The sequence below is a fragment of the Lacerta agilis genome, chromosome 6 (genome assembly GCF_009819535.1).
Source record: "Lacerta agilis isolate rLacAgi1 chromosome 6, rLacAgi1.pri, whole genome shotgun sequence".
Taxonomy (NCBI): Eukaryota; Metazoa; Chordata; class Lepidosauria; order Squamata; family Lacertidae; genus Lacerta; species Lacerta agilis.
The window spans coordinates 27,951,040-28,023,128 of NC_046317.1; the positions used below are offsets into that span (position 1 = coordinate 27,951,040).

At 41.7% G+C, this 72,089-nt stretch overlaps 1 long non-coding RNA gene across 3 annotated transcripts; it reads right to left on the reverse strand.

The window, feature by feature from the left end:
• Nucleotides 1–38,054: 38,054 nt before the first annotated feature.
• On the reverse strand, nucleotides 38,055–50,392 carry LOC117047770. 3 transcript variants are annotated; one of them, XR_004426765.1, is made up of 5 exons: nucleotides 49,999–50,392; nucleotides 42,930–43,135; nucleotides 39,166–39,301; nucleotides 38,536–38,813; nucleotides 38,055–38,128 (listed from the first exon to the last, which is right to left on the reverse strand). It is a non-coding gene; the product is annotated as an uncharacterized LOC117047770 (long non-coding RNA). The 3 variants fall into 3 exon arrangements; XR_004426764.1 differs by lacking the exon at nucleotides 38,055–38,128 and having other exon boundaries at nucleotides 38,482–38,813; XR_004426766.1 differs by lacking the exon at nucleotides 38,055–38,128 and having other exon boundaries at nucleotides 38,482–38,813; nucleotides 39,166–39,360.
• Nucleotides 50,393–72,089: the final 21,697 nt, after the last annotated feature.

Genomic DNA, 72,089 nt, shown 5'->3' on the forward strand with positions numbered 1-72,089 from the left:
TCATGAATTTCTTCACCACTTTTGATGTGTGACAGGGGGCTAGGTCCTGCTGCAATATCCCAGTACCGTCAGGATACCTCTTTTCCAGCTCTCTTTCGTAGAACCTCAATATATTGTGGTGAGCACATCATTCCTTCTATTGGCTGCAGGCTTCCGACACCATAATGATCAACTGACTCTTTGTGTTTGTTTTCAGTACAGGATTACGAGTAAGATAGAAAACATGCTTTGTTTCAATTAATTTGCACAAGGGTGTATATGGGGCATGGATTCAAAAGCTAAGGTTCAGTAAAGAACACAAAGATGATTGTAAATAAAATATGTATATAAGTAGTGAAACAGTGCATATAAATTAAGTTGACAATATTTTAGGTTTCAGTTATAAATTATGTCTTGTTATGACTCACGTGGTTCCCATGCAGAAATAGTGGTATATAAGCCCAAAAAAGAGAATATTTTTGTGCATTATGACTCTTTCAAAAAAGTTAATACAAATATTATGACAACTTTAAAAGTAGCCACTTTGAGATGCTATTGCTGTTGTGATCTTTTTGTTGGGTTTTTTGTGGAGGGTTTTGCTCTTTTTGCTCCAAAAAAAGATATCAGCAATAAACTGTCCTTTAGTGAATGTATTGATTTGCTCACAGTGTGACATGGTACAGTGCCTTTTCACTGTTTTGGAAGGCAGCTTGCTAACAAAAATGAGTAATTGTTGTTTGCTGTGCCTTTCCTAACTATCTGAAAGTTGAAGCCACTTATGTCTACAATAGTCTTCAGCTATCGATAGAAATCAAAGCTGCTCCAGGCATTTGGGCTGTAGCCTTTGAATTAAGCAAGATAAAGTAGGTCACGCCATCTATTTAGAAGATGACTGGAGATGGCATTGACTCATAAGCCAGGAGTCACTAGAAGAAGTGGCTGTCGCCTCCCTTTCTTCATAGCTGGTGAAGGCAAGCACCATGTTTTCTGTTGTTGCACTCTTAGGTGCCTTTGGAGGGCTTGACATCCTGTACAAAATGGAAAAGGATAAACTCATCTGCTTGTTCTCAGGAACCGATGAAAGCCCTGTAAACACACAAAGCTGTCTCATGCACACACTGACCATTGACCCACAAGCAGTTCGAGGGCAGGATCCCTTACTAGCCTTTGCCTCTAGACGTCAGCAGGTCGGTCAGTCAGTTGATCCACTGAGCACAGACTTTCCTTAATACTCCTCAAAATAACCAGCTGCCACCACCTACTGATTTGCAGAGTGCAGCAGGTCTCACCTTTAAAAACAAACAGGCAAACCTAGACTACATAATTCAAAGCCAGCATATCAGTACATATATTTATTTATCAAAAAATATCACCTGCAAGAAGTAGCCTTTAATAAAGAAGAATAGTTTCACTAGCCTAACTTAACCTGCTTGAGTCCTCTCTTTTACGGCTATAAGGCGGTAGTCAACTAAATACTTGCACTAGCACAAGGATTAGGCTAACACAGTGGGATTTCCCACATCTCTTCTCCACATGTGCCCTGCACTATCCCTGAATCTGCTTCGGAGGGTTGGGGGAACTTGTACTGTCTACCTCAAAGGGCAGCAGGCTCCAAGCTCTGAGGCAGATGTCTTTCACAGCCGGGCTACCTAAAATCCTCATGAAACATAGGGCCTGCTGCATGCATTCTGCAAACAGAAGGGAAAAGCAAAAACAATGAACTAATTTGAGGAAATTTGATTACATTTTCCAAGTAAAAAATGAGGACTTCTAAAATAATGCATATATTATTTCTTTTTCCTGATCCCGCTCTTTCTCCCAAAGGAGCCCAGAATTCATCATTTCTTCACTACCTTTATTATTCAATGGTAGAATCTGTATGAGCCCTATTCAGACATTCGCCTAAACACACAATCCCTGCCCCCCCCCCACATCCCTAAGTGCACAGGCTCCTCTTCTGTATCTCATGCACATTTAACATACAGCTTTGAAGTGGGTTTCTAAGTGAATGTGGTTGGTTGAATGGCCTCAGAAACCACCTCACAATCATTGCATTCATATCGTAAGTGCAAAGGTCTGAAGAGGAGCCTGCACACCCAGAGAGGTTGCCCTTCAAGGTTTGAAGCCTTTGCATGTCCAGGTGGTTCTTCTTCTTCCCCGCCTGTCTGACTGGCTTGCCCCAGCCACTCTAGGCAGCTTCCAGCATATACAAAAACTTAATAGAACATTAAACATTAAAAGCTTCCCTATGCAGGACTGCCTTCAGATGTCTTCTAAAGGTTGTATAGTTACTTATCTCCTTGACATCTGATGGGAGGGCGTTCCACAGGGTGTGTGCCACTGCTGAGAAGACCTGGTTGCCTGTAACTTCACATCTTGCAGTGAGGGAACTGCCAGAAGGCCCTCGGAACTAGATCTCAGTGTCTGGGTGAACGACAGGGATGGAGATGCTCATTCAGGTATACAACTACTTGAATGGGTACTATTTGTAGACCTGCTTAGCTTCAAGCACACTTGCTGCATCATATCCCTTCAGTCTATGTCCTGGGATGTACTGCCTGACCTCTCTCCATCTTATCCATGCTAGTTCTAGTGTGCCTGTATAACATGTTTCTCTCCTGGACAGATTGTGCCAGATGTGTGATGCCTTCTGTTATCAAGGATGGGCTCCCCAACACTCAAACCATGTTCAGCATTGCTATTCTGAGCCTTCTTGCATTTATTATTATTATTATTATTATTATTATTATTATTATTATTATTATTATTAAATGGTTATTTGAAAGGGAGATGGAAATACACAGAATGCTTGCAAAAATGAAATTATTGGGGCATTATAAAAGTTTTATAGACAGTTTTTATCTTGTTCTCATTGAAATGAAAAACAAAGACAAAGTCTTTCTGGTGTAAATGTCCACATGAGAGGACTTAGAAACTTTAAAACACACACACACAGAGAGAGAGAGAAACATAACTCCATTTGTTTCCTTCTCATATAATATCAAAGGATTTTATTCCAAGTTGTTTGTCATTCAATATTGCTCCTTTTGTTTTTTCGTGCCCAGTGCGCACTTGTGGAAGATGCTCCTCTTCTTTTGATGATTTCCCAATTATAGCAGAATGGATGGACCGTTGCGCCCGGCCCTTTCAGCAGCGGGACTGCTAGATCACCGGAGAATAGACATTAAATATTTCTCTAATGAGCGGAGGGGTGAAAGGGAACAGCAAAGGGGTCTTCATAAAAATGAAACATTATATAGATTGTAGCAGATGGGCCAAAAGCTGCCCTCAATATCATAACAAGAAAACAAACCAAAAAAAAAAAAAAAAAAACATTCCAGGGAAAATACAAGATGTAAAATGAACTGCTTAGCCAAGATAAGATAGCAAGCCTGAAAACCTGCTAAATGTAATGTTAAATTTGAGCCTTGAAGATCCATGATTGGGATTCTCCTCCCTCCCCCCCCCTTTAAGTAAAAATAGATGGATTGCAATTGTATTTCCTATTGAAACCTTGACCCAGTTATTTTTCTGTAAGGTGTCTGATTAAAATAACAGTTCTGAGGGGTACATTTCAATGGGAAAGTATCAGGAGAGGAACAGGTTAAGCACCCTTTAACATAGCCACATCCCTTCCCCACCCCCAATATTTCCAATCTGAAACACTCTTTCCCAATGATCATTTTCTCGTTTCTTCTATCTTTTCTTTTTTTATCACCAATGTCCCTACCTCATAACTAATTGCACCCTATGCCTGAGGAACTTGAGACTGGGTTGGAATTTGAAGGACCAACATACCCTCCAACATTTCTCTGATGAAAATAGGGACATCCTAAGGAAAAGCAGCACATTCTGGGATCAAATCAGAAACCGGGATGGTTTCTGTAAATCTAGGACTGTCCCTGAGAAATAGGGACACTTGGAGGGTCTGGACCAAGCTCCTTCTTATTCCCTATGGAATGGGTAGACTACAACTCCCATCATTCCTGACATTTGGCCAGGCTGTCTGAGGCTGACGGGAGCTGGAGATCAACTACATCTAGAGGACCACAGGTCTCCCACCACTGTTTCATTGTTTTGAAAGTAGCTGTGGGCTTTGAAGCCTTAGAATGATTTTTCATTTCCGCCACTCCAAATCCATTATATGAGAAAGAGAAAAAAAGAATTAGACATTTCATGACACATTTCAGGCTGTGTAACAAATTGACAAATATTTAAATAAAAAAATGTTTGTGTATATATCTATATATCTATAACATCTATATATATTCTGAGTTGCCCTTGAATAACACCGTGTCTCATGTGGCCTAGTGGCACTATAACAAGTGACAATATCCTGACTTTTTTTTTAATTACACATTTTGAATCCTTCTGTGTTTTAGCGCAGAGAATTGGATGGGAGCCTTGCCATAAAGTTTTGGAGCATGGTCACACTTGTGATTTCCCACTGCTAATCCTTTTTGGAACTCAGTGATTTATTTATTTATTTATTTATTTATTTCCCTACCAATGTGTGATAATTGACTCCTTCTTCATGAGCCGAAAACTAGTATTTTGTTGAGCGGAGGCAGAGTGATTCAACACACATCAGAATGACCTATTGTGTGTTGTGAGAGCTTTGTATTTAATTGTAAAAAAATATACCTAACAGCTACTTTCTTTACGGATATGCAAAACAAGGCAAACTGCTTCAACATGGCAACCATAACAGTCATTGTTCACAGTACAGACATCGCTTTCCCCATGTGCTTCAGTATCGGGAGGGATATCATTATTGTATTTAGTGTTTCTGAAAGGTGCTGAATTGCAGCCTTGGATACAAACAACTTGTGGTTAGCTGCAGAGCAGATGTGTCTGTCCATGTCACAAGATTACACACCCTATAGGAAGAAAATATGGTAAGGGGTATGTGTATATGTGTGTTTGTGTGTGTGATATTTTCTTCCTGGTATCCCTGTGCCAAACAGGATGAAGCTGAAGAGGTATTTTATGGCAATGACATTTTTCTAACTAGGCTGTGACCTTCCCTTTCTTTTTAAATTGGGTTTAACAGGGGGTGGATGGATACCAAAATATAAAAGAGAATACCAGAAACGTAAAGACCACCCAAAAGGTCATAAATCATAATCACTGTAGTTCCAGAACTGCTATGGAAAGTATTTGACGCTGTTCATAAATTCCCCCCATTGTTCTATCAATGTAATTCATCTGTCCCCAAACAAAATATGGCAATTTAATTGAGAAAGAAAGCTGAGCTCCAAATTCTCAATGTGTCAATGATTGGTGCCTTTATCTCTTTCCATACTTTGGTCATCAGATGCTTTACTGCTGCCAAGAGATTAAGTATCAGTTTATTTAACCCAGGTTTTAACACAACGCACCAAAAAGTCAGAGGGGATTTTTTTTAGGTGGATTTGTTGCGCTAAGGCAACACTTTAATTGCACAAACTTAAAGCCTTGAATCCCTGGTGGAATCTACTGACAAGTGTGGGGGGAGACCTTAAGTATTTTGTTATTTAGTATTTATACCCCACTCTTCTAAAATAAGTATGCAGAGAAGTTCACAAAGAGAAAAGTTCATATGTAAATTCGTGAACATGACCAAGAACAAACAAACAAACAAGCATAACACGAATACATTCTTGTACTAAAAATATTCCATCCAAATCTTGGTTTATCATCCGGTGTTCAGAGTGGTGATGCATGCCTTCTCTGGGATTCACATACCCTTCACAAATGCCCCTTAGGACGGGCTAATCCTTCACTAACTGCTCATCTCTAGAGGCACCCTGTCGCTCGACCACACTATGTGCTGGTGACATCATCTCATGGTCAACTCTCCCCCCACAAACAAACCCATGTCTCGAGGCGGTCTATGGTGGGCATGATGTCAGGGACTAGCAGGACACTGGTGAGTGTGCACTGGGAGAAGGGAGAGCTGCAGTCTGGCTCGGGAGCAGGAGACAGTGATTTATGGAGATCTGTACCAGCCAGGAGGCAAGAATCAGAGACAGGGAAGGATCAGAGCTGAAAGGTGGAGCACAGGCTGGTGAGAAAAAGAGGAAGAGGCTGGTCAGGCCAGGTGCATCCCCACCCTCTCCTGCATTACTGTCCCCCAGAACCAGAAGGGAAATGAAAAGCGAGGAACAGAGGAAGTTTGTGCAGACTCAGTCTCTGGGATGCAGGCCTTCATGGGAAGGTACATAAACTGATGGAGGGGGAGTGGTCCCCTATTGCTGCAACTGCTCCATAGAGCATTGACCTGGGAATAGCTACTTAGCCGTTAGATTGGTGTGCATAGAGCTGTAGAAGCGACTGTGTTATCTTTGACAATAAATACCTAACTGTCTTCCATGTGCATTTTTTGGCTGACAAGTGCCCTTGACACAGCACCACTGCTCAAGAAAAACCAGGATTTTAAGCTCATTTTCTGCTTAGCTGATAAACCATTCCAAGGCTCCTATGGCATCCCACTTCAGGAAAGCCCAAGCTGGCCCGCCATCTTCTTTGCAGCCAGGGGAAGAAAGGGTCACTCGTGGACTCTCTCTGTCTTGCTCTAGCTGTGTAACTGGATGTTAGTTTATCCCACAACCCATTCTGGCTCAGCACCCTACGCACAGCATTATTCTTGCTCATGCAGAGAACATTATAGGTTTTACATGTCAGCTAAGGAAGATGGATTCAGCACTGAGACAGAAATGATTACCTTGGCACGCCATATGCATACATATATTTCAGGATGGGAGGGCACCGGGGAGGGCCTGAGTTAAGTAATGACTTCTGAGCTACACTCAGGGAACAGGGAAGGAATTGGAGGTGGGAGGGGGGTCATGAACTTACATTATTGAATAGGAAAGAGGGGGCGGGGGGGAGGCAGCTATGGCTGCTGGCCGGCTGGCCTTTCTAAAGATGAAGTCATGCAAGATGAAACATTTGCAGATTTGGTGCTCAGCTGGGTGACACTCCTTTCATCTCATCCCAGCAAGGTCATGCAAGCAACGGATGGCAAAGCACATAAAGAGCAACAATTATTTCACTTCCTGTCCATTTCCAAGAAAACAACGGGCTTTTAAATTTCTAGGGCTATAATAAAGAGCAATATAAATTTTTTGTTGGTCAGTTGGGGTCACTTTCACCTGGCAGCATGCAGGGTGCTCTCCAGAGAGGACCCTTTGCAGTAGAGAACTCTCAGGTGTCTAACTTACTATCCTCTCCATGTTCTGTGTCATAATTTCAAAAGCGAGATTGCATTCTTCATGATCCAAAACATCAATAATACTTTTAAAATTGTATATAAGAGGTTGAATGCAGAATTAGCCATGCTTTAGAGTCGACCACTGATATCAATAGGATCATTAACTTAAATCCATAGATTTCAATTGGCCTAATCAAAGCATGACTAAGTCTGGATCCATCCATTAAGATGTAAATCTCCATATGTCTATTATAGTTCGTGGTGAACTATCCAAGCATATTTAATAGCTCCATTCTCTAAAACTCAAATGCACCAAACTCCAAAACGTGAACAAACCAGATTTTGCAGAAAGCAGATTTTTATTTTTTATTTTTTGGTCTCCTGGTACGTTTCTAAAAGTGCCTCATTTCTGAACCTAAATGAGCTTTGAATACACAAACCCTGCAATTATCTGGCTAACAACACTGTCATGTAATTAGTATTACAATAAATGCGCGAAGCTGGAATTATGATAGAAAATACAATTTTACTGTAACAAAGGCCAGTGACAGCGAAGCACTGAACCTCAAGGGTTTGCTGAGATGGTGTTCTTCAATCATACTCAAAGGAAGATGCACCTTTTTCTTTCACAGAGAATTTCAAGTGGATCATTTCAGCTGTGCAAATGTGAAGGAAAGATAGCAGAGTGTTGCTTGAAAATGGCCAAGAACATAAAAAAAAACCCAGCAAGAAAAGCACAAGACATTTTCTCAGCTACTAATGATATAATCAGGAGGACAACGAGACCTGGGAAAAGCTTAAAATGAACCAATTCCAATCAAGCCCAAGTTAACTCATTTTAGTCATCCTGATTTGAGCTTGAGACAGTTCATCTGTCATTAGACTGCACAGAGAGTCCATACGATCTACTGCACCACTCATCTGGGAATCTGGGAGAGATGTGAGTTCAGGATGCCAGATCAACCCTGGACTAGGGCCGTGAAAATGTTTTATTGCATATCCCTATTTTGAAACATCTTAAAACACCTGCCTTGTTAAACAGTAAAAAATGGATAGTAAAGCACTGTGTGTGAGAACATGCCACATAAATGAAGTATACACCTCCACACACACCCCAAGATGGAGATCGCCCATCCTTCAGCATGTGACCCCAGTGTAGGCTGCCCAGCACTCAGTCCAATTCAATCATGCAACATCTTCCACTCCCAAAGCCTTGTGCTCAAAACTATGTTTTTACCTGATGTCAAAGGTTACAAAAAAAGGCCAGAACCACCTTGGGGTGGAGTGTGTGTGTGTTTAATGTGAAAATCATCAGAATGTAAAAATATTGAAATGTAAAGTGAGTGAGTGAGTGTGTGTAGGAGGAGGAGGAGGTGGAGAGAGGGAGTTTTAAAAGCATCAAACAGCACTTCAGATGAATTTGCCCTGAATCCTGGTACAGTGCAGTTAATCACATCAGAGCAGCTGAAGGTAGAAACCAAAACATTTTGCTGTAAGACTTTAATATCTCTGTTTTCTTAGTCACTATCCCCATAACTCTCAATTTTTTGATGCTTAGGCTGACTACTGCAAGTGGGAATACCAGCGGCAGCAGCTGCTTGAACTTTCATAGGTATTCTGCAGTGGCACAGTCCAGACCCTCTGTGTCCCTGTTTTCCAGGGACAGACCCTGGATTGATCCTGAAATGTCCCACTTTTCTTTAGGATGTCCCTGTTTTCATTGGAGAAATGTTAGAGGACATGCATAGGATGTCCCTATTTTCATCAGAGAAGTGTTGGAAGCTATGAGAGTCCTCCTCTGCCAGCACAAGGACATCTCTGTCTAATCCTTACCAGAAGTGGAGATTGAAGGTTAGGATTGCTCCAATGCAGCCTGTTCTGGACATTGTGTTTGCAGTCCCTCCAACTTATTACCTTTTAATAAACATACACCTTATTCCAGTTCTGTCTCCTAAGTCTTCTTTTGGGTGGGGGGGGGGCAAGGTTTCATGGTTGATACTGCCCACTTAAGTGATTACTTCATGCATCTGAGAAAGTAGGACCTCATCCACATAACATATGGGTTACTCTTGGAGGGAACGGAATACCTTTTTTAATTCTGTAGCTGCAACAAATATGACTACTCTACAATGTTTTCCATTTCTTGTAGGATAACCGAGCATAGCAAAATGTCAGCTCCTCACAGTTGTTTTAAAAATGTTCTGTTTGATATAGTTGAATTATTAGTTACATGCAACTTTGCAAGTCTATGTTAAACATTCAGATTATTTTTGCAATGTTTTAAAGTGTGAGATAAAGGAAACAACAGGCACAGTTGCATGGGAGATGAAAGCAAATTTGTTATAATCACAGAGAAACACTATAGCCTACTGCCCAAATGTAACTTTTTACAAAGTAAATTATGGGAACTGTGGCATAGCTTGAAGGGATTGTTGTTTGGTTGTGACTTGAATTTTCATTCATATTTTCCTCTGTATGTGGTTAGCTAACTTCTGACACCTTTAGTTTTCAAGAAAGATCAGATTTCTTTATGCAGACCTGAGAGTGCAGTGAGTTTATTGGGAAGAGATAGACTTGGAAAGGAACAAGGGATCTCACAGTGGTCTATGGCCAGATAAGTGAGCATATAAAAAACAGTCTGTTTGGTAGGGGTGGATCAAAACACACTCCTTTCACTGCCCCATTTGCAGGTGCTGAATTGGCTGTTTTGAGAATGGGCCCTCCTGAAGTTGTTTTTCGGGGAGCATACTTAAAATGATGGTGTTAGCTTTATTAAAAATAAAAAAATACGTTTCCTTTCTCCCCACCCACCCCCTACATTTTAAATCTGTTCCGTTTCAGCTGTTTCCTCAGCCCTGATGCCCCCTAAAAATGGGTAAACTCCTGATGGAAAAGGTAAGGAAATCAGTCTGAATTGACACCATGCATGTCCATGGAGTTTTTGGGTGAGCACAGGTGACACAGTGCCATTGCATTGAAATATTTCCCCACTCTGTGCAGCACAATATTGTTCTGCAAATTGCATGCCCATCTATGCCATTCCTGGAGTGGCTGTGTGTGTGCCACCTTTCCACCTCTTCTGACATTTAACACATGAATGAAGATTTTTGACCATGTTCTAACCATCAGCTGATCGTGGCTGGAACCTTCCCCTTGATCATGAACCCCAATTGCATAGGAGGGCAGGTGTTCCTATCATTCGGAGGATTCTCAATGTACTCACCTGAAAGTGATTAGAATCTTCCCTTCAATCAGAAACCATGTGTTGGGTTCTGTGGAGAATTCTAACCTTGTTCAGCTAACATCATTAAAATTGCTCTGCACACCTTCATGCTCAATGCATGAAAGGTTGGGCTGAGGAGGAGGAGGGGGAGGGGGAGGAGGGGGAGGAGGGGGAGGAGGGGGAGAAGAAGAAGAAGAAGAGTTTGGATTTGATATCCCACTTTATCACTACCTGAAGGAATCTCAAAGCGGCTAACAATCTCATTTCCCCTTCCTCCCCCACAACAAACACTCTGTGAGGCGAGTGGGGCTGAGAGATTTCAAAGAAGTGTGACTAGCCCAAGGTCACCCAGCAGCTGCATGTGAAGGAGCGGAGACGCGAACCCGGTTCACCAGATTACGAGTCTGCCGCTCTTAACCACTACACCACACTGGCTCTCAAAGGAGGCCAACATGCACAGGGAAATTGCAGGTGGGTCTGATGCAAACGCCCTCTCATCCTTACACAGCTTGCACCCTCACAAGTTCTTTTGAATGCCATAATTTCACAGCTATCAACAATATTCCCACCGTGTGTATAAAATTAACATTAAATATCTTCTATGGGTGGACCTGCAATAATTACAGAATTTGGCACCTTTGCTAGATGTTATGAGTCATTCAAGATGCAGAAAAGGCAACCTAAAGAAATTTGCTAGGACTTTTCGCTAAGCTGTTACAGGTATAAAAGTAGCCCAGCTTTCCGTACATATCATTTATGGTTTGACAAAAGTGTTGTCAACACATAACTTTGCATAAACCTCTTTTCTCCTTTTTGCCAGGAAAGATGTAAAGCTTTATTAGACATGGTATAATGGGCTGTTCATTCCATTTACTCCTTCACAAAGGCATAGTTATTTTTTTAAAGTAATTATAATAAATAAAAGTAAATAGAAAGGAAGAAAAGTGCCCAAGCAGAAATCTTACATAACAAAAGAATGTACAAGATTTTATACCTTTTCAATGCAAATGAGGGGGAAAGAGGTTACAAACACAACCAATTATGCCTTTATAATTCAGGAAACACTCTATATCCATTAAACTGATGGTTTTCAGAAAAAAAGATATTCTCGCTTTTCCTTCAATAAATTGCAAAAGTAGAAAAACAAGCTTTTAGATATGAAAGATAGGTTTCATTCTTTAAATTGCTGAGCAACAGCATCTAATAACAGCTGGTATTTCAAATGTTTCTGACATGTTTTTTCTTTACATTTAAATTCCCAAACAGAGGTACTACCAGGTTTGAGGGCTGCCCACAGGTGAGATTTGAGGGACTCCCCTAGGTGAGGTGCACCCCCCAATACCCTGGTGCCACCACTGCCCCAATTTTTCAACCCTTTCCGTTCAGCAGGGCTGATCCTCTTCCACCTCTAGCCACTGCCGTTCTCTCACTTGCCTGCCACTGCAGTGGTATTTCTTTCCTTCTGCAACAGGCTGGAGGGAAGGAGCAGACACAATTGCCTGCTTGGCCAGTGAACTAGGAACAGAAGTGCTGAAACATCAGTGAGGGCTGCAACTCCACTACCACAATTTTAATTTAAAACACTTCTCAAAACGAAGAGTGGCAGTCAGCTCACCAATTCAGATGCCACCTTCGAAATTGCAGGAGCTTGTAAGGTCACCAAACCAATAATGAGGAAGTCCGAGGAAGCTTAGCCTACCCTCTTGCTCTTCGGGGGTCCTCGTTGGCAAGAAACCCCCCAAGGTGTCATCTGATTGGCCACTCTCATTGAAAAGGTGGGCAGCTGCACTTTGCTATCTAGTTAACCATATTATGGCCAGGGTCAGGCCACTGGCGTACAAAGGGGGGATTGAGGGAGCACACTGCCCCGGGAACCGTTTGAGGAAAGGTTGCCATTGTGGCTGCCCCCCTGGACACACGACGCATGCCGTGCCCTCCAGGGACGCACAGCGCACAAGCCAGGACATGCGCCATGCCCCCGTGTCGCTTGCCACGCCCCCATGGGTGACGCGCCACGCCCCATCTATTTTCTGCTCTGGGGGCTGCAGCATGTTGCTCCACCACTGGATCAGGCCCTGAATCTGGTTCTGTTCCTGAACTCAGAAGCTACCGGTATTTAGTTTAATTTACAAACTGAGTTTGCTCCCTAAGACAGCTATTTAGGGAGTAGATACAGTAGTACCTCGGGTTACAAACACCTCAGTTTACGAACACTTCGGGTTACAGACTCCGCTAATCCAGAAGTAGTACCTCATGTTAAGAACTTTACCTCAGGATAAGAACAGAAATCGTGCACTGGTGGTGCAGCTGCAGCGGGAGGCCCCATTAGCTAAAGTGGTACTTCAGGTTAAGAACAGTTTCAGGTTAAGAACGGACCTCCAGAACGAATTAAGTTCTTAACCAGAGGTACCACTGTACCGCCTAACCAAAAATCCTCTCTTCTGCTCTATTTAATAACTTGATCCTATATTTCTGCTGTAGCTTATGCAGCAGAGGAACAGCCTGAGTTATGTAATGTCACACTATTTACTTTTCAAATACCAAACGTCCCCTTAAGATAGTGATTTGCTTGTACAACATTCAATCAGTGTTAGTGGCAAGGTGCCATGCTGAAATATAAAGGACTGCTGCTGTGACTCCACAGCTCAAGCCTCCATTTTGGACACTTTGGTCAGGGGTACAATCAACGGGCGGCTGTTATTAGAGGTTGGCATGGATAGGTGTCTGCCAAAGCCCAGGCAATGGTAGCTGGGAACAACCCTGGCCAGAGGCTCCACAATCGCCGCTAGATTAGTGGCAGGTGGATGGATGATGAGATGGAACAGCAATAGTGGTCATTGCACAATGCTGCTATTGGTCCTAGAGGATGACACTAGATGGGGAGCCACAGCTGCAGTTCTTTCTTGTCACTGCCACTTGTTACCTCCTTCTGGGCCCAGTTTTCAATCATGGAATGGCGGGTGGAAGAATCTAGGAGAAACAATCCCCACCGTGGTGAAAAGGAGGAGAACAGAAACAGGGGTTACTTTCAGTCAGGAATGACTGAATGCCCTCAGCTGGTGTCATGGGAAAGTGGGTACAAGCGATTCCAAGTTCTTTCAGCATCCCGTGCTCCTATTTTTCAGGAGGCTCATTGAGGGCACCTTATTTAAAAATCTGAAGTTGGCACTGCCAAGAGGAAAAGGCCCAATCTACCTAATGAAGGTGCTGCCCCTTGTGCCTGCTCACAGACCTATAACAGTTCATGAAGGCTGATGATGTTATCAGTTTTTGCTGGGCCAGCCAATACAGTACAGGAGACAAGCAAGCAACACCCAACTTTTTGCCTTGACTACTGGTTTAACACAGATTGCCTTGCCTCATTCTAGTGGCAGTGCAAGGTTTTTCGGGGATTTGAGGAAACAGCAAGTATGTAGATTGAGACCTACCAGAATCTTTCATGGTTGTCTCAGCAGGGCTAGCTTGTGGGCAAAGGGATTGAGAGAGAGAGAGAGAGTCCTGAGTAAAACCTGAATCATAATTTGGGATTGTGTAGATGGACCTATTAAAGTCCAGTCCATCCCAGTTCTGCATAAGAGGACCAAATCTATCCTGTCCCATTTCCATGCAGATAAGGTGATTTTTAAAAAATCCACTTGGCAATACAAAAGGAAGATAAACATATTTACAAGGCAGTTTGGGGATTGTAGCACTGCTTCTGCCCAGTAACAGGTTCCTCTCCCCGCCCCGCCCCGCCTTTTAAGATTAAAAAAACAGGTTGTCCAGATTCTCAAACCGAGTGTTCTTATCACACGAGGCTCCTTGCTGCTACAAACTTTGCCTATAGCAAAGCGTGTCCCTTTAGAGGCGATGGGACTTGTTAATGTTCCGCAGCTCTCAGAGCAAACTGGACTGAAGAAATGTGGTTGAACTCAATTTTTACATGGAACTTTGGAGTCATAACTACTCCAGATTCCGATATGTAAAAAATGCCAAGGACACTTGGAGTAAAGTTCTAAACAGCTTTGTTACAATGTGCTCCCCCACACTACTGTCCAAAGTGTCATTGTGCCAATAATCCCAATAATCTCTGCTACTGCCATCTCACTTTGCTGAAAATTCTGAGGAATAACTTGTGGGCTTCCACAGCCACTGGAAAACTGGTTAAGAATATATTATGCTGCCAGGGATTAATTCGTTCTCATTTTATGGGTGTAAAATTGCCCTGCGGTCTTTTCATATCTACAAAATGAAAGAAATACCAATTCTAAGAAGATTATGAAAATATCAATAGAATGCCATTTCATACAATTGAAGGGGACACTCTCTCATTTTATGCAGAGATCAGTGTCCCTGGCTGAATTGTGGAAGCACATCCCAACAGAATGAATAATTTCCAAACAGGAATGGCCCCACCTATTTAAGACCAACTTTGAGAACTATATCTAGGCACAGCTGAATGCCAGTTATCTAGCCCATTATTAGTGAAGTGCGTTGTTAATTGTCTAAACAATGCCTTCCCCAGTTGTCTTGCCTATCTAAAAGCTTCTTTAGAAATCTTGCCCATTCAAAAACGAAATATAGCTATTCACAAAAATAATCTTTTAACTGTGCTTTCGCACTGAGGGATATTTTTTTTTTGTTCAGTAATTTGTTGTCAGACACATAGCCTCAGATTTTGCAGTCAGTTCCAAAAGAAGTGTCTTGTGTTTCAGAAGCAATGGTTCAAGCCACGCAGAAGATTATATCATGGGGGATATATAAAAAGGTCTAAAATATTGTCAACTGCCAAGTCAATAAATGTTAATTAAACCATTAGGGTTGGTGCAGAGACCCTCAAGCAATTGCTCAAGCAATTGGGACTTCCCATGCTTCTCTTCCCTGTGGCAGACCCCTGCTCCCCACAAAACTGTTGCTGAGGGTCAAGGGGTCTTCTGGAAAGGTGTTGGATAAGGCATGGGAGGACTGTTGAATGAGCTGAATGTCAACAGAATTCAGAGGGGCTACTCTGAATTGGATTCAAGCTCATATTGAAAAGTTGGGTTTTTGTTAAGTATAATTGGTTTAATTCACATTGAAACTGGAATGCCTGTGTGTATTGGTAAAAAGCTTTAACATGGAAGATTCCATTCGTATACTAGTCTTAGTATTCTTATTTATTGAATTTATATACTGCCCTATACCCAGGCTAAATTAAAATAAAAAGGGCTCTCTGAGCTGCCTTGATGGGTTGATAATCAACAGTTATTATTCTCAGGTAGCTATGACATGACCTTAGATAACATGAAAGGTATTGAATTGCAAATTTGCCATCTTGGAAGGGTGGTGGCTGGAGATCTTTGTTCCAAGGTTCTGTGAGAGTAAGGATGTAAATGACTCTCCAGGTAAACAGCTCAAGACTAATGGGAGTTATAAAGAGAGAGGTACCTTTGCTTATAGGTCTGTTTGGAGTATTTCATATTTTCTAAGATGTTGAGCCTGTGCTGGGCAGCACAATGTCTTATGGAAATATATGAATGTATCTTTGATGTTTTTGTTTTGTTTTGAAGAAAGTTCTGCAAATAAAGCTTTAATTAAACTCATGGGGCTTGACAATGTTTTATTTCCAAAAGGAATCGGTTTCCATGCATCTAGTCGCTTCAAACTGCATAATATTTATATCTGCAATAGGGTTTTCCTAAGCAACTTTGACATTAGCAAGATTTGTCCATTTCTCAGTTCTTCATGCTAGAACAATGTTCATATCACAGCCCTCTTTTTTTTTTTTTTTTTTTTTGCTAAAACTACGTTTCCTATTGGTAAAAAATGAGAGGTCACTTCTGATGGAGACACTTAAATTTGTACTATTTATTTATTTAGAAACAAGAAAATAAAGTTATATTCACTGATAAGCTGAAAGTGCGGCATTCTATGGAACTTTTGTGAGATGAGATAACAGGAAAGTTTGTTTTGTAAGTTGGTGTGCTATAAACTTTCATTCATGAATCAGAACTACAGATATACAGGTCACTGTCAAATATTTGTAGTTCGCATCCAATTTTTCTTGCGAGTATTCTGCTTCCTGCACTTACTACCGTATATTCAAATAAGATAATGATATGCAATGAGCAAGACACAGTAGCATTATGAAACAATTCACATCAATAGCTTGTTGACAACAAACAAAATATTTCAGTAAGAAAGGTTGTCAATCCCTATGTTCTATTTTAAAGCAAAACAGTGCTAACCTCAATGGATTCAATTAGGCCATGGTCCAAGGTACTCTCAGAACAACACAAAATGGGTTAAAAGGGGAAATGGCCAAAGAATCAAACTGTACGGCTTATGTAAAAGTATAACCAGGGAATTGAGCCATATTGCATTAAGTAGAAAAACAGTTTCAGTCTTTATTCCTTCTCTCTACACATTTTAGTTTAATTTAGAGTGAAAAGTGTCTAATTCATTAAAACAGCTCCAGTCAAATAGTCTCTTAATGGGATGTCTGAGAGAGCAAGTCTTTCTATTATTTGTCATTCCAGTCAGTTTCCACTAATCATCTGATACATGGGTCACTGTCAAAGAGCCATATCTCCCCACCACCACCACCACCACACACACACACTTTAATTCAAAATGCAGTCATGGGGGTGAAGAGTGTTGTTTACTCCCCCTCCTCCCCCTCCTGCCCTCCCCCTCTTACACATCATCCCAGAATGTATGGATCCTGTCACAACTATTTATCGGTTGGAAAGGCTTCATAAAGTAAGTAATAATACAGACCAAGAAAACTAGGGTTGTGATTCCCACAGTTTGCATGCAGTATTGCAGCATATGGAGGTACAACTGACAGGCTATATATCTCTGCTAGGTAACTAGATAGATAGATAAATAGATAGATATTGAAGAGCTCTGGGTGATTAGGGCAGAAATGCATAGTAAGAAATAATGTGGTTTAATAAATCACTGCTTTCATCTCAACTTTTGACCCAACATAACCACAAGGTAGAGGGTTCCTCCCCACAGGAGCTTCCCTCAGAATTTTAATTTCTCGTTGGAGATTGGCTACAGAGAACTTTAAGACCCTGCTTTGATGAAACATTATTGTGTGTCCGGTACATGTGATCTGGCCCTTTCTCTTTCTGCCAAAATCTGAGGGTGAAACATTGTTTGGGACAACATCTTTGAGAAGTGAATGCTGCCACTGGGTGGAGAAGACAGCTGTGGTATTTTGTATTTGAAACACCAGTCCTCAGCTGTGTTGCTAGAACAGTGTTATCACCTGACCCATCATGGACTTCTCTGTACACTACAGCCCCTCTAGCAATGCCCTTTATCTAGAACCAAGCAGTTTTGATGTGGCAAACCAACAGTATTGGCTTATTCTTTCCAGCTGTAGTTCCGTTACACACTTTGACAGTAAGCCCCATTGAATTTAGGGAGACTTACCGGTACTTGCAAAGAGTTTGCACTGCAAATCCCAAATTGGACTCAACTGGTTTATATCCAGGAACTTCTGTTAAATGGGGCAGTGAGTCATTTAAAAAAAAAAAGCTGCATTTTCTCTAAAATAATATTGTGCAGAAAGAACAGAATAAGCAGGCTTTGCGATAACTTTCATTTGGCAAGATGTCTTGATAAAAGAAAAGGGGGAATATCCTTTGCCACCAAGCACTGGGTACATTTTAATTGGAGTGCAGAATATGGCTCCCCCCCTCCTCTTTCTTTCCTCAATTGTGTAACATAAACAAGACAAAGTTTGCTTTGCTTTTGTACTTAATACAGATCTGGTTGCCATATTAAACTCAAGCCTTTTTCAACTGATAAGGCTGCTGTTACCTCTTATGTTCATTTCATATTATGTTCAAAGCAAATCTACATGATCTATTGTTTGTCCTTTATTTTATCCAACCCTATCTGTTTTTAAATTAGTAATTTTCACTTCTTCACACCATCTTCTAAATTACTTTTTTTTCTTTTTGGAGTACTAGCTATTAATATTTTAGGTGCCTTTGATGTTTTACTTTATAGTCTTCAATTTTATTTTACATTTCACAGGTTCCTAGTTGCAAATAATCCTACGGGCAATTTTCTCACATTGCAACTATTCCTTGAAAGATATGCTAATGTAAGCAGGCACTTGTAGTACTGGAGGTTAAGTTAATCACCCAAAATGAGTTGTATTACTGTCAGTGGTGTATAAAGACGTTCCATACTGAATTATGAAGCAGACTAGAGTCAAAACTGCTTTATAAAATACCCGGAGCTGAAGATGGGAGGAAACAAGTGTTCATTTCAAAGTCTGTTAAGCTAAGGAACCAGTTGTGTGTGTGTGTGTGTGTGCTTTTTCACCCAACTCTTGAGGTTACCAAACACAAATAAAGGGACAGCACTTTATTTGGTTACCCCCCCTTCCTCCCCCACAAAATATTATTGTGATAGTCCTTGTGAATCAAAGAGTCCTTGCAAAAGATATGTTGAACAGGAGCTCATGACCTGTTCATCTATTATATATTTACGTGGCAGAAGCGTGAGGAAGAGAATTTATGAATTGCTCTCTCTCTCTCTTAGAATGAACACTGCCATTCCATTCATCAACGGAAAACAGATGGGGTGTCAATATCTTTTATTGAACAGGCACCCATTAATATGAACAAACATGCGCTTCAGAATGACACAGAACGCTTCAGCTAGCAAAGTGAAAGTATCCAAGGCTAGTGGTTACAAATGTTTTTTTGGTCACTTCAGATTATGCCCCACTCACAGGGGCTGCAATTTTCCCTGAAGTGCCTTATTTTAAGGGCTGTTTGAAGCTAATGAGAGGAGACACAAGAACAAAAAGGCTGTGTTAATCTACTCAGCTGATCGTTATCTGGCTTTTGAATACAATAAACCAGGGTGGCTTTCATTGCACTACAAATATTGGATGTAGAGTTTGCTGTCTCCTGCATAGAACTACTTGGGATAGTTGAAGAGAAAGTGGGAGGCATTTTGGCCAATTTCTGCTCCCTGCTGAAGTTCCCAGCACCACCTTCCACACTGTTCCTTGATATTGCCTAAACCTCAGTGGCCAAGTTCTACAGGAGGAAAGGGCAATTGCCAAATATCACCTATTTCTCTTTTCTACTAGTGAGATCTCTTCACTGGATAAGAGGCTTTTCCAGCAGACAGAAAGAGTGCTTCCAGCACCACATCCAAAAATAAAAAGTAGGTAAAAACTGGTTAAGGGAATTCTCCCTGTCTTAAAGATCTTGCCTGGCCCCCAAACTTATAATGTTCTTCACTCACATGATGATCAGCTGACTGGAAGAGCTCCTTTCTGAGTCACTCCCTTGACTTCCACTTTCCATTTAAATTTATAGAATAATAATAATAATAATAATAATAATAATAATAATAATAATAATCATCATCATCATCTAGAAAAAAGAGGTGCCGGAACTCCCTTTTTCTCTTATACTGGAAATGGCAACCATTTGAGAGGTGTTGGTTCCAGTGAGTTCTGGCTGAAAAAAAAGCCCTGCGTCTTTCCCACTTTCTGTCTCACCTCTTCCTAAGAGACGGAAACATTTTTTTTACAGTATTATTTGTGATGAAAACACAATGATCCCTAATAGCAGAGGCTGTCCCTACTGTTCTAGCATTCTAAATATTTGCACTGTCATGTTGAAAAATGTGAATTGGGCCCAGCGTCTGAGTCCAAATGCCAATCATCTGACACAGACCAACAGCCCTGTGTTGGGGTGATGATTTGATGCAATTGGAATGCTCCTTGTATGCAGCCCTGTGCATCTCTCTCCTCTGTAAGATGCCTTTAGTTATGCAAATGTAAGGAGGCAGTTTGGTTCCTCTGCCAGCCTGGATTTTTCTTGGCTCCATCAGAAGCAATGTCATCATGTGGCTCTGCCTGGGTAGTTAGACAAGGATTTTTAGAGAGGTCTAATCTGTTCTGCCACAAACCTACTTTCTCAGCAGACAAGTCCAGGTGATGTTCTGGGCTGAATTTTAAAAGCAGCAACACTGCCCATTACCGCAGCAGAACTTCTAATCATATTGATTTCTCTTTCACATCAGTGAGAGGTATGGGAATGGACCAAGATTTAGTTACGTTAGAGTGATATGAACGTTAAAGAACCAAATATAAGTATATTTTGAAGAGTGATTAATATACTTGAGCAGCTAGCAACTGTGCGTATGTGTGAGTGAGAAAGTGCTTGTACTGTAATGGGGTTTACATGGAACATAGCATTTATTTGCTATGCATATTTGATAGGAGTTCATTAAACACACAATAGTGTCAACATAAACCACAGTTTAGACCGCACTAATATTGATGGAGGGGAAGCAAATGGCATTTGTATCTAAAGTCAGAAAACAATAAAGCAAACTTTATTTACTCCCATGCTATGTGATATTTAGTTCACGCTAATTAAATAACCATATACTTAGCATAATGTAATTCGCCTTTCGTATGTGAAAATCCGAATCTCTTGTCAGCATAAGTGGCACTTGCAAATAGCACCCATGTGCTTCTCAATGGATTTTACTTCGCCCGTCCATTGACATTCAATCATTAACAATTATCACTAGCCCATGCCTAATTTGAAAGTACATTGTCAGCTCCACTAGACCATTGACAATCTTACAGACAAAGGGAGACAGGGGTAAACTACTTCATGGGCTGTGTGTGTGTGTGTGTGTGTGTGTGTGTGTTTGATAAGTTCTTTTTTGACAGAGCTAAATAAAAGCAGGAAATACTCTTACTGTTCAAAGGTTTGCTCAGAAGAGCTGATTTCTTTTGAGTCTGAGGGTCTGCTCACACAACTCTAGAAGTACAATGCAACGTAACTCAAGTAGACTGAGCTTAGGTTCCAGTGAAGTAAATGAGAGATTACTGTACTTCACTCACTGCATGATAATGCATCAAATAGTTCCCTTCACATAGATGAGAGCCGAGAAACCTGTGTGGCCCTCCAGGTGCTTTTGGACCCCAATTTCCATCACCCCCAACCAGAATGGCCAAAGATTAGGGATGCTGAGAGTTGTAGTCCCACAATACCTAGAGGGCCAAAGGTTCTCCAACATTTTATGATATTTCTATCTTAAATGGGAGTTGTTCCCCCGTTTTAATTTGTTTATGGTTTTTATAGTAGGTATGAAAAAGAATATTTTTATCTAATGATTTCCAAAAACCTAAACTGAAATCTGAAATTCAAGCTGCCTAAAAGAGCAGCTACTCCCAGAGAAACATACCTTGTTTGTCTGCCGATCCTCTTCTCCAAGTGCGTCCCTCCTCTTTCCTGTCTTCAGGAAGTGAGGCAAACTCCCCAATCCTTGAACCTAGGAGCCACTTACCCCTAGTTTTTCTGTCTTAGCGGAATTCAGCTTCAGTCTGTTGGCCCTCATCCGCCACATAATACTTAGCCCTAGGCAGCTCCATATCAAAGTTTACCAGCTAAAACAGGTGCAGGCAAGTGGTTGGAAGCTGAGCTTAAGATCTAAAAATTTGCAAGAAGAAATGTTTAAGAACCAGTTCTGCTTATTTTAGGTTTCTCTGTTGTTACTTAGAGGAACATATTGTGTTTATTAATAAACTTTATAAATGAAAATGAAACATGTATTCAGATCTTCCTTTGGTACAAAGCCAACACTGAACCCAAGGAAACTATTTTAGCTGTTTGATTTGTATTTACTGTCTATAGGGAGTGATCCAGTAGTCTTGGGCTTCCTAAATACTGGTAGTATAAAGAGATAATACTAGCAAAGGCTAAAGCCACAGGAGAACCTTTGCCAAAACCAGCTCTTTTTTTTTACTGATTTTTTCATTTTTGTTTTCAACTTCTTATGAGCCACTCTGCAACATTTGGCTGAAGAGTGCCTCAAATAAATCATTAGCTCATGAATGGCTTTTTGTGCAAATCTCGAGGTCTCCAATTGTAGCCTCTAAGATCATGGTGAAATGCTTTGTTACTGCACCTTCCTAATAAATGTTTTGATCGCATTGAATGTCCAATATTTGCTAATGTTAACATTCACAAGAAAATGTTGACCATATCCAAGCAAATGTTGCAAATATCCAAAAGAGTCCCCCTTGTGAATGTTGTGTTGATCCACTGGTGTATACGCCAAAATGAACCTCAGCATTTTCTTCTATTTACAAAATTCATCTGGGATTACGAGTGTTCACCAAATTGTGGACATTTGCCCAAATACATAGATGATGAACATATTTTTTCTCCTGAAGCCAGATATGCTAGAATGGAGAGCTAAGAATTTGGGATTATAACTAATTTAAAAAAATGGCACACTGTATGTATTGAGTTCATTACATCCTTCATTAAAGATTATAAAGATAAATGATTTAATAATAAAGTATGATTCAAAATAATTAGGCAACTAAATTAAATACTGTATTACTTTATGAGATGATTATTATAATGGTCTTCTCTTTTCAGAGTGATGACAAGTTAGGAGCCCTTTGTAGGCTTCATTTCCTTCTGAAAAGAGAAGAGTGGTGTTTCTGTTTGAAAATAAAACGTCTACGTATGTAACACCAGAGGAAAATAGATGGTGAGTGGCAAACAAAAGATGAGTGCTCTCCACATACATGCCAGGCAAGACCAGTACAATTCCTGTGACATATAACCAACACCCCCAAAATATTTTCCACGTTTAACACAGCGCATTCTACACAGGGGCAGGAATTCAACATTGTGTTAATTTTAAATCACTTAGCAGCGTGCTAGTGGAGTGGTTTGTCCAAGAGAAGGAGCAGGAAGCCCCTAGAGTTCTCATGACTGGTTGTGCAACAGAAGTCCCAGTGCTTCCTGTTGCGCAACATCCTCCCACCAGTGCAACAGTTGTGCGGCATTTCATGTTCTGCAACCTTTATTTTTGCCCTCACACTAATGCAACAGCACTTGCACTGGAAGTCATAGAACACTGAATCCAGGCCAGGAATCTTAATCACACCGTGGAAGATTATTAATAATAATAATAATAATAATAATAACAACAACAATAATATATTACTTATACCCCACCCATCTGGCTGGGTTTCCCCAGCCACTCTGGGCGGCTTCCAACAGGAGATTAAAAATGCATTAAAACATCAGTCATTTAAAAACTTCCCTAAACAGGGCTTCCCTGAATGTAGCTGTTTGCTACATTACTAGATTTTATTAATTTAATGTATGAAATTAACGTGTGACTTGCCTGGCTTCAACAGGTTGCTGTTGAAGGAGCAACATCAAAAAGGTCTTCCTGTGGGTGGAACCACTCTGGACAAGATACAAGGGCGTGGGGAACTTTATATATAGGTAATATGTTTATGGTGACTGTTGTATTTTGTACTTTATTGGTATTTGTCAATCAGCCAGAGGACTTTGGTTGATAGGTTGTCCAGAACTGATCTTAGTATTGATTTTTGTACTCTGTTTGGGAGCCATTTTGGCCAGAGGGTGAGGTATGAATATTTTAAGCAAAATAAAGTGAATGTCTAATAATGATAATAATAAAAATAATAATCCCCAACATGTAATACTTCAGCCTGAAAGCAGCTTGTATCCTGAAGTTATAAACCACCTAAACTGGTTGTTGATAATGGATGTACCCTCTTAATCTCCTCTCTGTGTCACTCATGCATGGCTATAAAATCTCCTTTCCAGGTGTCTCTGAAACTGTAATCTGTCCTATATCTTGCAAACTGAAGTGATGATGAAATGAAGAGATTCGCACTGAAGTGCCTTAATTTATCTATACTGGTTTTTCACCAGCACATAAAGAGGTCGAACTTGAAAGTCACACATCTTGCTGCCTTGAACATGCTTGAGAGAAGGAAAATGAAGACAAATAGTCACCACACATACCCTACTGTATTCTATTCTCAGTTTCAGGATAGCATTCTTTTTCTTCTACTACCAAAGGCATAATAACCAAAAAATATCCCTGATCTTTGGTAGCATTTTCTGTGGTATTTTTCTTTCAGAAAAGGGGGGGGGGGGGACAACATAAACAACATTTTTATGTCACTGGTTACAGCCTTCTCCCATTTTCTTTTCTGTTAGTTGTTCCAGATGCTTTTAGTGATGTGCCCAGAACAACCACAATAATAAAATAATTTATTTTCAAAGCCCTTAGTATTGGTATGAACCTTCCTCCAGCATGCAACTCATTCCACTCCCAATCTGCTACACCCAGCTCAGTTCTCTCCCTGGGCCTTTTCTCTGACTGCAACTACAGTTCTGCCCCCTTTGTTCCCTTTTACACAGATGTATTACACATTATTTATCTGGGATGATAAGATATGTCACCTACTCAGTTCAGAAAACTTAAGGGAAATCTGACACACTTTCCCTAATCAAAGGAAAACATGAACAGAGCTGGTCAACAGGCCTGACCAACTTACTTTCTTCATTTTAAAACCCACCCACAGAAAAGTTACAAGTGCAAAGATAAAGCAAATAGTTGAAATTTCACATCAACAGGTCAATAGTTCTGGGCAAAGAAGCAGATCATCAGTTATCTAGACAATATTGGACTTGGAGCAGAGCTTCTAGCACCATTCACCTTTCCTTGTCCAACCTCCTAATCCTACAACAATATGAAGGATTGAGAGCCAGGGTAGTGTAGTGGTTAGAGTGTTGAACTAGGACCTGGGAGAGCAGGGTTTGAATTCCCACTCAGCCATGAAGATCACCGGGTGACCTTGGGCCAGTCACCATCTCTTAGCCTAACCTACCTCACAGGGTTGTTGTGAAGATGAAATGGGTATACACCATGTATACCGCCTTCAGCTCCTTGGAAGGTAAAGGTGGTATACAAATGTAAAAATAAAATAAATGTGTAGGGAGGACGGACGTTGAGCAATTTAGACTGTTCACTGCCTTGCTGATCTCGGATGCTGTCTTTTCCTGCAAATGGGTCTGTGCAGAACCCCCTGCAAAAGGATATTTGCAGATGCCCCACAGTGATGCATTAATTCCCATTTATTAGTCTCTGTCCTTTCCTCTCATAGAGCCGAGTAGCCCACCTGACCAATTGTGTCTCAAAGCCACACAATTTGCCCTTGAAATGATTATAAACTCCGCGGGAAGTAGGCTCCCTCCTGCCGAGGTTATAAACGCAAAATGAGCATAAAGAGCTTGCATCCAAAGTTAAATCTCTCCACTGAGAAAGTCTTCTATATTGTAAACTTTTTTAATAATCATAGATATCAGCTAGTTAGTTTCACAGTGCCCCACATTAAGAAAAGTTACTGCCCTGCTAGCACATGAAAGCTTCCTTTTAGTTTTTAGTTTTTTTTTTCCCTTTCTGGCGACAGTCTCTGTGTCTTCTTCAAAGAAAAAGAAGCTAGAGTATTTCTTGTTATTAAAGCGTATCCTTTAGCACGGGGTGTGTGTAGGAAGGATTTTCATTAATACTTAGGAGTCACACTGGCAACCTGATCCATAATCATTACGACAAGAAATAATGCTCACATTGCACAATATTCAAGGAGAATGGAGCGGGCTAACAATGCTTGATTTTCCACCAGCAACTTATCTTCCTAATAGAAGTGGTTTAGATATTTTGCTACCTAGCTCTCCTGCCCTTCTCCACCTGCCTGTGCACCGGATGCATGCCACCACCATCTTTTAGGCCACAGGTGAGGAACCTTAGGCCAAGGGGCCAAATGCAGTCTTCAAAAGCTCTCTGTCTGGTCCTCAAGACTCTCCCCCAGGCCACACTCCCTCCGCAACCACACCCCTTCTCTCCAGGCCACACCCTTCCACAGTCCTGCCCTGTGGCCCTTCTCAATTTCAAAATGCAGTTTCTTTTCTCATTAATTGATAGACAGTAGCTTTAAAAAAATAAAAAGTTAAAATATAATGGAAAATGGCAAAATAAACAAGCAGGCCTTTTCGGCACAGCAGCAGTGGCAACCTTGTACCCAGTGTGATGCAGAAGATGCCCTTCTGTGTTCTTAAAGTGTGTCTGAGGAAGGGGTGTGGATGCAAACCTCAGATTGCCTCCGTCTGATGAGTTTTGAACCAAAGATATCCTTTGGCACAACCTGCAATAAACCAAAATTGCTCAGCTTAACACCAATGCACTCTCTCCGTCTATTTCTATAATCGCCTGTAGCCAGGTTACATTCATTTCGTATGCATCATGCAGAACTGTTTAAGCGTGAGGCAAGCAATTGAAGGCCTGATTTCAGCATTTGTGTGGCCCTTTTGGCCTGATTCTCTCCGAAATTACTGCCGATAATGCCAAGCTTTATCCTTGTATTACCTTCCAATTTACTGAGAGCAGTGTCTAAGCTGTCATGGTGCCTGGCTCAGACATCGGACTGAGTACCAGATGATTTCTTAACACCGTGGCTGAAAGAATTAATTGATTAGCCTGTGTGATTAACCATTTAATTGCTTCCCTCCCCCCTCCAACAAGCTAAAAATAACGATCAGGATTACTGGAACCGGCTGCCTGGGCTTCCAAATTGCCAAATCTGAGGCCTAAATTACTTGTCTGCTGTTTCCTTTGTTTTCCATTGCCCTCTGCTACTCTTAAAACTGCAGAACATCTGACCGTATGGCCATTTTGGTTAGGAATAGCACAGCAAGACGAGCAGCAAGTAAAAGCCAACTGTGAGAGCTCGAGTTCTCACACATGGTAGTCAGGAAGAAGAAGTGAGACTTTCTAATTTAGAGGCATGTGACAAGTATTGCTTTGAGTTCTGTTGCCATGTAGCGGCAGCTCCCCAAAGTCTCTTCATCTCAGGAAAAAGCAGAGCTTTCCCCCCCCTCCCCAGAACACTGTCATCTATAAAAGGGTTGCAGTGAGAGTCTTTAGCATGAGGTTTTAAACATTGATTTAGAGGATCGATTAATTGCTTAAAGCCACACAGTGATTTAATTGGCTGACAGTCTTACTTAATTTCCCAAGGTTTCAGAGTCTGAGCCTAGAGCTAAGATACTCTTAAGTGGCTACTTGCAGGTTGTGGGTTGAATGGAGCTATTCTGCAGTTCAGTGAAGTCTTCCGACACAAGACAGATACACACATAAAACCGGTGTGTATTTTAATCTGTAATTTTACCTTATAATGTATACTTTTAACTTTCAGTTTTATTCATTTTGGGCATTCAACTAAGTTTTACTCAGAATACACCTACTGAAATTAATGAACGTGGCCAAGTTAGGTTAATTAACTTCAACAGGTCTACTGTGAGCAACACATAGTTGAATATTATACTTGTTTGTTTTTTTATATCTCTGTTTCAAACACTGATTTTCATTGACAATTTTAGTGTATACTTTATATTCTTTGTAAACTGCTTAGAGGTTTTATTGCCAGTTAATTGGCATAAAGAAGAGAAAATAAAATGAGAAGTCAGACTAGCAGAATTGTGGTTGTCCTCTCACTTAATTTGCAAGTATCCATTCATTCAGTGCTATTTTTCTAGAAAAAGAGGAGCTGGAGCTCACCATGAACTTCTCCCTTGTTCTCTTAGAATGGCAATGGCACCCACCTGAGCTTTGGCTGCAAAAAAAACCCCTCATTCATTCATTCATTCATTCATCATGGCAGCTCTCCAAAATAATGCTGTCATGCACACTTGCTTTTGTGTGTGACATATATACCATATTTTTCTGTGTACAAGACAATGCCCCTCCCCCATTTTTTTAGTAAAAAAAATATAGTAAAAAATTGGGGGGTCATCTTATACACAGGTTTGTATGGTAAGTTTGGGGTGAGCTGGCAGCTCCTGGATCACTGAGTGCCGGACTCAGGGCTGTGGAGCTGGCTGGAGAGGCGAGGCATCAGTTATCACCGGTGGAGGCAAGGTGAAAAAGCTGAACAATTTTTTTGGGTGATTTTCAAAAAAACAAAAAAAAAAAAGCTGAACAACTTTAAAATACTGATTTCTTAAGTAGGGTCATCTTATATATGGGGTCGTGTAATACACAGAAAAATACCAGGCATGTCACCTATACAGCAAGCTAAAGCAGGCCAATGGTGCTAGGGAACCAGTAATGGAGCCTAGATCACTATTAGTAGACTCCCTGCTTGAAGCTGGTCATATAGCCTGGAGTCTCCTGGTGCTGTGGGCTGCTACTCAACTTTTGTAAGAGTTTGTAGGAGTCAATCTGACTGTTCCCTAGAGCAAAGATTATCATAAATCAAATCTCAGTCGATATGTATTCATGAGAACGCTACAAGAATTTGATTGGAGAAACTGGTCACATTAGTAGCATTCTCCAAACAACACCTCTTAAGATCAAATCTCTAGTCACTATACTCGTATTTATGAGTTCAATATTTGCTTTCTCCTGTATTCACTTAAAATTCATTGTCTTTATTAACCTTTCCACAGATCGGTTTGTGTGCTCGCGCGTACACAAAAGGGAACACAAGGAGCAATAATCAGCAGTTAAATATTACCATGGGGCCCTTGAATAAATTCAGACACATAGATAAGACAAGATTAGTTATAAACAATTATTTATTTTGGAAATACCCATGCAAAATATCTACAGATATTAGCGCTGCTCTAATCAGCAATTACATATAACAACAAAGACACAATTGCTATCCGGCACAGAGATATGTGCTGACAATATTCTCAACTATATCTATAAAACTGTTTTGCCAACACTCAGAAGAATAATTAAAGTTGATATTTCCCCCCTCTCCCAATCTTAAGTAAAATATTAGGCTTCAGATTAGCCAGTCTACAAAGCCTCTTGCTTCTGTAAAAGTGGGAAATTACCACTATCTTTCTGAGCTTAGAAGGTCACTCAGGTACTGTATAGGCGCATGAGAGGGTTGTGGTAGTTATCTCTAATGATATTGCTATGGCCTGCATTGTGCAATACAGTTAGTAGTTATGACATAATGCATGATATTAATATTAATATTAATATCACTTAGTGCTGCTTTTTAGCATTCCTGATTGACTGTCAGAAAAAAATACTGGGCAAGTTTCAAATAGTCATGAACCTTGGGTATCTCATTGTCTCTGATACAAACACGGAGTGGGGGTTGTCCACACAGCACTGCCCTTAACTATTTACCATCCTACTTCCTGAATTAGACATATTAATAAGTTCAGGGACAAAATTCAGATGTGGTATTCGGTGGAGGATTTTTAAAGCATTTTTTTTTTTCTTTTTGGTCACCTTTGATTCTAAAATGCATAGACAATTTCTGGTGGCCCTGCTGAAAGTCAATAGAATTCCCCATGGCCAAAGGCTGGAACTTCAGTGCCACATATGCACCTTTGCCCCACCAAAATGAAAAATAAGTGAATATGTGTGTGAGTGAGTGTTCATTTGCAAAATTCATATAGGTCATAGATTACCCATTCTTGACAAGGAATTTCTGCTTATTCAACTCAGGCTGCATACATGTGTTTAAAGCATATTGTTGTTGTTGTTGTTTAGTCATTTAGTTGTGTCCGACTGTTCGTGACCCCATGGACCAGAGCACGCCAGGCACTCCTGTCTTCCACTGCCTCCCGCAGTTTGGTCAGACTCATGTTGGTAGCTTCGAGAACACTGTCCAGCCATCTTGTCCTCTGTCATCCCCTTCTCTTTCCCAACATCAGGGTCTTTTCCAGGGAGTCTTCTCTTCTCATGACGTGGCCAAAGTATTAGAGCCTCAGCTTCAGGACCTGTCCTTCCAGTGAGCACTAAGGGCTGATTTCCTTCAGAATGGATAGGTTTGATCTTCTTGCAGTCCATGGGACTCTCAAGAGTCTCCTCCAGCACCAACTTTCCCCAAAGAATTATGGGAGCTGTAGCTTCCTCGGGGTGCTGGGAATGGCAGCTATGTGGGGGTGAACTACATTTCCTAGGATTCTTCGGGGAAAGTCATGTGCTTTGAATGTGTGTTGTGCATACAGCTTCAATATTTTGATTGTTTATATATGCACATGCACACACACACAGAGAGAGAGACCTGCCTAAAACACTTGGTCTGTTGTTCACCTATCAGTTCCCTGTAGGGACAGCTGAAAATGACCAACATCATGAAGGGAAATGAACACTGATCATTACAAATATGCGGGTTCAGATTTCCTACACTGTTGCTCGTTGTGCATAGGAAGAGAATAAAGCCACATGCTTTGACTTGCTGTGTCAACAACGCTGAGATAAACGGATTCCTTGTCCAACCCACTTACTTCCTCCCAGTTGTTAGGATAGCTCACAGCAGTTGCCATCCCAGTCAGTCCTGACTACCATCAGCCATCCAGTATTTCAATTCCTGACACACTTCTTTTGTCCTTTACCCAGATGTCTTTCATTACGCAGATAATTCCTGAAAACAGGTGCACCAATGCCTGGAAATGCCAAAAGAATTTCAAGGAAGGTTATCTGTTGGGAAGGATGCATTTATTTATTTATTTATTTATTTATTTATTATGTAATGCTTATAGCGAATTCCTTTAAAAGGCTTCCCTTTTCAGATAAACAAGTCAGACAGTTATTAGGTTGTGCAGAATTTTGACATGAGGACTGTAGACTGATATTCTGAGGTACCTTTCTGCATGCAAAACGATAACAGGTTCCATGGTGCATCTCCTTAGGAAGAGTTTTGGCAATGTGAAAGGTGAGATGAGTCATCAGAACAGGCCATTTTTCCTCTCTGGCAATCCGCTGCAGGTTCAGAGATATGGATTTCTCAGGCCCTCATGGGCTTTCCCACTCATTAAACCAGAAAGAGTGGTTTTGTGAACACTTTTCTACATGGGTCTAGACCAGGGGTGTCCAACTCCCAAGAGACTGTGATCTACTCACAGAATAATAATAATAATAATAATAATAATAATAATAATAATAATAATAAACTGGCAGTGATCTACCCCTTTTGAGGGGGGGTTCAGGTCAAGGTTGTTGAGCTTTTTTTAGTGAGGAAAATGTCAAAATTGAGTAAAGGGGTAAGGGGGAAATATGCTCACCAAAAGGTTGCTAAGGAAACAATCTGCCTCAAAGAGAAAACTCAATCTTCCGTTCCAGCGACCATGCAAACATGAAGGACGGAGTGAGAGGGCGGAGTCGGATGCTCTTATGCCAACGCAAAGGAAAAAGAGACCACGATCGACCTGTTGGTCATCCCTGGTCTAGAGGATATGGATGGGGAAGAATGCAGAGATGATCCGTTCACAAACCACAGGGCACAGGGTGCATTTAAAGTGGAGCTGAGCCTGAAAGTTATATATTTCGGCACACATTTGGCCAAGACCATGAAAATCAGTAGTAGAGTAACTAGACTGTATTCACTGTGTTATGCTTTGCAGCTCAAGAGGCACTGTGTAAATCAAAAACACTAAGAACAAAGAGTCTTCAGGCACCTTAAATACCAACCTATTTATTGTGGCATAAGCTTCTGCAGACTACAGTCCACTTCATCATTCACAAAAACCTTCTGTCTTTTTTGTGAATGGTCATGGTTACTATGGTAACAATTATCACCATATGTACTTTGCTGCATTGGATGTTCCTCTGACCACACTGTTTACAAGTCTCCCCCATCCTCATTCAAGAACAATACTTGTAACCTAGGATAATACTTCATACATCAGATGAAGTGGAAGCTTATGCCATAATAAATGAGTGCTTTTATTTGGTTGCTTTTTCTGTAAGAGATTGGCACAGCTACTCCTTTGTAGGATTGGGGGAAACCCCAGAACAGATTTAAAAGGGGAACAGGAAGCACATGAAGGAGAGGAAAGGGAAGTTCCTTTGTGTAGAGAAAAATCCTTGGTCCAGTAGATCAGTTTAGTGGACTACTTCTCAATGTCATGGAATATATTTGGGGAGGTGCACTTGGTTAGATACTGCTGCTGAACAGAAAAATTAAGAGAGATGAGTGAGGAGGGTTGACCAGAAGCAATTCACTGATTAGGGTGGAGCAGGTATGCTAGCTTTCCAGAGAGGAAGGGGTGATGTGGCAGAGAAGCTGGAACAGTACAGTTGCACTGGCAGAAGGACCACAGATTGACTCTGCTGTTGTGTTTGCACCGCACTGACCTACCCACCACCCATAGCTGTCAACTTTTTTCCTTTTTTTAAGGGAAATTCCATTATTCTGAAAAGGATTCACCACAAGAAAAGGGGAAAGTTGACAGCTATGCCACCACCTTGTCCTGCCCCCACCTTCCTATCCTCCACCTGTGGAGTCAGTTCTCCCTGCCATCCATGTGAGGAAGTTATGGCCTTTTCCTAGCTCTGAATATTCCTCCTCCTCCTCCTCCTCCTCCTCCTCCTTCTTCTTCTTCTTCTCTCTCTCTCTCTCTCTCTCTCTCTCTCTCTCTCTCTCTCTCTTTTTCTGGAGTTCCTACACTATAAATGAGGCCTTTTCAAGGCAGCTGTCATGGTTTTAATCATTCTAATCCTTTGTCTTGTTCTCTCACTACCAAACACACTGAATCTCTATGTCCAGTTTGGCTGCTGAACAGGGGGTGGGGGAGAGAAATAGCTCATTTGCAAACTGAGAACTAAAGCCAAGCCCACGATATTGATCTCAGAGGAGGGGGGGAAAGTATGAAGGATAGTGGGAGAGATTTTGCTTCTGACAAGAAGGATGACTTTAAGGCCTCCAAAGATGCAGCGATCTTTCTAGAGCATGCATTAGTGATAATCAGTGTGTGTTGCTATGGTTCAGTAGAAGTCTGCAGTGAACTCCACAGAACTCTTTCAACCTTTCGTCTCTAACTGGCTAAACATGAAAGAAACAATAAATCTTGTTGACAATTACTTCCGCATCTATTGGCAGCAAGTCAGCGGCAGTGTGAACACTATCGAGCACAATATGTGTGTGGTGCAGCCAACACCCATTAACAGCCTCCCTTGTTTCTCCAGTGGCTTATACAACATGATATTTCCCCCCAGAGAGTAACTCTTCCAAATGCTGAATCGCTGATATTAGCACCAAACAATACTAATTTGTCAGCCAAGAAGTATTTTTTTTTGTTTTTCCATGGGGCTCATAATAGCAAATGGTAGTTACTATGCTGTGCAGCTGAGCGAAGATGAAAATTTCAAGGAGGATTTCCATTTAGATAATTGGGTTTGTGGGGGGGGGGTTAGAGAAATACAACAATGTAAGTATTGCCTGGGTTTGGGAACTTTCTGAGATAAGCATTGATAATTCAATTCATACTAAGACCAGAAAAATATATATACATTAGCATGATCTGGGACTTGCCCAGTGGAATTTTGGGTTTTCCTCTCACACTGAAAATCACCAACTGTCTGTGCCCCAGTTAAGGTGCTTTTGAGAAAATCATTCAGTTTCCAAACTGGTGAGGGGCATGGGAACTCCTTTTTAAACCCTCGACCATAGGAGCCAACTCCTAGGGGCCGTGGTGGCTTCAGCCCCCACAATAAAATATTTGAGGGGGCCGGGCCTCCACAAACTTGATGAGCATTCCCATTCAAATGGTGTGTGTGCACTGTGTCATGGAATCAATTATATGGGGCGGGGCTTACCCAGGCCGCCACAATATTTTATTCAAGTTGGCACCCCTGCTCTCGACAATGCAGAACCAAATTTTCTGTTCTTTGGATCCCAATTGCAGTGCATTGTTTTCTCTTTTTTGGATAGTCACACATACTTTTGGGATAGTTGCACATTTACCAAGAGGTGAGCTTTCAACTGGTTTAATTGGAACTTAGAAATCAATGGACTTAGGGTGCTTCAAAGCATGCTCAGATGTGCACAATGCTCTTTGAGCAAATGGCCAGTTGGCTGCATGACGGGTACCCTAGCTTTTCGATGTTAACAGGCATTGTTTCATGGATCATTAGTGGTGAAGTAAAGTGTGTGTGCTTTTTTTGGAAAAAGAACTGGAGGCTGTTTGTATGACAAAGCAATCCCACAACTGTTTTACTATGCACCAGAAATCACAGATAATACATCATCAAGCCATGTGTAATCCTGCTTTGAGAGTTGCATGAATTATTTGTTCTTCTCTTCAGAATAGTATCTGCTCAAGGTAACTATTCAGGTGTTAGTGGTTGGGTGTCAGTGAACTAATTTATCTAGCAGGATGTGAGAAGGTGTCTCCTTCTTCCTCACATCCACAAAACAACATCAACCTCCTGTTGGGGGTGTGTTTGTGCGTTTTATTTTAGGTAGACAATAATCATGAGCTCTAAACTTATTCACACATATTCACTCAGCAAATATCTATGCATATAATGAATTCATAGCCTGTAGAAACTTCCATCAATATTAGTGAAGGGGAAACAAGTGCAGAATATGAAATAAAACATACTCACTGGTTGAGGGAGAAAAACATTATTCATAGTGTAGATTCAGTTTTATCACACAGTTAATGAAGGCAAACATGAATGATACAAGCTTGAGTCATCCACCACTCCTTATTCAAATTCACCACGTCTCCCACATAAAACTCTACGCCAGTGCAGGCTGTTGTAAATAGTGCATAAGCTTTATCTAAATTCTGAATATTCCCTTCACCACTCAAAACTCCTGGTCTGGTGTGTGTTTTTTTTTTGGGGGGGGGGGAGATTCAGCTTATAGACATCCACTGCAAAGAAACACACATCTCTTCTTACAAAGATTTATCTTATGGAATCATTGAGTTTGGATTCCAAGTGTTGCAAACTAGCATCAATTAGCACCATATTAATAAATTGTGCAACGCCGAAGACCCACATTTTCCCATTCCTCTGTGCTAAATTCACCAGGGGCTAGATGCAATGGCCCATGGCACCACAACTGAAAACTAGAAGGGAAGATTGTGACATTATGTATGGTTAATCAAGGGGTTTAATCCACAGCTGCATATTATTATTTTTAGCCCGGGGGTTTAATCTACCCTAAGACTAAAATGTCTTTCCTTAAGACTGTGAATGGAGATCTTAAGCCTTCCACCATAAGTGGGTCTCGGGGGACATTCCCAAGCAGTCTATTAAAATAAGTGGCAGTCATGATGGAATAAGTCGTGGGGTTCTACACTGCAGAGAATAACAGCATGAGAGTATTAATGCTGCCTTGTGCTCTTCCTGGTAGTTTAAGAAATGTGGTAGTGGATTAGCCCTAAATTTGGATGCTGCAGTGCAAGAGGGTGGTGGTGGCTGGATGCGTGCATGATCTTTTCCCTGGCAGCTGTAGGTTTATTATTATTATTATTATTATTATTATTATTATTATTATTTGCAAATAGTTGCCAGTTCAACTACAGAGGACTGCTGGTATGACTTTTTCCCATCCTTCTTCTAAATGCTTGCCATCAAAATATGATGTAGGAAACAGACATGTTACATGTTGTTTCTTCATACCATATGAGAGCAGCAGCCAGGGATTTATAAGGTGCTTTAGGCATACTGTCTCTGTAATCTTTGCAACAGCCTGAATTGTAGGTCTGTATTATTGCACCCATATTGCGGATGGGCTGTTGACTCAGAGACCGATAAAACAGTGGCTTGCCTAAGCAAGATTTAGACCAGAGACTTCCCAGCCCACACTCTTAGTTACTGCAGCACATCAGCTCCTAGAGGGTGCCTCAGGGGTCAGGATGCCATTATCAGATTTGCAATTAAGAATGGAGGGGGGAGGAATTCAATTAAGTTCACATTTAAAGGCAAACCTACCAAATTAGCATTTACCAAAGCAATATGCAAACCAAAAATAAAGAGCCATCCTTCATAATTTGAACTTCTCTGAATTTTGCAACGCAGTTCTCCAGCCAAGTAACATGCACAGAAATGCACGTGCTAAGGTAACGTGTGCATAAAGAATACACATATTAGTGAAAATAGCATACAAAAATGCATTATATTAGGGAAATTAGCTTTACAAAAATGTGTACATTGGTAAAAATTGAATTAAAATTTGTGCTTATTAGGAGAAACTGATGCTAAAACGCTGATAAATTCTCTTGGGGATTTTTCCTCTTTGCATTGCAAATTGTTGCAGAAAGATGGAGCACTGAATTTTGAGACTGAAAAGATGAGAAATGAAGAGAAACAAAATGGACACATCCATCCACTCTATTTGCAGTTATGCCAGAATAAGTCACATATCTATTGCTTTTCTTCAAGAAAAAAAAGGTGCCAGTACTTCATACCCTTGAGAACCTCCAGTGGGGGGGGGGGACGCATTGCACATAACCATGTGATCACAGGAGAACTAATGCAATGGCTTTGTGGTGTGAAAAAGCTATTGCAGTTCTTGTGCATAGAGGCCCCATGTTGTATGTGACAGGGCTGTCTTTAGCATATGCACCGCCGGGGTGCAAAAATCCGCCCAGTGCCCCCAAATTTAGTTTAGCCCCAAATTAAAACTTATTATGCTTATGTCAGACACCACGCCTTTTAAAAATGATTTCTCTAAACGAATTTGAACTGTAAGTGATGAAATTAAAACGCAATTTGCAATGTTTCACTCGGGGTCAGTGGCACCTTGGACCCGACTGATCTCGCGCGGTTTGCATGCAGGTGGCAGGCAGGCGGCGTGAGATCAGTTGTGTCAAAGGTGCCGCTGCCGCATAGCAGCTCAATACAATACGTAACATAATATTTTGAAAGAGTTGATTTTGCATGCACGGCGCTGTTGAGAATTTCAAGCGCCGCAGTTGACTCCTCTGACTAGCGCTGCTGTTGGGAATGACAAGCACCACCGCTGGCGTGGCACATCTTTAATAAATTAGCGCACAAAGTCGAAAGTCCTTTAGTGAAATGGTAGGTATGCATTTTGGTAATAGCTAGGTATATATGTATTTAGTTTTTCTAGCTTGATCAAAATTATTTATTATTTCATAACAGGTAGATAGTTAAGAAGGACGTGGGTGGCGCTGTGGTCTAAACCACTGAGCCTAGGGCTTGCCGATCAGAAGGCCGGCGGTTCGAATCCCTGTGACGGGGTGAGCTCCCGTTGCTCGGTCCCAGCTCCTAGCAGTTTGATAGCATTTCAAAGTGCAAGTAGATAAATAGGTACTGCTCTGGCGGGAAGGTAAATGGTGTTTCCGTGCGCTGCTCTGGTTTCACCAGAAGTGGCTTAGTCATGCTGGCCACATGACCCGAAAAACTGTCTGTGGACAAAAGTTGGCTCCTTCGGCCAGTAAAGCAAGATGAGTGCCGCAATCCAGGAGTCGTTCACGACTGGACTTAACTGTCAGGGGTCCTTTACCTTTACTTTTTAGATAGCAGCTTCAGTGGCAGGTGCCTGGAGCCCCCCAGAATTTGGCGCCCGGGTGCCCCACACCCCTGGGTAAAGACGGTCCTGGTGACAATCTCCTTCAATAGTGGAAATAGTGGTAACTACCACCTCAATAAATTATGCACACTAACCCATATATATTACAATTTTCTGCAAGCAAAACTGGACACAAAAAGTGTTTATTAGGAGAAATTTGCATTAAAATGGTGAAACATTTTCATGATTTTTTTTAAAGCAAATTGCTGCAGAAATGTGGGGAACTCAATTCAGGATTGAAAAAATGAGAACCTTAGAGAACTGAAATTGACATATCTGTTCATTCCTAGGTGTGCTGAAAGTGGAATTCGGGGTGTGGAAGATTTTTTTAACAGAGGCTTAGCACCACACCAACCTTGCCACTACCTCACCCTTCCCAGTAAGCCACGGTGATATCAGATAAGTGCTGCTGCCCCACTCCACTGATGGTTGATGGTAGTTTACAGATTATTTCCACCAAACTGTGTTGTGTACCTTCTTTCCTGCAGTATCCGATCACCTGGAGATTCTCAAAACCACACAATTAGAAAGCCTGCGCTCGTATATAATTCTTGGGGACAGTTTCCTCCTGAAGATAAAGAAGAGGCACAAAATGTCACTTCGTTCCACAAGCCTTTCAACAATCCAAGATTATTGAAATACTAAATTACAAGCTCACAAGATGACTAGATGATTGTTTTTCTACATTTGCAATGCAAACAAAATGATGGATTAGAAAGGAAAACCCAGCAAATATTTTTCAATGTTATTTATGAGATAGATCTCAGCCTGATATGCACAAAAGAAAAACCGCAATTGGTGGTGATGGGGGAGAAGAGTAGAGCGGGAAGCAGGACACAGGGGGGGGGAGCAAGTGGAATCTCACCACACACAAAAAAAATTAAAAGCCTTTGTCAGGCTCAAAAAGAGAAACAGACTTAATTATTATTTTGTGTTTATTCCATTTTGGGAGCTTTATCTCAAACTATAACTTACAAAGAGCAATTAGGAACAAATGGCGCCCAGCATGAATACTTCTCTGGTGGATTCTCAGGGTTGATTGTCTTCATTTCGGCTCTTACATCAGCAGCATGATGCATTGCCCATTGGAAACCAGCATGACTAGCTGCAGAAAAAATGTAAGCCACGCAGTGATTTAAACCTATGACTTGCTCTCCACGTTCCATAGGGGACCTGCAACCTGGACCACGGTGTCATTTCGTCCAGATAAATGGTTTCCTCCAACGAAGCCGAGCTATATTAGTTAGATGATCCTGTCATGTGAGCAAAAGGAGGAGACACACATATAATTTCCTAGAATAATCCAGAGAATTACCATACGCCTCCAATATTGATCGCCTGGGAAATAATTTTAAAAGCATTTTAGAATATCTTCCATTTTCTATTATGAGCCTTTGGATTTCAACAGTTTGAAAGAGGAGGGGGAGAGAGAGAGAGACTGTGGCTTCAGAAAACTAATTACAAAATGGTGTTTTTTTTCAAAAAACAAAACAAAAAAACAAAACACACGCACAAAACAACTCAACTCTAATGGAATGAATCAGTGAGTGAAAAGATTTCCATACAAAAAGATCAATGTTTGGAAAGGCAGGCAGAGCTTCTTACCTAAGCATCTTTCCTCTCCACATCTTTGTTTTCCCATTTTCTTTGTTCTTATTCGCTCACTAATTAGCTGAGGTTTTTTTTTTTTTTAATGCCCCATACACTGGGTTAATTTTGTCTAACTCAACAGCAGGGGTTTCTGTAATAATAATTCACATAGTGATGTCAATGATTAAAATCCTTTCATTACCATGGCACCTAAAAGAAAAATGATTTTGAAGCTTATACACAGTCATTGGGCATTGAAAGACCTTTTTTTAGAAAGAAAGAAAGAAAGAAAGAAAGAAAGAAAGAAAGAAAGAAAGACCCACAAAAATAAAATGAAAACAACTTGGAAAGATTAGTTGTTGCTAGCAGAACAAATGAGATCTTCGTTTGGGGTGTATTGCAAACACAAAGCTGTTTGAATCAAAGAGCATTTATTATCACTACAATCATGTCGTCTGCCACTTTTGACAAAAGCTTTCTAATAATGTACTTGAAGAATGCAAAATAGGCATTCAGAAGTGCTAATTTTCTGTCTTTTTTTGTCTACGCTACTGTCAAGCCACAGATAATCAGCAGAGGGTCAAAGTGCTCTGAGCTGCCTGTTGTCAGCAATGTGGTGGAGGTGCTCAGGGCTGGAAAAGTCATTCGTCATCAGGCAAACTCAAGAATTTAAAACATGTTTTCATGAGTCAGAATACAAAGGGCTTGATGCAGCAATTAAGGATGGTAACTGAAATTTTTGCTTTAGAAGATTTCAGTAAGCCATAGGAACAAATGAGCCACTCAACTTTTCACTCCTTGAGGAAGGGTTTTCTACCCAGAAATGCAGTTCATTTTGCTTATTACCAAAGATGAATGCCTTGTGAATTCACTCGGAATCAAGTGCTATCACTAATAGAAAGAAAGGTCTTTGCAACAGTGGCAAAGGTACTACTGTCAGAGCCGGCCTGAGCATTTGGGCACAATGAGATGGCTGCCTCAGGCAGGTAAATTTGGGTCCCTTGAAAGGGCAGAACATCCATTGTTACTTAATGTATTGTTGTTGTATTTTTACTGCCAGGAAGTCAGAGCAGGGAGAAATTTGTAGGACTTTTCTGCCTCAGGTGCCAAAACAAGCTGATAGGCATAGCATAAGATGTGGTTTGGCCCCTTGTAGTGACAACATTGGGTTTTTTTGCATTTTAATGGGAAACTACTGGGATTCACACTTTTTGAGTCTGAACTGAAAATTCACTGAATTCACTGGAGTGAATTTCAGACTGAAAAAACCGAGAAACTGGGAGGTCCAAAATTGTCAGTTCCATCAATCCCTAGCCATGGGTACTTTGCACCTAGATGGGTGAGAGATGCTCCTTGCTTCTCTGCCTCAGGAAATAAAAGATATTGGACACCATGAATGCTGTTGACAAGACTCTGTTTCCCTGCTGTCCTGTACGTTTTTCTGTCCTGCAGTTGTTTCAATGGAGGGGTGAAGATCAAGTTAGTTGTTACTCTGGCCAGATTAATATGACAGATTTAGTAATTTGTGAAAACTATACTGAAACCACTTTTGCAGTTTCAGGATCATTTTTTAATCCTTGGGGGAAAGGGGAGATGAAGACTATTGCATTTTCAAAATAATTTTCAATAATAGTTTGCCCTGACAAAGAACTGTTAAAAATTGTGGAATATACATCACTTGATTTGAGAGAGGAAATGTTAAGCATTTCAGAAATTTTGCCTGAAGTTTCCCTTTCCTTGAAATGCCATAATTTGATAAAACACTTTAAACTTTCAAACTGGGCTCTGTCTGCTACATAGTGGATCAATGTATTTTTGTGTTCAAAAATGGGCAGAGAGTCCAAACAGGGAAGAAAATGAAACAGAACACAAACCAACAGCTTCGGTGTGTATAATGGACTACCAGGAGCCAATCTGACCTAGACCTGGGGGAATCTCATCTGAGGACTTCACAGAAGGCAGTAGTAGATGGTGGGTTCAGGCAGTAGTACTCACCTGACCTCTAGTCACTCACATCACTGAAGCATACTGGGGTACAAACTGAACTGAATTTCTCCCCATCCGTCATCAACACACCTGTACCCTTACTTTGATCTCAGTCTGCTCTGAGCTCTAGGAACTCAGGTGCAGTTCTTGAATAATATTGGGGCTTCCCAATGTTACTAAGAAGTTGTTGTTGTTGTTCAGTCGTTCAGTCGTGTCCGACTCTTCGTGACCCCATGGACCAGAGCACGCCAGGCACGCCTATCCTTCACTACCTCTCGCAGTTTGGCCAAACTCATGTTAGTAGCTTCGAGAACACTGTCCAACCATCTCATCCTCTGTCGTCCCCTTCTCCTTGTGCCCTCCATCTTTCCCAACATCAGGGTCTTTTCTAGGGAGTCTTCTCTTCTCATGAGGTGGCCAAAGTACTGGAGCCTCAACTTCAGGATCTGTCCTTCTAGTGAGCAGTCAGGGCTGATTTCTTTGAGAATGGATAGGTTTGATCTTCTTGCAGTCCATGGGACTCTCAAGAGTCTCCTCCAGCACCATAATTCAAAAGCATCAATTCTTCGGCGATCAGCCTTCTTGATGGTCCAGCTCTCACTTCCGTACATTACTACCGGGAAGACCATAGCTTTAACTATACGGATACTAAGAAGTATCATTGGTTAAAACTGTGTGTGTGTGTGTGTGTGTGTGTGTGTGTGTGTGTGTGACATTACAAAGATATTGACTAGTATTTTCAGTAGTACACACTCGGAACATGCTCTGAAGAAAAGTTCTCCCAAGGTGATTCATCCATTCACATAAATCAAATGGCCAGTTTAAAAAGGAGGTCAGCAGCAGGATAGTTGGAGCAAATGTGCATTGGGGTTGTGTCTCTTCTGTAATTTGCCTGTGGCTAATCTGATGGGTTTTTCCCTTGGTTTTTTTTCTTTCTTTCTTTAGCATGCTGCATTTCCCACTGCTCTCATAAGCACAAATAATTGCTCCCATTTTTTAAAAGGAAAGAAAGCAGAAGATAGCCCCCTAGAAAGCCAAGCCACTGTGCTAGCTTCAGAAATTAATATTGAATACTCCTAAGTAAAAGTTGCTACTGATAAAGACACTAATATGAAAGCTGTAAATAATAGCCCTATTTAAAGAAGGCTCTGGGCAAACTTTATGAGTAGTTTTCTTCTCTAGCTGAATGTTCAAGGATAGGAGTTCCACTGTAAGCTCAAAGAGAAATTTGAGAGTTGATGCTTCATTTCTAGTGCTTCTATAGAGACTGTAACCAAAGGTGATTTGTTAGCAAGCGCCCACATAATGAAGTCAACCTGCTTACTTTCTGATAGTTTGAGGAATAATTGGGGAGAGCACTGTTACACTCATGTCCTCCTTGTGGGTTTCTCATAGGTATCTGGTCGGCCACTGTGAGAACACGATGCTGAACAAAAAGTAGGCCTTGCCGTCAGATCCAGCAGGGCTTTTATTATATTCATAGATTGCTTCCTCTCACTCCGAAATCTAAGGTACTCTAAGCTACAAGAATCAGCAAGCCATCACATTTTTAAAGGCCGGCAAGACTCCTTCCTGAAAGCTTTTGTTTGGAAACTACAAACCAAACAAAATGGAAAACCCAAACTTTCTTGACCTCTCAGGCTTATGGGCACTCAGCCTTTATAAGGCTCAAGCTGCACTCTGGTGTAACTCATTTTCTGAAAACCACCCACAGCAAGTTTTCAATTAGGCAAGGAATAAATCAAAGAACCTATTTTTTCTGCCAGCACCGCTGTAATGCATAAAGTGCGCACCTGAGTTACTGCTCTTCTTAACAGAAGGACACTCCTAAGTAAAGCAGAGAAGCTCTCGGGACCACACTCACCATGTGTCTTCTCCCTCACTCTCTGTCTTACTCATGACAGCTTTCCCTTCCTGGAATAGATGCTTTTGTCATCTCTGCTTCAGGATGTGTTGAGTTTTTCGGAGTCTCTCTCATTATGGGCTTTGTAAAGGGGACCTATAAGAAACAGCAAACTTCTGTCACTGCCCTTATTGTCTGGTCTGGGATTTAATTTCAATACATCACAAACAACCAAGACAACCCTGGCATTGCAATTTGTCACACTTTTTTATGAGCTATATCTCACTGAAGTGCATTCTCCCTAGCCTACTGCCATAGGCTACAAGTCTGCAACGAAACTCTCTAACATAGTGAGGGAGGTGAAAATCATACTGGGGGCAGAGGGGGGGGGAATTAATGGCCACTACTCTACATTTCTCATTTCTGCAGACTTTCTGATTACACTTCCAGCAGCCAAGCTCAGTAAAAGGGCTTCTTCTCCTGCCTGTGAAAAGTTTTATAAATCAGATGCAGGGGGTGGAGGAGAGAGAGACTGCAATTTTGGGCACATCCAAACCATAGTTTTAAAGCACATTTAATACACATCAACTCCTCCCCCCCCCCCCGCAAAAATAATAATCCTGGGAGCTGTAGTTTACTGCTCCCAAACCTACTGTTCCCAGCCCACTTAACAAACCCAGTTCTCAGGTTCTTTGGGACAACCCATGTGCTTTAAATATGTTTAGATGTGGTTTGAATGCCTGATGTAGATGTGACATTTATTCTGATGTGAGTGCTTTAGATAGTTCCTGGATGCCACTGAACCCTTGAAAGCCTTGGATCCAGGAAATATTTGAAAATGAGACTGTGCAGTAAACTACTGACCCAACTTTGAGTGCTCTGTTCAGGGCACCACATATCAACAAGGGTTCGCTGAGATTGCCACCCAATTTTTGAATTCTGTTCAACTTCACTAAGTCTGAGCTTATGGGCAGAAATTATGAGGCAGCAATGAAGGCAATATAGACCTTTTTAACAATTCAGGCACGCCTTTGATGTCTATATTAAGTGAATTTATTTAGTTTTTGTCTTTTAAAAAACCTACCTCTTTTAATGTTCTATTACACTTGCATGCTTCTATTGTCTTCCAAGACAGAGGGATGCCAATCCAGAGCTGCTGTATGCAGACAAGCACCTTAACTGAGATATATATCAGTTAAGGTGCTTGTCTGCATACAGCAGCTCTGGATAAGCTGAAATACATATCTGAAATAATGAACTGACTAGTTAGGGCTCTCCATGCCTCCTTTTGCTCAGACAGGAACAGTTTACCAGAACACCGAGGCAGATAAACCCACCTCCAGGGATCAGTCATGGCAGGTGATGCCCATTTGGACTGGAAGGGCAGAAGGCTGGAAGACCAACCGCAGGTGGAGCTAGAGTCAATGACAGGCACACCCAAAAACTTAAGAGCTTTATCCCCATCCTCTCTGCTGAGTTCTACAATGCCAACACTCAGACTAAGGAGGAGGAAGCAGGGAGGCAGTGCTGGCCTCTGGATTGGTTGTAAGTAGCAAGGTAGGCAAACTGAGGTTGGTGGGGCCTTACAGAGTAGCCTCTACTGCCAGAGACATAGCTGATAATACTAAAGACTAGCAATGGGCGGAGGGAAAGTAAAGGCACAAAACAGTCGCAAACAAAACCAGGATTAATGGTCCTCTAAGGTTATTGGCCAAGGATATCGTGATTTTCTGCTAGATAAATATCAGGAATGTCCTTTATAAACCAAGCAACCTTGAAAGTAGGAGTGTTGCTGGGGGGGGGGGGGGAGAAATACTTGTTGAAAAGACAAACTGACTGCTAAGTCAATAAAATATCTAATGTTTTAAGACACTTGAATACCGCATTTCTTGCAATCTGGAAAAAGAGCTCAAGAAGATATTGACTCAGCCAAGAAGTTGGGATGTCTCTGCATTTCAGCCTCAATTCCCCTGCCCCTCAATATCAATAAATTGTAATAATCAGCCATGGAGTTAAGGAATATAGCCCAAGATCCCTTGAGAAAACCAGCAAAGGGAATGGGCACACATTCATATGCATATATTTCTTTTATATCACATCCATCCTGCAACCTGTATAAATAGACCTACTGAAGGTATAATAATTATGTTACCATTCCTCCAAAAGCATATGGAGACATAAAAGTCAAAGCATTCATCATCTCAGGGTGGTAGGCAAAGTTTGCAGCTTAAAAAGAATGCTGTATTTCTCCTTAAATAGTCATGTCCATTTTGGAAGTTTGGAGAGAGAGAAAAAAAAGCCACTCTCCAAAGCAATGGAATAAACCTTAATTTCTTTCTGGTTTGGTTTTTTTTAATGAAAATGTTGTATTTGGTCAATTTGTTCCTCAACCCTTGGCTGCTTTGTATGGAAGTTAAAACAGTCTCCTTTTCTATTCAGTTATGATCAGAGAATGTTTTGATACAAAATTACACGCTGCTCTGAGGGTTTGTGAATGTTAAGTCTTATTCCTCCATGTGATTGATCTATTTCAGATTCTTTGTAGTCACGCATCCAAATCCACATTTGATCCATAACTGCCAGTATCAACACAGAAAAGGGAACAAACCCTCTCAGATTATTAACTGCTGGCTGCATTCTTGGAAAAGGACATGGCTGGGCAATTGTCTAAGTGGCATCGCGTTCCTGTTATTTGCCATTGTGTTGAGGGATTTTTCAATGATGGACAGCAATGAAAGGATAGGAAACGACATACAAGCTGTCCCCCTGTGTAATATATGCAGAAGGGTTTCACAATAACAATTTGAGAGTCAACGGGGAAGCTTGGCACAATGAAGTGCCATGAATCAGGATGATCAAATGATTTTATTAGTTTACTTTAATTAGTCAGATCTATTACCATTTTTTTTTAATATGACCAGGAAGAGGGAGGAAGGCAGGGGGGGGGAGAAAGTAATTGTAACTAGTTTATCAAATAAGGCCCTGGCAGAAACCATGCCACTGATAACTTGCTTTCATTCAAATTAAGCATGCTGTTGTTGTTGTTTTTAAACTGCCTTCTCTGCAATAATTCATCTTTCATATGTTGGAAGCAGAATATAAAGGATAGTTGTCATCGGGGGTTTTTTTTATCCTGAATTCTGGAGAATGAATTCCAAGGGAGAAATTTGTCCCTTTAGAACCCTACACGGCAGGTGTGACATTAAAGCAAACACAGGATTCTTTTAAGAAGAAAACCATTAATTTATCTTCAGGCTGCAGGGTGTATCTCCGCCACAGTCTAAGCTCAACCAGGACTTCTGGCCTCTCCACCATCTATGTGACCTTCACCTGGTATCATGACATGCCCACTAGGAAAGAAAGCTTTCAGGCACCACGATAGCTATTTCCAGAGCTTCCTCTATGCAAAGACGAACAATTATTATAAACTGTAGCAAATTACAGATGGTAGTGTCTGCAACAGAGACTACAGTAGACCAGGCTGGGGCAATTATCGAATGAAAGAAAATATTATTATTTTAGGAAACGGTAACGTTTTAATACAATGTGAAAAATGATGAGGGAATAATAAATGGAGAGCATAAAAGGAGCTAATAATAAAAAGAAGCTTGGTGAGGAATCCCGCTGTCATATTTGCATTTACCCTGAAACTAATGCTGTGCACATTTTGGAATGCAAATAATTCATGAGAGGAAGCAAAATGAGGATGTTAAATAATAATTTTCCCCTTAATGAGGAGCTGTACTTTGATTGAAGGCAGCTTTAAGGTAGCCCAAACTAGGCCTGACAAAAGAGAGTGGCCTTAAAAAAAAAAAAAGATTATTTAAAGGAATATGTTAGAATAGTTATTCCATTATCTGAAATCCCCAGTATTAATACATATTTGAAATCTTATTTCTAGTTTTCAAAGATGCATTAGAAAGAAAATGAATTTCATATGCGACATCCTCTATTTCTCCTCTTCTCCCTCCCTCCCTTCGCCTCTCCTCCCCAGAAAGCAGTACCATTCAAGATTTTAGGATTTCCTACTTCTTCACTCTACAAAAGACTGTGGGACGGTCAATGCCTTGACCTAATGCTAAGGTTACCTCTGATTGCATGTATATTGTACCACCCACAGCAAGTCAAAAAGGGATTTGGAGACACTTGAATTATGAAAACTCTGTGCTGGGGTTGACCTATAACGCCTTACAGGACCCCAGGACCGCCTCTCACCATACTAACCAACCCAGACCCTGCACTTGGCACCTGAGGCCCTTCTCTTTGTCCTCACTCCCCAAGAGGTTCAGAGGGTGGCAACAAGAAAACAGACCTTTTTAGTGGTGGCTCCCGAACTGTGGAATGCTCTCCCCAGAGAGGCTCGCCTGGCACCATCATTACATGGCAAAAACACTCCTCTTTACCCAGGCCTATGGCTACTAAATTAGAGGGATGGGGGTGGCGCTGTGGGTTAAATCACAGAGGCTAGGGCTTGCCAATCAGAAGGTCGGCGGTTCGAATCCCCGCGATGGGGTGAGCTCCCGTTGCTTGGTCCCTGCTCCTGCCAACCTAGCAGTTCAAAAGCACATCAAAGTGCAAGTAGATAAATAGGTACCGCTCCGTCGGGAAGGTAAATGGCGTTTCTGTGCGCTGCTCTGGTTCGCCAGAAGCAGCTTAGTCATGACCCGGAAGTTGTACGCCGGCTTCCTCGGCCAGTAAAGCGAGATGAACGCCGCAACCCCAGAGTCGTCCACGACTGGACCTAATGGTCAGGGGTCCCTTTATCTTTACCTTTTATGGCTACTAAATAATCTATGGCCTGTAAAAGTGTGGGGAAAGAACTATCATGATGATTATTATTTTACTATTAGGCTGCCTGTCAGTGTGCCTTTTAGTATGTATTTATTATGTTTTTATCACTGATAGTTTGTATTGTGTTTCTAATGAGATCTTTTCACAAAGAGTGGCATATAAATTGAAATAACAGCAGCAGCAGCAGCAACGCTACAACCACCAGAGTTTTGGACAAACACTAAGTTTTTGAAATTTGTTTGAAATGTATGGAAAAGATTTCACGTTCTCAGGCAGGGTTTTTCATTCAGATCAAAGAATTAGCTACATTATATATGTCACTTAGTGATCAGCTGCCTTGGGCAACACTCAGTACAGTTATGCCCTAAGGCTACTCTCAGAAGTCGCATTGACTTCGTGGCCCAGCATTACTAAAACATGCATGTTGTTCTAGTGGTGTCAGGTCATTTGATCTCAATAGTTGTGTAGATCTTCTTCTTTTAATGCAAGTACAATAGGCTCCTCACTTTCTACTGAAAGTACTTATTTTTTATTGTTACACTAATATCCCACCTTTTCTCCACAGCACTCAAAGTGCCATACCTGGCTCTCCCCCTCTCCATCCTATCCTCACAAGAACCCTGTGAGATATTTTAGTAAAAATAAGACACACAAATGGATTGTTTTATGGAAAACAGCTTGCAAAAATGTTCGTAGTCACAGTTGCTACTTCTTCTTCTTCTGCTTCTGCTTCTTCTTCTTCTTAGCACAGTTACACCATGTAACTCGCTCCCACAGGAGGCAATGATGGCCACAGATTTGGATGGCTTTAAGAGAGGATTGGACAAATTCATGGAGGATAAGGCTGTCAATTGCTACCAGCCAGGAAAACTATGCTCCGCCTTCATCATTGGAGGCAATAATACTTCAGTATGCTAGTTGCTGGAGTTATGGGAGTGGAGATCGCTCCCGTTCTCGTGTCCTGACAGCCGGTTTTGCACAGGCATCTAGTTGGCCACTGTGAAGAAACAAGGCTGGACAAGATGAGGCATTGGCCTGATCCAGCTATACAGTGGTGCCTTGCAAGACGAAATTAATTCGTTCCGCGAGTCGTTTCGTATTGCGAAAATTTCGTCTTGCGAAGCACGGTTTCCCATAGGAATGCATTGAAATTTAATTCCCATAGGAATGCATTGAAATTTTCGTCTTCCGAAGCACGACCATAGAAAAATTTGTCTTGCGAGTCACCTAAAAAATCGCAAAACCTTTTCGTCTAGTGAGTTTTTCGTTGTGCGAGGCATTCGTCTTGCGAGGTACCACTGTATTATAGTTCTTGCTGTATTGGGGAATATTGCACTCAAAATGTGTATAGTAGGAAAAATGCACCCTGAGTTGTTAGCAAATTTTGTGAAAACTTTTCCTCACTAAATAAATAAATAAATAAATTGTGGAATTGTGACAAACTGAACTTAAAAGAGTGGAAAACTGAGATAAAATAGATAGCTTTTTTGGAGGGGGTGGTGGTGGAAGGATGTTGCAGTGAATCAAACACGTTCCCGTGGTTTCAAAGGTTGCAAAAAAAAAAAGAGTATAAGTATGCAGCAATGGCAGGTAGAACAGCAGAGAAATGTGGAAAGAGGAGGCTGAGATGGTTTGAGGGGTAAGAAAATATGTGTGTGAGAGTTGGAGGCGGGATATGTAGTGTAACCCTCTGTTTGTCTATTCAAAAGTAAGTCCTATTGAGTTCAATGCAATTTACCCCCAGGTAAATGTGCTTAGACTAGCAGTCTTAGAACAGGTAGAGAAGGAAGAGAATAAGTAAGCAAGGGGGTAGTGAAGCCAGGGCACTTGAGAATGAATGGCGCAGAAACAATTTTTAAAGTGTTGAATCTAACAGGGAGAAGGGCATTTGGGCACCACTTCAAATAGCATTATATCAAACACTCACCCATACATTCAGATGTGAGATGTGTCTTAAAAGATGCATATGGAACTGAGGTGGAATAATAGAACCATATAAATAGCTACAAAAGGACATGTGAAGTGTCTCTGTCTCTTTAAAGAGCAAGATAAGTGATGTTTTGGCAGAAAGAGTGGTGTTTTACAGCCAGGTTCTCTGAGTATTAAGTCCCACTGAGTTCAATGGAACTCATCCCCAAGCAGGGTCTGTCTAATATTACAGCTTTTTATCCAGGAACAGTATTTTTGAATTCGTTTTGAATATTTTAACACCTATAGACAGTGTTTACCTTTTTTCTTTGTCACTTTAATTGTACTCGAGATGAGTTGGAAACTGCAATGAGAAAACAGAAGGTGAGATATAAATCCGGTATATTTAATTGTTTAATTTATACAGAGATCATTGTTAGAAAATGTACCGCTTCAGGACTGTATTGGACTAATTGTCCCTAAAACATAAAGTTGTAAAAGATGCTGAAAAATCTTAATTTAATTAGTTTAATTAAATTCATTAGAGCTTCTAAAGGAGATTTAACACTAATTTGAACCTCTAAAATTGAGAATTTAAATTGTTAATCAGTCAAGTGAGGTACTGGGTTACTCTCATCATTATGCATATGGATGGGAGTGCTTTTCAACCAAGAAGTTTGCCTCTGCCAGGCCCTGTTTACTACAGGTCAGACTTCTCAGGAGGTGAAAAGCGGTGTATTTAATTTAAATATGTTGTCATTTCTTGTACCAAAAGACTGGATTTAAACTACAGCTGCCAAACTATGAACAGAAGAGAACCTCAGGCTCTTCCAAAGTCTTTTGGGCCTGCGGAAGTGGAAACAATGTTTGATGTCCCTTCTATATAGGCTGTATCTTGGCTTGCACGACACTGTGCTTGCTGTTTTTCTCTCAGCTTTGTAGTCATCACATACACAAACACACACACAAAAATATTTTCATTTTCTGCCACCTTTGAAATTCAAGATCCAAAGGCCAATGGTAACAATGCAAATGCACAGCGTTTGCCTTCTTCAGTTCCCAGCTATGGTGGTCAGATGAAACCTACAAAAACAATGTTGACACTTTCTGTTTCCATCAGTGAAAAGGCCCATGCTGGTGTCCATGGCTGTCCATTACTGATTCATCTCTGATTGCACACCCTCCAAGTGTCCCTCTTTTCCAGGGACAGCCCCAGATTTACAGAAGCCATCCCAGTTTTTTATTTGATCCCGAAATATCCCACTTTTCCTTAGGACGCCCTTATTTTCATTCGAGAAATGTTGGAAGGTATGGAGTTATGTGACCCTCTGGGACACTTATCTTGTTTAGATTGTGTTTTACGGCTAAGTTTGAAGTGCTAGGGTGTTTTGATAAGTTTTAAATTCAGTGTTGTCATCTGCTTTGTTTGCCAATTTGTGAGGAGATTCTCCCAGGAAGCAGGATTACAATCCATTTAATCCTGGTAGCATCACAGAGCAGCAGTGAGGTGTTGGCGACCCAAATTGGGTACACCACACAGACTGCCCCAGCAGCCAGTTTGCTGTCTTCAGATGTAGTAGAAGATGCTGCCTTGTTTCCAGTGTTGACAGTTGTCAGTCCAGTCAGCTTTAGTACATGGAATGAAGAAAACCCTCTTGTCCTTCACATGAGACAGCTAGATGTCTTGCTGTGGTCCTGTTGCTTTATGATACCTCCTGAAGCAGGTTGCTCAGCTTCATCGTACTGACCCCTCTCTTATTATCTTAGGGACTCCACTTTGGATTTGTGTAGGGCTTACTCCTTAGCCTTTTCTTCTCCTAAATATATCCTTCAGGCAGTGGAGGTTTAAAATCAGTGTTTTCCTTCTCCTAGATGGACTACCTGTTGAGGAGAGTGCAGGTGATTAAATAAATCAATCCTCCTGTAAGACTGGGAATATCCCCTCACTCAACCACTTTAGGATATTCCACAATTCTTCAGCAGAGTTTCTTTTCTTTCAGCAAAGGAAGCGGCCCACATATATATCAAACAAAGCTTTAATAATAAAGAAAATTGTAACACAATTTATCTGAGAGAAACTAAAACAACATAATGAGGCAAGAATGACAGTTGGTATCTAACTGAACTTAACACCCAAAGGGAGGGGCCAATTCCAAAGCTCAACACAAAAGCCCCGCCCACCAGATGCCAGACATTCTACTTTTCAAATTAGGCCCCGCTGTTTTTCTTACACTACCTTCCCAGGTTGATGAGCCCCACCTGCTCCCCACTTTCCTCCAAAGCACATGAAGTAACTGCCTTCTTCACCGTTAGACCCATTGGTCTTGTCCACTCAATTAGCCGGGGCCTGTCTTTGACGTCCCGAACTCACCGAGCGTTTGAGACCCATTGGCTACCTCACCTGGTTTTGATCTGTATACAGTCTTTGAAATTATCCATGATGGCTATTTTTCACTGGAAGGGGCAGACACCAGATTTTACATGCTGCTCATGGCAGCTGAAAGGTAATGAGTGAAGAACTGACAATATTTTAGGGGATTTAAATAGTTTCTCTCATTATTTTCTTCACAGCAGGCTTGAGGGCAAACATTTAGCAGGAAAAATACCGAGGGTTAAATAGCACTAAGGAGGAATTCAAATATATTTTAAAATATAGTTTTCTCCTGGGATTTACTTCAGAAATTGATTTGCATACTTGTACAAAGAAACCTAATGATATTTTTAAACTTTTGTGAGGATTTTTGTATCCCTTGCTTAATCTTTAACTCCTGACTTTAGCATTATTAATAATATCAAATATTAGCCTTTAGAATGTTAGCAGACGAGCAAATGAAGGAATGTGACTTGCCGGCATTGTTTCCTTTATGAGCAGAACTGCTGTTTTAATTTAAGTAGATAAAATTCCATTGCTGGAATGCCTCCGGAGTAGGTTAGACCCTTTTGACTAATAATGGTGGAAGAGAAACATTAATGGGCAGAATTAATGAAAGCGCTGGACAACAAGATAGAATGAGCACTTTGGATAGGTGGAACCAATTTCTGTCATGAGACAAAGATTTGTAAGAGTGGAAGCAGTAAAGTATACAAGGCCTACACAATCATTTCAATCCTGCTGGCTGTAACTGTTAGCAGTAAACTGCCACGTCACTGTGACTCGTGACTCATCTTGGGTTCCCTATAAATGTAACCAGCTTTCTCTCTGAGCCTCAGTTAGTCTTCAGAGTCTGAGTCAGTCTCAGCTCAGTACAGTGGTGCCCCGCTAGACGAATGCCTCGCTAGACGAAAAACTCGCTAGACGAATGGCATTCGTCTAGCGGAAGCTGCCCCGCAAGATGAAAAAGTCTATGGGGCTGCTTCGCAAGACGAAAAATTTTCGTCTTTTTTTTCCGTTTAGCGGAGCGCGGCTGTCATTGCTGCTTCGCTAGACGAAAAAACCGCTAGACGAAAAAATTCACAGAACGAATTATTTTCGTCTAGCGGGGCACCACTGTATGTGAGTGTGTTGTTGCAGACAGAGCAGCTCCAGGACTCCAGTTAATCAGTAACCAAGATCTGTGCCTCTCTGAAGAATCAGACAGTTGCTATGAGCACTCTGTGTATGCTCTTTCACTATGTTGTTTCTGCACAAGTTAATTTTCTTCAGTAAAGTTTTATTCTGTTTATGAAGAAGACTCTGTGTTGATTAATTTACCGCTGCGAGACAGTTTCTTGGGCCAAAGTTTTTGTAGCATAAACCACAGGGTAGTCTAAACCATTGACAGGGAACTATTCTGAGTCTGGGGGCCATATTCTCTTCTGGACAACTTTCCATGGGCCACATGTCAGTGGTGGGCGGCGGCGGAGAAATGTGGACAGAGAAATGAACATGCATTTTACCCTTGTCACAACCCCTCTCTATGCTCCACCCAGAGAGGGTGTGGCTAGGGAGAGGAAGTGTTTGGGGACTCACAAAGGCCAGTCAAAGAGACCAGCTTCTTTTTTGACTCCTGAAACTGAAGCAACTTCACCTCCCCACATTACAGTATTACATTTTCTTCAGCCAATGCAGCTTAACTCATCCATCAATTAATAATATTTAAAAAACCTCCCACTGTGAACTCTGCTTGCAGTCTTTTAACTACATTTCTTTACCATCTCTGAGGCAAGCATATACATATTTTAATTATCAAGCCTATGACTAATCACCAACTTGTTGGATATTAATGCTGACATACTCCCTTTCTTTTATTTCTTTGGCTATTTTATAGGCAATGTCCTTTTTTCTCAGTTATACTGCTGTTGTGTGAGTTTATGATTACAGGAAACCAATAGTTTTGCAGTTTGCAGCAGGTGGAGGGGGTGATAATATGGTTTAGAATACTTCAGCAATTTTTTCCTTGTTAAACGGATCTCATTAATTTGGGAAAAGGGACTGAAAATGTTTGATCATCTGCACCCTCAGCTTTGCCCCCTTAGACCACATGGTGCCATTTCAAATAATTAAAAGAAATGAAGCGCCAATCCCTGTTATTTCCATATAAATATGGTCATTAAGAATCCATTTGCCAATTTCATTTCAAAGAGATTCGTAACAGTAGGGTGGAATGGTTAAATGGTCATTTAAAATATTAATTTCTTTTTATTCTTGTAGAAATAATAATCATTAATGCGGGTCTACAATTCACAAAGAAGGCTCATAACTTGAATGCAACTAAATTCCATCCTACCCGTTATATACTATGCAGGCATGGTATTGTCCATATAGGTGCAAGAAAATGGAAGTAGTGGCTTTTGATTTCTAGACTATTCTTGACTGGGGAAAGATCTCTCGAGGAACTGAAGCACAATTTTGAAGTTTTAGCTTCCGTGTTTTGAATAGTGATGAGAAAACTGGCTCTACCATACATCATAATTTGCTTGTTATGAATCCAATGGTAGAAACTCAGATGGAATCTCTCTCTATCACAAAATTCTCATTGTTTCATAATGGTGATTCATGTTATATACTATAATGCAGGAATTCAGTTCTACCACCTTAGTTAGATGAGGATGGCTTAGCGATCTGATCTAAGTACATAGATTAAAATATATTAATTCCCTGGGTTCAGAGCTTCATAGACTTGGCCACCAAAAAGTATGATTCTTAAGAATGTATCTTGTACAATTACCAGTATTACCGGTACTTTTGCCAGCTGCTTCTGTGTCTAAGAAATGACTGCACTTTGTGTGCACACCTGTAGAAAATATTCAACATATGTCTATAGTACACCTAGTCCAATGTATTTATTGGCTCAGGGCCTCAATACTTCAAGGATCACCACTTTCCATATGAACCTACCCAGGCCCTGAGATCACCTTCTGCGGGTCTTCTTTGTGTGCCTCTTCCATGAGAGGTCTGGAGGGTGGCAACACGAGAATGGGCCCTTTCTGCAGTGGCTCCCCATCTGTGGAATGCTCTCCCCAGGGAGGTTTGCCTGGTGCCTTCATTATACACCTTTAGGCACCAAGCAAAAATGTTCCTCTTCAACCAGGCTTTTGGCTGAGTGACATCCAATGCCCTTTAAAAAAAAATATGGGGGGGGCGTATTGGGTTGTTTTTATTATGTATTTTGTGTTTTTATATTGTGATTTTATGTTGTAACCACCCTGATACTGGCATGTGCAAATGTAATAAATAAATATTTATACAGTGCTTGACACAGGGTGGGGGGAAGGGGGAGTTCAGCCTCCTTACCTTTTGTGACGTACCCCCTTAGGCTGCAATCCTGCAAGTAAATTCCATCAAACTCAATGGGACCTACTTCTGTGTAGTCATGCCTAAGATTGCAACATTAGCTGCCATTTTATAAAGCTGGGAGTGTTAACTTTTGTAAAGAGTTTGGGATGGGTTTTGTGAATCTCATTCATTCCTTCCCCCACTTTTTCTCTCGCGACTCAAGCACCGTTTTCTCTTTCATCATCATTCGTAGCTTTGTAGCTTTCCTTTCAACAATGGACTCCAAGCAGTTAACAGAAAGAGATGGTAATAAAGAATAAAATACTACGGTAATCTGCAAATAGTGCCACCCCCCCACACCCCCCGTCCATCAAATGTCTACTATACAGGGCTGGCCCAAGACATTTTGCTGCCTGAGGCAAAGGACAAGGTGGCGCTCCCCATCCTCTATCACAAACAGAAGCCAACCATTCTGGCATTTGAGTCTCATTTCAAGACTCGCCATAGGAAAGCATATCCTGCTCCATCTGAAGCCATCAGGCTTGTTTAGGGGATCCCAAGCAGATCCTGTTGCACACACTGTTCTGTCTGCTCCACACCCCTCAGTATCTGCCACCTTAGGTGGACATCTCACTCTGTCAAATGGTAGGGGCTGGCTCTGCCACTACACTTGTAAAGTTACCATTGCTATATCTACCATGCACAATAATTTCATGTCTATATAGGTGCTGTCCTTGAGACTTCTCATAATTTGCTTATCCACAGATTTTTCAAAGCTGCCCAGCTAGAATCATCATAACGAATTCTCGGAAAAGTGGTAAAAAGCCATGGTGCGGTCTGAAATGGGTGTTCCCAATGTTACCGTTTGTTATATTGGAAAAGGGAGAGAAAGTAACAGCGGAGGAGGTAGGCTGGTATGAGTCATTCATAACCTGTAGAAGGCACCAAACGTTGTGTTTGCTCTTTGTGCTTCATTGTCTGTGTTCTCCTCACTATGCAAACTTTTATTTCCCTGATTGCTTGTTTGAGAAATAAAATAATTCTTTACTCAAAGAATAAACATTGTTATTCTACTCAGAAAAGAAGAAAAGTATTTATGAGCTATTGTCATTCACCACGCAGTCTTGGAAAAATATTTTAATGTTGATCAGAAATGAGCTAATACACTTAAATCATCACAATTTGAATTCCAAGGTTATGAGAACAAAACTGACATGACTGGTGTCACAATTTCACATAATAGAGAAGCATACTGTTGTTCTAGAGCTAAAACAATGTAACGATCAGAAAATTGATTCCTTATGTTCAAAGCAATTCTGTCGCCTTTCATGAAGCTGTGATCTTAAAACAAAGAAACAGAATGATTATTTATTTAAATTATTATTATTATTATTATTATTATTATTATTATTATTATTCCCCACCCATGTGGCTGGATTTCCCCAGCCACTCTGTGCAGCTTACAACATATCCAAAAACATAATAATATCAATCCTTAAAAATTTCCCTAAACAGTGCTGCCTTCAGATGTCTTCTAAAAGTCAGATACTTTTTTATTTCCTTGACATCTGAAGGGAGGGTGTTCCTCAGGGAGGGTGCCACTACCGAGAAGGCCCTCTGCCTGGTTCCTTGTAACTTGCATTGAGGGAACCAGCAGAAGACCCTCGGAGGAGGACCTCAGTGTCTGGGCTGAGAGATGAGGGTGGAGACGAGGCCGTTTAGGGCTTTAAAGGTCAGCACCAACATTTTGAATTGTGCTCTGAAATGTACTGGGAGCCAGTGAAGATCATTTAGGACTGGTGTGTTTTTGTCCTGGTGGCCACTCCCAGTCACCATTCTAGCTGCCTCATTCTGGATGAGTTGTAGTTTCTGAGTCACCTTCAAAGGTAGCCCCATAGGACCTTCACTGCCCTCACTGGTCCTGATTTGAAGGAGAGGTTGAGCTGGGTATCATCTGCATACTGATGGACACCCAGCCCAAATCTCCAAATGATCTCTCCCAGAGGCTTCATGTAGATGTTAAAAAGCATCTTTTTAAGGACGGAGCCCTGAAGCACCCCACAAATGGGAGCCCAGGGGTCCAAACACTCATCCCCCAACACTACTTTCTGGACACGGACCAGAAGGAAGGAGCAGAACCACTGCATATCAGTGCCCCCAGCTCCCAACTCTCTAGAACTTATGGGGTGCTGCAGTAGGTGCCATAACTATGAAGGCAAGAGGGGGGAACACAATGGATATTGGTGTTGCACATGGCACCACTGAAATTGGAGACGCCAAAGTTGACAACTGCCTGCTGTGCTGAGTCTGCAAAGCAATTTGGATAGAAGCTCAAAATAACTGCTCTCAAGGCAAAGTTTATATTTATTTATGTGTGTGTATTTATATGAATTTTGGATATTCATTAAAAGCCCTGTGAACTTTGAAGGGGCCAAGGCAAATTTTAAAATTCATTAAACAACATACTGTACAATAACAAATATCAAAACACCTAGGTGGAATATACACACATATAAAAGACATTCTGAAAATGCTTTTATAAAAATGTTTTTAAAAATGCATTGAATTTTCCGTAAGGCTCGCCATTGCCATCTAGTATCACGTTGTATATTGTACTTAAAACACACTTAAAACCTTTTATTTGCAGCTGTATAGCTGAGTCCCTACAGGCAAGTATCACCCCAGATTTTGCCTTGAGAAAGGACTTCTCCAAAATTTGCCTCCAGACACGTTAGTTTCTCCCTAGCTGTGATTGTCATGCTTTGAAGTGTGCGTAATAAAAAGAAATAAATCAAAAGGTGGTCTGTAAGGATTAAAATGTGGTAGTGGCATCTGAAACTGAAGGACCACTTTCTCCCATGTAATCCTGTCTGTGACCTGAGATCTTTGAGTGAGGTCTTTCTATAAGTTTCACTATCCGCTGACGTCATGATTTGGACACTCAAGACTGTGGAGTCTTGTCCCTATGTCCTTACCTATGTGCACAGGGCTCTTAACTATTCAGTGCCAGTTTAAAATGGTGTTATTTGCTCAGGCATTGCAATGCAGTGTTTTATTGTTGCTGCTGCCCTCTTTAAAATAAAATTTTACCTGGCTTTTAGTTTACTTTTGTGCCATTTTCAGTCTCCCTGTTGCGTTCAACATGTTATTTCTTGGTTTGCTTTTGGCCAATATTGATCAGGCAGGCCTCCAGAAGCCCCCTTGCTTTTACTGCAAAGTAAACCATACATAAGCAATTTTTAAATTACCCAGTGGTGTCCCCCCCAGGCTCACATAGCTAGCAGCCTACGAAAACATTTGCAATGGGAACCAAGTTTTATGGCCTAATGCAGACTGAGGAGCTCACTGTTTGCATCCCACAACTAGCATTCAGAATTATCTAGCCTCTATGGTTTAAAATATACATTTATATAAACAAATGCGGCATTCTTTCGCACATAGGTTTTCAATTTCACAGTGCTCCAATTTTACACATACTTGGCATAATCTCACAATGCCAGAATGTTTTGACAAAACAATGACTGATGATTTGAAACAGGCTGATATCCATTTTATAGAGGAACTGTTTCACAATGGAACGTTGTACCATGGACTTGTGTGCAGAAAACATATTTAGAGAGGAAGAACTTTCGCATAGGAACTGTAAAGAGAACACTTATAGATGCCCTTTCTTGAAGCACACACACATATACTTTGCCCACATGAACTGACTGGGAAGGGCAGTGAGAGCAAGAGAAAAACACGTTGGCTGAGGTTCCACCCACAGAGCCAGTCTGTCATGTTAGTTCAGCAATCTGCTCCAGATCGAGGACTCTGGTATGCCCAGTTGCACTGAAGTGAATGCCACAGCTCGCAACTTCAGGACCTCAATGGGAACACAGGAGAAGTGGAATTCTGCTGCTGTCAGGTGACCCACCACGACACACATATCCGCAAAGTGCTTCTGGTCACACATGGTAGGAGAAGAGTCCAAATGTATTTTAAGCCTAGAAACATAGTATAGTCATACTTTGATGGTCAAATGGAATCCATTCGAGAATCTGTTAGACTTCCAAAACATTCAGAAAGTGAAGCGCGGCTTTTGATTGGCTGCAGGAAGCTCCTGCAGCCAATCGGAAGCCGTGGAAACCCCGCTGGACATTTGGGTTCCAAAGAATGTTTGCAAACTGGAACACTCACCTCTGGGTTTGCGGCATTCGGGAGCCAAAACGTCTGAGTACCAAGGCGTTTGGGATCCAAGGTACGGCTGTATAGGAAACCACCTTCAAACATGGGAGGGAGGTGTCTTATACCAAGTCAGACCATTTGGGTCCACCTAGCTCAGGATTGTCAACACTGAGCGACAGCATCTCTCATGTTTCAGCCATGAGTCCTTCTCAGTCCAACGTGGATGTTGAACCTAATTTCTTCTGAAGAAAAGTGTGCATGCACACGAAAGCTCATACCAAGGACAAACTTAGTTGGTCTCTAAGGTGCTACTGGAAGGAATTTTTTATTTTGTTTTGTTTTGACTAATTTCTTCTGAATTCAAAGCAAAGGCCTTGCCATTGAGCAATCTTTCATGGCAGACAACTCTCAAGCTCTGGGAGATAACTTTTCTGTAGCAACAAGGACTGCCAGTTCAAGTGTAACCCACTTGGGTATGTTCCTTTGATAATTCTGATAATCCTACACACAGTAGGGAGTTGAAGCATGAAACAGACACCCTATGTCTGTGCAGTGAGTATACAGCGATATCATCCTCCCCAGTCCCCAGTGCAGTGAAGAGCTGGTGGTTGCACAAGATGGGACCCTGGTTATCTCTTTTCTGAAAACCTCTAGGAAGAGGGCTTGGAGAGTTCCATTTCTTTGAGGAATTATTGGGACTTGCAGCCATTTTAAGAAGGCTGCCTAAGAGATACAATTTCCCCTATTGGTGGCCATCAAACCAAGCCTTCAAAGGAAAACTCTTGGTACTGAGAGAAAACCAAGTAAGGAGATTCTGTGGTAACAGTTGAAAGAAAGAACGTTAGAAGCACAGTACTCCAATGTTCTATTACGGCATTCATGTGCAATGCATACTGTGGATGTATGCATATGATTAAGACAGGTTATTGTTTGATGATGTGTTACACGACTTTTGCTCTGCATAAGTCTCTCTTTTTTTGTGAGTCCCTCCAGAGACCCTGAATAGGAACACTGATTGAATAAGAGCATAGCAAAAGTATTTTGCAGAAGGTTACACAAGGATGCAGTTTAAAAGCACCTCTGCATAAGCAGAACACTCCCATCTGCAGATTTGGAGCTCAGCTATTGATCACTTCCTATAAAACTGCATTGGGTTTTTACGTTTAGGTTTGGAAGATTTGGGGGGGGTGTTTGGGGGGGGTTCTTCTGTCTAGCAAGCATGCTGCTATATCATGGCCCAGTTCCTGTTGCAGAGCACGATCTCCAGCAGTGAATATAGTAGAAATAAGCAGACAAATGTTCCTGCAAGCTGGAAGAAATATGGGGCTTTTGAATGTAAAGACATTATTCATAAGGAAAGGCAGATCAAGACACAGTGAAAAAATCAAAACCATATGGACCGCAAATAAAAAACAGCTTCTTTTTTCCCTTCAATGAATATATACCACTCCTGAAATATTAGTACACTTTGGCTGTTGCTCTTCTTATCTGTCACAAATGTGATAGAAACAGGCAGAGAGAGGAAATTTTTCTTTTACTAAGGAGGTTGCAAATATTGAGCGCAACACATAGAACCAGGGTTATGTGTTTTTTAAACACCAGAGCTTGCCAAGCAGTACAAATGCTCCTAACTCTGCACTCAACTTGACACGTACCCTTCTGTTCCATTGACAAAAAACAACAATAACAACCCATATGTCGTGTAAGCACATGCTTCCAATTAAGCCTGGTATTGCATGGAGGCAGTAGTCTTGATTTGGAGCTTTGACTTACAAAGGAGGTGGCTGCCGTTTTCAAAACACCTGGGCCAGTATGCAAAGAGCTGTTTTAGATGCACACTCTAAAGACCGGCTTCTCTGCTTTCTGAGGTCACATCCATACCATACAAATAAAGGAATCTTGGGAACTGTAGTTTGCTAAAGGTGCTGGGAATTGTAGCTTGTTGAATTCTAAACTAGTGTCCAGGGATTTTTTGTGTGTGGGAGGGGGTTTCCTGTGCTTTTAAATGGGCTTTAAAGGTAAGCTGTAGATGTGACCCGGGTCTCTAATACTTGCTAATTGTGCTACAATAGAGTCATAGAGTTAGAAGGTACAGAGGTGTACCGAGCAGCTTGGCTGCCGGGGGCAGCAAGCCAAGCGACACCCCCAGGGGTGGGGCCTCACTCCGTAGCGTATGCGTCATGACCCATGGGCTGCAGGCTGCTGCGGACATGCGCAGTTCGCCCGGACTCCCAAGCCGCTGCCTGGACACCTCCCCCCCCCATGAGTGTGACTCCCAAGCTGCCGCCCGGCAGCCCTTCCACGCAAGCAGCCGCCACACAGAAGGGATGGAAAAGGGGTGCTGGGGGGCGGCTTGGGAGTCCGGGCAGATTCCCAAGCCACCGTCCGGCACCCCTTCCGTGCGGTGGCTGCTCGCTACGTCACTGGGAAGGGACCCTGGGGATCATCTAGTCCAACTCCCTGCAATGCAGGAATATGCAGCTGCCCCACATCGGGATCGAACCTGCAACTTTGGCATTATCAGCACCACACTCTAACCAACTGAGCTATTTAGTGACATAAAGGTCGTTCTCTGAAGACTCCCTAAGTTATCGACTAGGTTGCTTTGGGAAGAGAAGACCCTGCACCCTTCTTAGGCATGAAGTTCCAAGCTGGCAATTATTCTTTGGATCTCAGCTCTGAAGTGCATTTTCTGGTATGGAAAGTGTGCTTATAAATCTGATCACATTTTCTATTCCCCACCCTCTCACTCGCATTGTTAAAAGAAGAAGCAGAAGCAGAAGCAGAAGCAGAAGCAGAAGCAGAAGCAGAAGCAGAAGCAGAAGAAGAAGAAGAAGAAGAAGAAGAAGTTATGTTTATTCACAATTATGAGAAACAGAAGTACAATGCTGGAAATGTTTAAAATAAGATTGCAACGTTCACACATTAATTCTGATTTTTTTTGGGGGGGCACTATGTATAGCTTTGGTGTTCAGCCACTTTGAAAGCAACCACATCAATTTCTAGGCGAGAAAGGGAAGGAAAGCAAGCAAGCAAGCAAGCGAGTCCAATTCCAAACCTTTCACCGTTTATGCCTTGCTTAGAATTAACCTGGAGCCTTCTTCACTTGTTCTGGCCATTTTGCAACGATGGGGAGTGCAGGGTTGTGAGTCTTGCAAGGAGCCTGCATGAGTTTGGCAGGCTCTTTGCTGCAGGCCTTTGCCCTCCAATGCATGGAGGAAAGCAAGGCCAGAAGATAGGGATGCAACAGAGAGGCAGAGCTATCTAGCCCGTCTCCTCCTCTCCCCTCATACAATTCCAATTGTGGGAGGCTTTGAGTGCCTGCAAAGAGCTTTTGAGTTCTTCCAAATACTTTAAAGATAAAACAGTACCTGACAAAGCATTCCTACTTTGAGATCATCTGGCAAGGCTCGTCTCTCCACTCCGTCCCTGTTAGAGGTAAAGCAGGTGACAACCAGTGAGGTTGTAAGCAGCGCCATGCTGTCTATGGGATGCCCTCCCCTGAGTGAGTCATTCTCTTTAAAGTTTGCATTTGTTGCTCTGTTCACTTTTGGCTCTGATCCTTCTCTGCCCACCACTGGCACGTGTGCTGCCCCCTAGCCGATTAGGGTCACCACCTGTCATGTATAATACAGGATTGTCCTGAATTTCAATATAAAATGCTACATCCTGTATGGATACAGTTTTGTCCTGTGTTTCAGGTCTCTCTCTCTCTCTCTCTCTCTCTCTCTCTCTCCCCCCCCCCCGCCCCAGTTAAGGATCCTCTCCAAATGCATGTGTTTGAAAGGGTGTGGGAAAGCTCATGCATTTAAGCTCTGAATAGCCAATCACAGACAGATTTATAAGTTCATGTGTATATGTGTGCACATGTACATGTGTGACAAATTCAAGAGGGGACATCCTTTTAGGCTGCGTTGCTTTGAAGTCAACCAGGCAGAGGGCCTTCTCGGTAGTGGCGCCCGCCCTGTGGAATGCCTTCCCATCAGATGTCAAAGAAATAAACAACTACAGTGCTACCTCTAGTTACAAACTTAATTCGTTCTGGAGGTCCGTTCTTAACCTGAAACTGTTCTTAACTAGGAGTGTGATTTCGCTAATGGGGACTCTTGCTGCCGCTGCGCTGCCAGCACATGATTTCCGTTCTCATCCTGGGGCAAAGTTCTCAACTTGAGGTAACTCTTCCAGGTTAGCGGAGTTTGTAACCTAAAGCGTTTGTAACCTGAGGCGTTTGTAACTTGAGGTGCTACTTTATATGACATTCAGAAGACATCTGAAGGCAGCCCTGTTTAGGCAAGTTTTTAATGACTGATGTTTTAGTGTATTTTTAATCTTTTGTTGGAAGCCGCCCAGAGTGGGTGGGGAAACCCAGCCAGATGGGCGGGGTAGAAATAAATTAATAATAATAATAATAATAATAATAATAATAATAATAATAATAATAATACATCAGTGCTAGAGGAAGAAGAAAAATTGTCCACCAACTGTCCCTCCCCACTCTGCCCTGCCTTTTGCCAGAATAAAGGTGGCAATCCTAATCCTACAGCCCATGGGCTGAAGGAAAGTTCTTCCACCCTTGCTTTAAAGAGTAGCAAGAAAGAAGCAGAAATCAACTGCAGCCATCTGCCCACCAAACCCAGGTGCAAAAGCAATGATTGCTGTGTCAAGGAAATAATATGCACGCAGCACAAACGTAAACCCTTCTGGAAGGAGCAGGTTTCCCTATTCATGTTGTAACACATTGAAATATTGGTCTGTGCAAAAGGAGAAACATACCATGCAATATGGAAAAGGGCGCGAGCATCAAAAGCCAATGTATTACTGCATGAGCCAAACGCACAGCTGCTTCTGCTCTGGTGTTGCTTGTAAGCTGCTGTTTGATTCCGGTATGTCATGGGCAGAAGATCTGACGAAAAGAACGCTTACTGCGGGGCACACCTTAAGCCTCCTGCCTCCCACGTTTGCGCTACTGATTGAAAAGAACCTATAATGCAAACCCAGGGGCTCTTTTGAAGGGAGTGGGTTTGGGGAAACATCTGAATAATGTATAACTGGCAATGCATGTAGATTCGCTGAGGCCCAGATTGTGTCAATTATGCTCTGGCCCACGTAGATCCACTCTGCTCCATGTAGATCCACCCTGCTCCATGTGAAGCTCTGGAGCTGATCACTCCTAAGGCCGTGTAATCATTGCTCCATATTTCTAGGGGGATAAGACTGGGCTCCCGTGCTCTGTAATGGTGCAACCTGCTCTCTTGACACTCAGTTTGTTATGGATGTGATTCCAACTACTGGATCTCTGTTCCCCAGGAAGATAGAAAAGAGCAGTGCAAAGCAAAAGGAAAACACTCTAATAAGTACAGAAGCTTCAAGTAGTCTTATCGTTGTTTTTGCAGGAGGGAGGGGAAGTTGGTTGCTGTTGGCAATCATCCAATAATGGAACTTGTTCTGAACGAGATTCACTTCTTTTTCTTTTTTCTTTTATACGTTAGCCCTCGTCTTAGCACACTCAGAGGTATTCCTCATATGGCAACCTAGCACAAGAGCGGCCCAAGCAATTTTGCTGCCTGAGGCGAAGGACAGGATGGTGTGTTCTCCATTTGGTGCCAAAAAAGTGACCAGACTGGTCGTTGGATCTTACTTCTGCAACTGAGGATGAAGCAGAGTTCTTCATTGCACCGAGGACAGCAATCCAGCTTAGGGGTTGCAGGACAGAGCATGTGACACACCAAGAAACATTATTTAAAAACAACAGCCACCCCCACAAAGAATTTGCCATGATTCCTTGTTGTAGTTTTTCAGCACATTTTTTGTGCTGAAAAAGCTGCCCTCGGCTTATACTTGAGTGAGGCGGGCGGTGGGGGCGGCGAGAAAGAAGCCCTTTCTCTCCGCTCGTGCCGCCACCCGCTTCCCCAGTCAACCATTCCTTAAGAAGCGTACAACAACAGCGGTTCTTTACTCTCCCCAGGCAGCTTGTTCCATTCCTGAACTGCTCGCATAAATGCAAACTTGGCAAAGGAGGAAGAGGAAGGAGCAGCCCAAAGGGCTGCTTTCGGGCTGCTCGTTCCTCCTCCTCCTCCACAGCGGCAAAGGTGAACCGGCTTATACTCAAGTCAATAAGCTTTTCCAGGTTTTTGTGGGAAAATTAGGTGCCTCGGTTTATATTCGGGTCGGCTTATATTCGGGTATATACGGTGTATATATATATATATATATATACACACACAGACACACACAGACACACACAGACACACACACACACACACACATACTCAGACTTACTTTATTTATTTATTTATTTACTTACTTACTTATTGTTAACAACTTTGCTCTGTGTTTCTGTGTAGAATTCAGGAAAGTAGTTCCATCATAATGTTGGAGGGGGTCTGGCATCTAGGCCACCCCCTGCTCAACTTGTGAAATCCAGAGCCAGTGCTCCTGTAACTTAATCCCTTTAGACCTAGTGGTATCAGGGAATGAGTCTTATGTCCTTTTCTATCTGACAGGCCTTCAGGTATGTTCGACCCCCACTGTCATTGGCAATATGCCTTTGTATTCTTGCTACTGGGAGTTGCAGATGGAGAGAGAGTGCTGTTGCAATCAGGTTTCCCACAGTCATCTGGTTAGCCACTGTGAGAACAACATGCTGGACTAGTTGGGCCACTGGCCTTATCTTTTGCAGGCTAAACTTTTGAACCTTTCTCCAGAGGACTTGCTTTCTATAACCCTGCAGTCTCCATGTCTATAACTGCTCTAATGTGTCTGCCTCTTAAAAAAAAAAATGCAGTATCCAGAACCGGATGCCAATTAGGTTCTAACTGGAGCCAGAAAACAGTGCAAAACTGTTCCTTCCCATGACTTGGATGCTATGGTTCTATTAATGCAGCCTAAAAACACTTTAGCAATTTTATCATTCACCTCACTCTGGTTCCAGTTTGAACATTCCTGACCTAGTTGAGAAACATCTGAGAGAAAATAAATACTGCAGAATGTGAAATAGATTTTCTGTCTTGAGACGTTTTGCTCCGTAATATTATGACAAGGGGGAATGTGTTCCTCATTGTTGCTCCCTATCTTCCCCAATGCCCCATCAGTGCCTATGGATGAGCTAGCCACAAATCTCTTTCAGCTGGGAAGGCAGCAGATATAGTACTCAAGAGCTGTACATTTTCCTCAGACAGGCATTCCCCAAACCTAGAAGTGTTCCCTCTCCCTTCCCAGTTTATTTACTTTGGGAGAAATCCAAGGGGCAAAACCTAATATGTTATCCAGGCAACATTTAAGGATGGAAGCCGTCTCCCCGCCCCCAGTTTCTGCTTTCTGGGATGCTCCCTTAGGACCAAGCTGTTGAAATATTAAACACTATAGTTGGAAGGAGAATAGCTCAGCGGTGAAGAAATCTCCAAAAGCTTCAAGTCCATAAAAATGATACCAGTATATATGGTTTAGTCAGTGTACATTACCCAAACCAGATACGCACAAGTGTAAGCAGGGCAATGTAGTGATGAAACCCATTTTGCATTAACTTTTGCTGGTTGCTCTGCCAATGGCCCCGTGACTAACAAAACACATTTCCTGCCTCCCTGATTTGAGGAGGACTTAAATCAACTGAAGGGAAGGGAGAGTGAAGATTACAAGAGCGGGAAAGCTTTCTCAACCCAAGGTCTACATTCCCATCTGAGAAACCTTTTTTTTTTTTTTTTTTTTGAGGGACATCTGAAAGTGGTGGGTAGGGTCAGAGGTAAATGGGGTTCATGGAAATGTTACCTTTGTACAGTAAGCTAGTCTCTGCACACAAACACACCCTTTCTTTATTCAGATGACCAAGAGGCAACCCCAGAATTCAATGACATATCCCAGGCAAGCAACAACAGCAAAGGTGGAGAGCAGAGCCAATGAGGAGTGAGGCCTGAGGAGAGTTCAGAGAGCCAGGCAGAGAGGCCTGGAGGTTTTCCACCACCCGCAGTGTCCACATTATAGTGGGTTGAAGTGGGGACATACCTTTGTTTTGCTGAGCTTCTAGGATGTGAGTAGCCTTCTGAATCTAAGCCAAAATAAAGAAATCCTATACTCACCGTGTTGAGTTTGGCAAGCAAGATTATTACTCATACTTTGACATGATATTATTTATTTGCTTGCCGCATTTAAGAAGATAGCATGCACACACACACACACACACACACACACACACACACAGAGTTCAAACTGGAACCAGAACAGGGTGAATGATAACATACTAATGTGATTTCTTTTGGCTGCATGATCAGAACTGTGATTTCCAACTCTCAAAAAGTCTTCCACCAAGCACATTTTTAACCCATAAAACTGTGAAATAAAATCAATTAATCAATTTTATTACAGCAAGAGCCAGCAATACAAAACAACATAAGTTTTAAAAAAAACCCAAAACAAAACAGCAACACCCCCACAAGAAATCAAAATCCCAAGAGCCAGGACAAAAGATCAATGGCGCAAAAGAAGTTTATGATGTATTTTTCATTAAAAGAGATTTACGTTTTTTAATAGCTAAGGTGCAAAATTTGGCCACAGCGTAAGATACTGAGCTCAGAGAGTCTTCCAAAAGTGAATTTGCGTAAAATTTCGGGGCTGAATTCCAAATAATATTGCAAAGGTATAAATTTTGATAAAAGGGGTAATATGAGTCGAGACCGTTCTTCACTGTAAAGTTGTGAAATAAAATGCTACCAGAAGATTCCTGATTATTTGAATTGGTTTTGGGAGCTGGCACCCAAGTGGGTTTAGGGACATGTGGGAAGCAGACTCACATCTATCTGGACTGCTGAAAGCCAGTCCAAAGAGGCTGAATCTTTTGTTGACTAGATAATTGGAGCGTCTCTCAAACAGTTCAAGTGCTCGATATCTTCAGTTAGGTAGTTGTTCAGGACATGCTGAAAAATTGAACCCTCCATATGGATTCTCCATCTGGTTCCCCATCACCATCACTTTCTTGTTGCCAGGAAGGTTATTGGGTGAGCAGTTCAGGTACACCTGAAAACTGTTCTCCCCCCCCCTCCTGCCGCCTTTCTTTTTTTGTGGAGTTTTGCCCGTCTGGCTTTTGGTGTTGACATGGGCCTCAGACTGCAGTCATGGTCTTGGTCAACAATCTCTGCCTGGAGATCAATAAGGCTAATTGTACCTTATTGATTATGTAAATTCTGTTAATTGTTCCTTATCGATTCTTCCCTATGTGGCCTTTGATACTGTTTATCATAAGGTGCTGGTGCTGCAATGAAGAGACCAGGGAATATTTGCAAGACTAATCTTTTGAGTGAACCTCCTTACTATTTTGTACCAGAATGCAGTGATTGCTCTTTGTTGCCCTGAGCTTTTCCTGTGGTATTGCAGTGGGTACACAAGTACTCATGGCCACTGGATGAGGACTTTCGGAGAGATGCAAGTCCTGTTCAGTCATTCTTAAATTGCAACTGTTGAGGGAATAAGGCAGCACATGCATTGACCCCCAAACTGGCACTTGAGTCGGAAGGGCTAAGGACAGGATTTTAAGGGTGTTCAGCCGAACGCAATTATAGTCTTCCTCATAATCAGGAACCTTGGTTGATCAAGGCCCATCGAGATGATCATAAGAATGTCCAGCTGAACATGCTTACAATCCTCCTTCAGACCATCCTGCTCAATAAGAGAAGGACAGAGAGAGGAGCTGGCACAGGCAGTCCTATGCTTCCACCATGAATATAGTTTATTAATGTCTTAATAGGCCTAGAGTTTGGCACCATCAATATTGTTGCATCCCACCCCAGTCTCTGAGTGGTGCAAGATTCCAGGGGTTCCAGGCGCTTACCCACAGTTTGTAGAGACTGTGGTGTCTTTATGATATATGGCATACTTACACATATATACAACCTACAACGCAGAGGTTCACAGCATCAACACCCCAAAAAGGTCTTTTTCCCCCTCACACAGCTACAGCCTTGGTTGCAAGCAAAGATCCAGCATGCCTCTTTCTTTTTGCTTTTACATCCCGCTTCTAACTCACATTAAAAACTCTCACCTTTTGTCCTTCTCACTACATGCAAGTTAAGGGAGGGTCACTAACAGTCTGTGCTGTGTCCCCTTAACCTCTGCCCCCTATACCTGCCTCCCCTATCCTGAACTATTGCAATTGCTCTGCCTGCTCTCACCAACTTCTCTCTTTCCAGCCACATCCTATGCCCCATGATTTTAAAACAAAACAGAACCCCCCCCCCCAAATTTTAAAAACCCACAAGTTAAAAAACCATTTACAATATAAACAGTAGGGGCAGTAAAAAGAATAACAGAGCCCCCAACAGAAACTCCTAGACAAGTTATGATTGCCACAACAACATAATTCTAAGTGCAATGAATTATTCATCCCTGAAAAGGCACTGCCATGTTGCAATGTGGGGGGGGGGAGTTCATTATACAGGGGGGAAAGCATAATTCAAAATGTCTCTAAAGCTGTTCACAGCAGACACATGGATATCTTTTCCCTGGTAAGAAACTTTGACACTCTGCATCTTAAAGCATCTTTCTGATTTTAATTGACTTACCAAGTGCCAGCAGAAACCATGTGATTAACACTAATCTTTTGAATTTTAAAAGTGTTATAAGGTAAATGGCCTTCCAAGCCTTCAATCATGCCCTCATCCTTTTCAGCTCCCACCTACACAATCTGCTTATTATTGTTGTTTTTGCTCCGTATTTAATTGCTAAAACTTTGCAATAAAGCAAGGCATTAACTCTGTGTGCGTCGGTGGAATCTCAGGGAGAACTGTTGAGGGGAAATATATGTTAGGAATGATGGCCAAATCCTCTTGGAGTTAGAGACACTTCATCAGAAATCATAGCTTGGGACCAAGGCCAGCCCAAGACATTTTGGCACCTGAGGCAAGCCACAGAATGGCGTGTGTGTGTGTGCGCGCGCGTACACACACACACAGGCCAGGGAAGAAGGGTTGAGTGAAGATTTACATTGAAAACAAGGGTGGGAGAAGACCAGATGCACCTTCTATTCACAAAGATGCCACTATAGAGGCAGCATTTGAGGGGCTGTTGATCAGGTTGCAGATCTGGCCTCTAAGAAGTGTGCCACAGTCATTACTGTCACATTCCTTGGAGGCTGAATCTGCTGTCGTATCTGAAGAAGTGTGCATGCACACGAAAGCTCATACCAGGAACAAACTCAGTTGGTCTCTAAGGTGCTACTAGAAAGAATTTTCGATTTTGTTTTGACTATGGCAGACCAACACGGCTACCCACCTGTAACTGCTGCCCCTGTGAATCTTGCTGCCTGGGGCGGTCACTTCAACTTATTTCTGCACCAGACAGATCAATTACTTCCACTTTGTGTAAATGCGATTCTGAAGCAATGACTGCAGTTTCAAGTTTTGTTTCATGGAAAGGCTTGTATGATGTTAGAAGCTGAACCTATGTCCATACCCAAAGACTATTATGATCTCTTATAATCAAAGTTGGAGCCAGAGTTTGTTAAGAGAGGTTACAATTGAATATACTTCTGGTTGGTAAACTGGGATCTTTTCATGGGAGAAACAGCTGCTAATTAGGACTTTGGGGAATATGCTTTTCAACTTGTTTTAATCCAGCGATTAGCTGGTCAACATGGGAGGCTGATGTTTTCTTGCACAATAACATGATAATAAATCAAAAGCTTTTGCTGATCATAGCTCTCTAGGTTCACTGTTTTCAGGAAATGCATTTCTGCGATTTTCATATGTAATCCAAAAGTGAGCATGTGTGATTTTGTGGCAATGTGAGACGTATAAGACTGCAGGAAATACTAATACATTTCTTATCTTCATTCAGGGCCATGCTAGATTGGAGGCTTCCAACCACTTTGAAGTGAATCATGATAATGGTAATAACAGCAGGTATGTGAGTGATTTAGGAAATTAGGAAGCTGCCTTAAATGGAGTCAGGACACTGTCCCATTTGCTCAGTGCTTTCTCACCCTGGCTGGCAGCAGCTGTCCTGGATTTCAGACAGAGAATCTCACCCAGCCCTACTTGAAGAGGCCAGCGATTGAACCTGAGACCTCCTGCATGCAAATAAATGCAGAGCCACAGCCCTTCTCAGACCACAGCATGAAGAGAGGGGAGGTTTAATTATTTCCTCCCCTCAACATGGTCCCGAGGGACATCATCCCATGAACTTGACCTTAATTGACAAGATCTGTTAAAGTTATGTGGGATTTTTAAAATTGAGAGTGGTAGTGGGAACAGAGAGAGAATGTGGCTGCTAATAAGATGTTTGGTATTGTGTCTACTTTGGTCCTCGAAGATTTCTGAATGGACTTAGTAGAGAGCCAGTGTGGCCTCATGGTCAAAATATTGGGTTTGGACAGGTAGATGCAGGTTGAAATCCTCTGTCTGCCACACACTGTACTGGGCGTTGTTAAACCAGCCACAATCTCTTTCTTAATCTGCTTCACAAGGTTGCTATGATGATAAAATAGGAGAGAAACCATGTATGCCATCCCAAGCTCCTAAGAAGAAGGGCAGGATAACAATGGGATGGATGGTGATGATGATGTTG